At 39.7% G+C, this 55,450-nt stretch overlaps 1 protein-coding gene across 4 annotated transcripts; it reads right to left on the bottom strand.

Annotated features, from left to right (window-relative positions):
• Positions 1-12,811: 12,811 nt before the first annotated feature.
• On the bottom strand, positions 12,812-41,797 carry POC1B (POC1 centriolar protein B). Of its 4 annotated transcripts, none has more exons than XM_042468873.1 (12): positions 41,713-41,797; positions 40,018-40,102; positions 39,174-39,345; positions 37,161-37,340; positions 36,552-36,659; positions 36,192-36,307; positions 32,213-32,346; positions 31,538-31,606; positions 31,111-31,269; positions 27,052-27,138; positions 14,491-14,676; positions 12,812-13,036 (listed from the first exon to the last, which is right to left on the bottom strand). In XM_042468873.1, exons 3-12 carry the CDS (start codon positions 39,317-39,319, stop codon positions 12,938-12,940), a joined length of 1,284 nt encoding a protein of 427 aa, XP_042324807.1. In that variant the 5' UTR covers positions 39,320-39,345; positions 40,018-40,102; positions 41,713-41,797; the 3' UTR covers positions 12,812-12,937. The 4 variants fall into 4 exon arrangements, with proteins under 4 accessions (XP_042324807.1, XP_042324806.1, XP_042324808.1 ...); XM_042468872.1 differs by having other exon boundaries at positions 41,724-41,788; XM_042468874.1 differs by lacking the exon at positions 41,713-41,797 and adding an exon at positions 41,557-41,575.
• Between the last annotated feature and the right edge of the window lie 13,653 nt (positions 41,798-55,450).

Below are 55,450 nucleotides of genomic sequence, written 5' to 3'. Positions count from 1 at the left end.
CCTGTCTCTCCCTTTCAGATCGAGGTGGGTTCCAAAAGATAGACAAATAACAATTACATAATACAAAGTCATAAAATCACAATCCCTATTCCCAGCAAAAGACAACAAATTATTCAATCTAAAACAGTTCATATTAAAATTCCAATTAGATTAAAAATTATAAAGACAGGGGGATAGTAGAGTGGCTATAGACAGAGAGGCAGTCTAATTAGTTGTTGCAATCAATCAGGGAAGGCCTGCCAGAAAACATCCGCCTTAACTGCCTTTTTAAAGGCTTCATGGTTATCAATCTGATAGATCTCATTTGGCAGGACATTCCACAGTTTTGGACCAGCTGATGAAAAGGTCCTCTGGGAAGCTGTAGGCAGCCTGGTCTTCTTTGGCTGCAGAAGATTCCTCCCAGACGACTTAAGAGTGTGGGGTGGATTATATGGGAAGAGATGTTCCTCCAGCCATGTAGAGCTTTATAGGTAATAACCAATACCTCGTATCATGCCTGGAAGTTAATCAGGAGCCAGTGAAGAGCTTTTAAGATAGGTGTTATATGGTTTGACCTGGATTTCCCAGCGACCAATGTGGCTGCCATATTTTGGACTAATTGAATCTTCCGAATTTGGCACAAGGATAGCCCCATGTAGAATGCACTGCAGAAATCGAGAGGAGAAGTTACCAGGGTGTGTACCACCATTTCTAGTGTGCCTGGCTCCACGTAGGGCTGCAGCTGGCATATCAGCTGAAGCTGGTAACAGGCACTCCTGGCCTTCATGTCAATCTGAGATGACAGCTGAAATGACAAGTCCAGGAGCACCCCCAAGCTGTGAACACAGTCCTTTAGGAGAAGTGTGACCCCGTCCAGGACCGGTTGATATATCTTTAAAGCTGGATTTGGGTTCCCTATGGCAAGTACCTCCATCTTACTTGGATTCAATTTGAGTTTGTTTTCCCTCATCCAGTCCATTACCAACTTAAGACAGTCATCCAGAGGAGAGATGCCTTCCTTAGTCACTGAAGCAATTTGAGACACAGAGAAATAGATTTGGTTGTCATCAACACCTCACCCCATGTCTCCGGATGATCTCACCCAGTGGCTTCATGTAAATGTAATTGGGGACAGAATAGCACCCTGAGGGATGCCCGACTTGAGTCTATGTTGCAAAATTTTGAGCATGATTTTGCTTGTGTGGGAAATCAGTGCTATGGTTCTATAGTTGTCGCAGTCTCTTTTATCTCCCATTTTGTGTATGGAGATCGCTTCTAATTTGTTGGGCATTGTTTTGTTTTCCATATATATTGACATATGCTGGTTAACACTAGAGTTGACTCTGTCAATGTGGACTGAAGCAGTTCAATTGGAATAACATCTGTTCCTGGTGATTTGTTTTCCACTATTTCTCTTATTGTAGTTTCTACCTTGCTTTTTAGAATTTAGGTTTCATCTTCATATGGCTCTTCATTCCATATGTTCTTCTGTGTATAGCATCCAATGTCTTTTTATTCCTTTCTGGTCTTGAATTATGTTATTTTTATTGTCATAGAGTGTCCCATTTACAAATTAAAACATCAACACCCAACCTTGTGTGTCCGGCCCCCTCATACATTTTCACTTTTGTCTCCATCTCTCTTTTCCCATGAAACTGCCCTGGGAAAATCCCACAAACATCTGTGCATTCCTCAATCAGGCAATTATCTTTACTTGGAACCAACAGTAATGCTTTACTCAATTACTATAACCCCCCTCACGCTCAACAAACTCCAGTTTTACAAATTTACTTTACTAAATACAAACTCATTTATGAACATTTATAACACTATCACAACCAAATTAATATAACAGAAAAACACATCCCATGACATATTCTGGCAGATTCTGACACCCAAAAGAGTTTCATGGCTGAGATATAAGCCCTAGTCTCCCAAAGTCCTTGTCTAGCACTCAAACTACTACACCATGATTGTTCTCTTGTGCTTATGTAACTCACTGATAGCTAAATAGCTCTATATATTGAGATTGGTTGGTGAAGAAGCATAGTTTAATCATAGAACACATGGTCTTTGTGCAGAAGAACCCAGGTTCAATTCTTGACATTTCTAGTGAAGGTAGATAGGTAACCCTCCTGGCCAAGACCTTGGAAAGCTACTATCAGTCAGAGTAGATGGTACCACTCAGAATGGACCCACTATAAGGGAGGTTCATGTTCATAAGAGCACCAACACAGTAACTAATGCAAAACAAAGAACTGTGACTAACAGTAAAGGAAAAGGTAAAGTTAGGCTGAAGAGACTGCACCAAATGCTATTACTTTCCCAGCGGTGGTACCTATTTATCTACTTGAATTTGCATGCTTTTGAACTGCTAGGCTGGTAGAAGCTGGGACTAGTGACAGGAGCTCACCCCATCATGCAGCACTTGGGCCTCAAACTGCCAATCTTCCAATCTTCCGATCATCAGAATTGGTGTCTTAACCATTAAGCCACCGCATCCCTTTTACTGGCTGATAGTACATTGTATGAAATAATTTAGCCATCTTGAAGGATTCAGTGCTCTTCAAAGGAATTGATCTTTGAAGAGCTTTATGTCAATAATGGTTTATTCCAATAGTTAATCTGGCAAATATTCAAACCAAAATTATAATAGGTCTGGTAATTCACTCCTTCATTCTAGGTTCCTTTTTGTTTGAGTTTTTGCCAGATAAATCTCTGTTACTGTAATTTGCAGTAACTGGAAATGGCTAAGTGAAACAATGGTCCTGGTTTCATTCTTGAAGAGAATACTTCATTATAGTCCACACTGTAAAAATTATCATGAGGTGGAAGGTAAACCATAGACCCAACAAATGACAGTGGTAAGTCCAATTATCATGCTAGATCCCTTCACGGTGGTTTCTCCATGAATAAAATGGTTGTGTGAATCATTGTTACTTAATCCTTTTAATTTATAAGGGGTAAAAAGGCCTTTTAAAACAACAGCTGGTCATTACACTTTATTGAAGCATGGATCAGGCTATTCATGTTTAACCTTTAAGAATTATAGTAAACTAGGGGCTCACTTACATATTTTAGAATATTCTTGTTAATTATAATGCATTTTTCCAATTAATACCACCATAAATGCATTATGTGCTAAATTCATTGCTAAACTCAGTGGGTCTCTAGGGTAACTCTGCACTGTCTGACCCATTTTGATGAACCTTTAAAACTGTTTCATTTATTAAAAGCATTGCCTAGGGCAGCAAAACTGCTCAGGAGAGCAAAAGGAACTACTCTGCTGCCACATAATTGGTAATATGGGTCTGAACTAAAATTGTTTTCTCTTACACCAGACAATCCTGTATCAAATAATTACTTGTACACATCCATTGAGATATCCTAAATGGCTGCTTAAAGCAGGAGAATGTAATGAATACTATAGGTAATTAAAGGATTATTTCTCATTAACCCAATCCAACATAGGCTTAAATTGTGGGAACTGGTCTCCAAATAGCCTTTAATAATCTTACAACAGCAGGGAGAGGCTTGTTGTCATGTTCTGCACGCTAAAAACATTTAGATACAAATGAGAATTCCAGATGTCAAATACGGGAGTAGGTTTGGGACAGGCTTGTTCAACTTCTGGCTCATCAAGAAAAATACAACCACATATTGTGGTCTCCTGGATACTTGAAAATGTTCCTCTCATTTCTGGCAGGTCTTAAAAAAAAAAAAAGGATAGGCTCCATTTAGAGCAAATATACCAATGAAGTTGGTATGTTGAATCTGACATATGCACCACTAATTTGCTTCATCCTAAAAGGATCACATCTCTGTCTTGAGGTTTCATGGTAATTGGTGTTGCAGTTCCATATTTGTATATAATTGCACTGCAAATAATGTTGTATGTATCAAGTGGGCAAGTCAAATAACATTCTAGTTGAAAACAATGCTTTTGCTCACCATCCTTGCCACCATGGCTTGCTTGCTTGTCTCAAGTCAAGAAATTCCTCATACAGTCGGCCCTTCTTATACATGGATTTTTTATACACGGATTTAAGCATACACAGTTTGAAAATATTCCAAAAAGTATAAATTTACCTTGATGTTCCATTTTTTATTAGGGACACCATTTTGCTGTGTCATTATACTTAATGGGACTTGAGCATACACAGATTTTGTTATACACGGGGGATCTTGGAACCAAACCCCAGCGTATAACAAGGATCCACTGTATATAAAAGTGTTTGTACATGTACATATCTATGTATTAAAAAGAATCAGACTATACTTTGCAGTATAATTCATTACCTGCCTCTAACTCCTTGTTGCTGCCAATTCTGGACTCAGTTAACTCCAGGAACAGCTGGCATGGTAACTGGGACGAATTAAGGTCAGTGAGCTCTTTTTGCTGGTTTTCCATATTGCAACCAAACCAATTGTTTCAAAACCAGGCTTGTGATGTTGTTGGCAAAAGAGCACTAATTAGGGATGAAAATAATGCATATATGCTTTTAAATAAACTGTTCTTGAGTTTTGAGAAATAATCATGAAATGAATCCTAGGCTGACAAGAATATTTACATGCATATGGTTGCTTGTTGCAGAAAACATTTTCTCTGCAGAAAATAACCTTTCTATGCAGAAATATTTCTGTTTGGTCAAGTGCTTATCTAGAGACTTTGCATATTTAACTGGTCTAATGGGACCAATCCGGGATTCTGCTTGTATACTACTGATTCTACTGACTGGCACTCTCTCTATCTGAGCTGATGGAGCTGGTCTCAGATATGGTGTTGAGGACCCCTTGGTTGTTATTATTGGCAGATATCAACAGTAATGCAATGCAGCTTTGTTTGGGACAACTCAGGATTTTGTGGCCATCAAGACATGTATTGGGTTGTTCTAGATGTCAGCATCTGCTGGCAGGAGGATGATCCTTCATTATAGCAGGTTTCAAGTGAGGTATCCAGAGCATTGTTCTGTCTGTTTTGCTGCATCAGTATTAATTGATGAGGTACAAGGGCTTACTCCTACTTGGATGGTTGGTATAAAACAGTTTTGCTCAATCTCAGGGGCAAATCAGTATACTGATGGCATATCGCTGTACTTCTCGTTACACTTCATCATGTGAAGTGCTGGATGTGCTCCATTGCCCATGAGAAAAGACTGGACAAGGACCAATAAACAATTCAGACAAGACTGAAGTGCTGTTGTTTCTTCTGTCCAGATGTGTTGTGTTGTATGGATTGTGGAGTGTATGGATTCTGGTATTAAAAAATAGATGGAGATATGAAACAGATTTTTTTTTTAGATTTACAATATAATTTTCATACAACTGCTACAGGATTACCAAGTGTGCTCCTGGGGAAAAATGGAAAAAGCCTTCTCTTGCTGTAGTGACAGAATTATGCAGAATTTACAGTGCACTGAACAGAGCATATTCTTTCCTGCATGTAGCCATGGGAGGCAGATGTTAGAAATGCTCCTTGGGAGTCTTTCACAATTTCTGAAAACCAGGCTCTTGTTTCCTTCTATTATGTTTCAATATAAAAACATAAATAAATATGGGGATGATAATGATGGCGATGACTTACTACTACTACTACTACTGTCACGATGAAGAGAAAGATTTAGCTTATGATTTGCCTTCCCATAGAACATATTTGTGATGGAAGCATTCAGGACTCCCTAGCACATTTGTGGACTACAATAAATTTGGCTATAGAGAAGAGATTACAGAAAGCATTTTCTACTCTAGCTGCATTTACCTGACTTCCAAGACCATCCTCTAATAAGAATCCCCCATAAAAACACTCATACCACCCCCATGACAACTATATTCCAAATGTATGTATCCCTGAGCAAAACTATCCTATAGGGAGGTTTATATCTCTTCCCACATCTTATGTTCAGCATGGAAGGGATTAATACTCAGTCTCTATCATTAGGAGCATAGAACAGCAGTCTGACCTAAAGCAAATTGTAAAGCACTCCAAATATGTGGAGACATATGCCAAACTCTCCAGATGTGCCCTTAAAGAGTGAACCAGCTTAGTGCCAGATATTATCATTTTCTGATTCTGAGAACATTAAACAAAATAAAGAACACAAACCTGCTTATTGTACACAAGTGGAAATTCAACTTAATTCTACACTCTGTAATTTTAGTGTGTTTGCCTTTAGAAAAGGCATTGAGTTTACAAATCCCCCAGTCCCTTAGCCAACTTGAATAAACTCTATTCCATATAGGTATATAAAATTAAAGTCAAGCAAAAAACTGGGGATATTTTGCACCTGCAATCCTCCCCGAATTTTTTGAAAAAAATCTTTCCTAAGCATGAAGCTCCCTTTAATCTTAAAAGGTGCCTCTAGAAGGTTTACATCTTCTAGTCTTTAAACACACCAAACAAAACCTACTGCAAACCTGACAGATGCTTTCAATGAGAAAGAAATGTTACCTGCAGCAGTCTAGGCTATTTCCTGCCTGAAATGGGATGGCTGCTTTAATGTTTTGTTGACAGAGATGTGAGAGAAAGAGGGAATGTGAATCAGCAGGGCTCAGCTGGAGTTTACCTACTTAAAAATCCCCATCTTACAGATGTGTTAGCACCTTTTGAACTTTGATGAACTTTTTTTCAGCTATAACTGCTCCCAGAAACAATTGCTTTGTGCAAACGTGCTCCACTGGGCTTTCTAGATGATTCATCTTGCCACAAACCTTGATATTCAATACAGGTGAAGCAACAAACATAATACAGCTTTCAGGTTTCTCTCATCAAGGGCTGGAAAAAACTTCAATAGAATTTTTGTAGCATCAAGGGCAGCGTCAGACAGTTCCTGAGCTTTTTTTCCCTGTTTTATCTCTCTGAAAGAACAGGGATTTCTTTTGGGATTTGGGAAACAACCTTAGCCAGAGCTACCTTTCTGCAAGTTTAGGCAGAGAAGCATGAAAAGATGACTCAGTTCTTTCTCCTCTCCAGGTGATCATTCTCATTCTCTGAGTTTCATGGTAGTTTGTCAAGTTTTATTTGTTTTCTCTTGTGGGTAAATTCTAAAAAATCTCAGTGCTTACTGAGATTTATCCAAGGTTATGCCTGGAAACTGGATAAAGATAATTGCCATGTTGTGCTGAAAGGAAGCTTCATTACACATTACACACAAACAAGCAATAAAACGTTAGTAATTACCTCTTCTGGGCAAAGCAGCCTTGTAAAATACAATAAAATCCAAAATCCACAAAAGAGTGATACCATTATTGCCCAGTCAAAATGCAGAAACTATATCATGCAGAGTTTCAAAGTTTCACTGGCTTTTTCATCAGGCAAAGATTTTAAAAATCATACACGAGAACAAGAGTGACAATGTTAGACTCACAGACCTACAGTCTCAGATGTTATCTCTTTTGTCAGTTAAGATAGTCTAGAGCAGCAATGTCCAAACTCTGGCCCTCCAGGTGTTTTGGGACTTCAGCTCCCAGAAGCCTCAGCCACCTTGACCAATGATCTGGGATGTTGGGAACTGAAGTCCAAAACCCTTGGAGGGCCAGAGTTTGGACATCACTGGTCTAGAGGGTATAAATGCAGGCACAACCCAGTCCCCTTATTGACCATGTAGGGACAGGGACAAATGGCAATAAAAGACATGTATGCCTAATGCTATGATGAGACATCCTATGATGATTCATCACAAGTGAGACACAGGCAGAATCAGAGCACTAACAGAAAGGGAAGAAGAAATAAAGGGATATCACATTTGCAAGAATAGCCAAGGGCATAAGAAAGATGGCAAGACAAATAGAAGACTTGCTTAGAAAGGCAAATGCTATCCGAAGCAGCATCACACATAAAATAAGGACATGGAATATGAGAAGCATTAGCCATGGGAAGCTAGACTTAGGGACAAAACAGATGGCCCAGTAAAGCCACCTTCTGGGCAGAGTGGGGATGTGGAGTTTAAACACTGCACACCCCCAAGACATCTTGAAGCCACCCAGCTGTTCAGATGTGGGCAGCTTTGGGGCACTCTGGTGATGCAGTGTTTATATGCCACATGCCACTGGAGTGGCTTGCAGACAGCTTCAAGCCACTACAGGGCAAGAAAACTTGGCTTTTTGCTGGCCCAAAAAGGAATGGATTTTTGCCGCTCCTTTTCAGCTAGCTTTGAGGCAGATTGGGGCTACAACGTGTGCTTGATGCGTCCTCAATCCAGCTTCAGCAGGGGTGGCTTGAAGCTACCCCCTGGGGTGATGTTTCACTCCATAGTACAAATAGAAATGGAATGCAGGAACATAGCAATACTGGGTGTGAGTTAAAATGAACAGGAATGGGCCACTTTTGAGTCAAACTGCACAGTGTTCTACTCAGGAAATGAAAAGAAGAAACAGGATGGCTTCTGTGCTAACAAAAGATGTGACAAAAGCAGTCAGAGGATACAATGCAAAATCAGACCAAATCATCTCAATAAGGCTCCATGATAAACCAATGAATATCACCATAATTCAAGTTTATGCACCAACCACAGATGCAGAACAAGAAGAAATTGAATGATTCTATGAAGGAGTACAGGAAAAAACTGACAGCACACCAACACAGGATGTCAAACTGATCACAGGTGATTTGAATGCAAAATTAGAAAGCAAAGAAGAATAAAAAACAGTAGGCAGGTTCAGATTAGGCAAAAGAAATGAAGCAGGTGAGCTGCTGATAGATTTTTGTGAAGTCTATTCATTGTCAACATATTTTTCATACAAACAGAAAGAAGGCTATACACATGGACATCACCAGATGGCTAATGCAAAAATCTACCCAAATTTACCCTAGACAATGAGGAAATAGAAATAGTAAAAGAATTCTTATACCTGGGATCAAACATTGATAGGAACAGGGAAGACAGCCAGGAAATCAGAAGATTAAGAATGGGGAGGCAGTTATGAAAGAACTAGAAAAAATTCTAAAATGCAAAGATCTATAACTGAGTACAAAATTTAGAATCATCCAAACCATCATATTCCCTACCATGTATGGATGTGACAGCTGGACAGTTAAGAAAGAAGATAGGAATAAAATCCATTTGTTTGAGATTTGGTGCTGGAGAAGAGTGTTGAGGATCCCATGGACAGGCAAAAGGACAAACAAATGGGTCCTAGAGCAGATCAAACCAGAGATCTCACTGGAAGCCAAGATGACAAAACTGAGGCTGTCGTATTTCAAACACATCATGAAAAATTTGGACTCATTGAGAAAAAACCGTAGATCCAGATGGATTTCTGATGACTCTCGGGGAGTTTCCTACTGCCTTGGCAGGTGGTCCTGTCGAAGCCCTGGTTGACCTCTGGACTGAAGAAATGTCCAGGGCAGTTGACAAGATTGTTTCTAAGCATCCCATCCACCCAGATGCATAAGCTTCCTGGGGTAGACCATTTTAATGGGTCCCTCACCCCTGTAGAGGTTCTGAGTTCCAGCAAGTCTAAACCTAACCAGAAAGTGATCTGTCCATAACAACGGAAGAGTAGAAAGCTCTTCCATTCCCAGATCATCCTTCTCCGCCTCTGTACAGAACACAAGGTCTAGAGTATGCCCAGCAGCATGGGTGGGGCCAGATACCAGTTGGAACAATACCATGGTTGTCATAGTGGCCATCGTGTCAACTTGAAACATACTCCCTCCGAGAGTGGTGGAGTCTCCTTCCTTGGAGGTCTTTAATCAGAGGCTGGATGACCATGTTGGTTATGCTTTGAGAGTTCCTGCATGGCAGAGGGTTGGACTGGATGGCCCTTGTGGTCTCTTCCAACTCTATGATTCTATGAACTCCTTAGCCACTCCCAACAAGGTAGCCTCAGCATGGATGTTGGAGTCCTCAGCAATATAAGCTGCAGAGACTCCAACACCACCCCCGAGGCCACTCCAGCTAGCTCAGGAAGGGAGACTTTTGTGTAGCGGGGTGGACAGTACACCAACAGAATGCCTAATCTGTCCCGGCTTCCCATCTTTAATAAACACACTCAAACCCTGTAAACAGAGGGAAAGGCTGCCTCGTCAGGAGGCTATTATCGGATAGACCACTGCAACTCCACCTCCCCATCCCCCAGGTCTCCCCTGCTGCTGCACAGAGAAACCTGGTGGGCAAAGCTGAGAGAGATGAATTCCCCCAGCCACATTTAACCAAGTCTCCATAATACATACCAGATCAGCTTTTTTATCCAGGATCATGTCCTGGATGGCAGCCATTTTGCCATTCACTGACCTGGCATTCAGCAGCATCATTTTTAACCCAGGGAGATTGCTGCCATGACTATCCAGATTATTTAGGATGGGAGACAGTTTGGGGGTAACTAATACCCTATTATATTCTCCAGCCACAGGACGGTATAACTGTCTCCCATTTCCATATCTCCCTATACCCTGTATAACTTCAATGGCTGCTCCCTGACTACCATTAGCTCCCTCCCTTGGTTGGTGGTGCATCTCTCCTCCACACAGAATATTAGTTTATTACAATGTGAGCAGATAAAGTTCTTTCCTGCCAACAGTAATAGGAGAGGTCTTTGCCCATTTGGAAGTACTGCTCGCCACAGTATCCCACCATGCCAGAAAGCTAGCTGGGTACAGTTGGAGAACCTGCAGCAGACTGATAGCTGGGCTTCCGTTCTGCAGAGGCACTCACTCTTGAGCTGGTGAAAGAGTCACAGAGGAAGAAGAGGTAGCAGATAGAACAGGCTTCCTCTCATTACCTCCCAGGTGGTTGTTTGGTCGTCTTCTCTCTCTGCAGTTGTTGATTAACAAGCTATTCTTGATTATCTGAATTTTAGATATTGTTTCCATACACTTTTTGAAGCCTTTCTAGAAAAGGCTAGGTGTCTCTAGGCCAGGGACAGGGCAGGTATGGACTGCAAGCCATATTGCTGTCAACTCATTTTTTCACCTTTAAATCAGCAAGGAAGCTAAAAAAATAAGCAAAAAACAAACAAACAAACAAAAAACCCTGCTGCCAACATTTGCTGACCTCAAATCAGTGGTGTGGTTTGCTGCCCAAATATGGTGGCAAACTGCTATAGGGCCAAAATTGCAGTGGTATATATCACCCTCAAAACCTCATGACAGAAATAAAATAGGTCCGAGACAGAAGGGCCCAGAGTGGGTTGCTGGCGCTGATACCAGGTTCCAGAGCACACAATAACCGCATGTTATGGAACCCTAGTCAGTATGGGCGGCAGCATCATGGCAGTGTCCTGTCCACATGGGTGCTGCCATGATGATGCTGACGCTACACAGCTTCTGCACGTCATAAGGGCTGCATAGAGCGTATTGTTCCCGCAGCAACTGCAGGAATGATCCAGAGGAGAAAGGGCCACTCCTTTTCTCCTCATGGCTGTCGGGGTGTCCGGGGGCATGAAGCTGCAAGGACACCCCTTTTTCGAGCCAAAGAGGAGCAGCATTTTGCCGCTTCTCTTTAGCCTGGAAAAATGCCGGATTAGGGCCACAGGTTTACCATTCGGTTACTGTGGCCCCAATCCAACGCTTTCAGGCTGGTTTGTGCAGCCCCAGAGATCCAATCTAATATATTTTCATTGGGCCTTTGCTGTCCTTCTTCATATCCCCTTCCTTTCCCATACCTCAGCACAGCAATTGTTCAGGCTGATTGGAACTATCTACAAAACAAAGAATTTCATTTATATACTGCTGCATACTGAACAGTATCTAAGCGGTTTACAACTGTAAGCTAATTGCCCCCAACAATCTGTGTACTCATTTTAGCAACCTCGGAAGGATGCAAGCCTGAGTCAAGCTTGAGCCCCTTTGCTGGTATTGAACTCGCAACTTTATGGTTTTGAGTGGATGCAGTACAGGCATTTAACCACCGCACCACCAGGGCTCTACATCACTTCACTTAAAAGTAGGAACACATAAGAATCATGGTTAGTGTTTCATTTGATAGCCATGTGTGGATTTATACCATATTCTTATTTTCCACCTTTCTCTAAGGGTTTTCTTGCAGACAATGGTGTGGTACAGAGCACCAAAGAGAGGTGCCTCCCCAGCGCCTTTCTTTGCTCCACAGGAGCGCTGCAGCAAACAAATTGCTCCTTTTTATGGCACTGCTGTGACGTAGCAAAGTGCCAGACGGCGCGATGACGTCACAGCTGCGCCGCCCCATTTGGAAGTGGCGCAGCTGCGACGTCGTTATGCGCTCCTATCACATGCTAGAGTTACAGGGCGTGTGCACACCCCACCCTCAAGCAACCCTAGCACGTCATGGGCGCACCCATCTGTACCAGGCCTAAGAGCTTTATTTCATGACAAAAGAAAGTTGACACACAGGGAAGTCAGAAGCGCCATTCTCCATGCCTTTCTGCATGCCATCAAAGCATTTCTGTTCTCTTCCCAAAAGAAATGGTCTTAAAAACATATCTTTTGTAATGGTGGAAAGATTCATTTGGCAAAAGGCATCTTTTTATGACCTATCTCCCTCTGGACTGGAAGTGCTACAACGGCATGTGGAGAGGCAAGGAGAAAGCCACTGCTGTCATGTTATAGGGCTCTAAGTCCTGTACATGAAAGATCCCTGTCTCATAGGTTTCGCCTTGTTGAAGTTTTCCAACACTTGAGAAACACCTTTTATGTTTGTTCAAATATTTGTAAATATTCTTTCTTTCTTTTTATTCTAATATAAACATCACTGCACATGAGGCAGGAATGGGGTAACTCTACAGGTCCAGAATTATACCAATTCATTGGAGAGGCTGGGACTGTGCCTCACATGTTCAATATTAGAACACAGATAGGTAGACAGTATGTTAAAAAAAAGCAAAATATATTTAATAAAATAAAAATATATATGTTCAAATTTTATCAATGATTTTCAGTAAATTTCTTACAGACACTTTTTCTTTGCTTTATTTTATGACTGCCATCCATTACTTCCCTGAAAACATATTAAAAAGTGTCTATCAAGATTCATATTGGTTATTCTCAGTGATGGACAGAAAATAACAGCTTCTCTTGGTTCTCTAAGCATTCTTTCAGTTTATCTTCAGTTAAAGTTAAGCGCTGCTCCAAGATTGAGACAGTCTGTTACAAAAGGAAAACAAGTGTTTATTAGTGACACTGAAATATGCAATTATTTAATTGCAGATAACTGCAGAAAGCAAAAGGTTTTGGTTCTAATATTCCAACCCTTAGAAAAGTCTCACTAACCAACAGAAGTGTTATGAAGACATTACTTTTGGAAAGAATCTCTCTTTATATGCCATCAATCTGGATATTTATGCCTGTGCTTTTGATGTGTAAGTATTACATATAATAGTTTCAGCATCAAAATACAGTGCTAAAGAAGAGCATTCAAGTCTAGTCCTAAATAATTGCTCTGGCAGAGAATTCCCATATGGCACCACTGGAACGTGTATTTATATATTAGTTGTTATGAAAAATAAAAATAAATCCTCTAAGTAACTACCTTACTTAGGACAGATAGCTGTGGAAATGAAAGTGTTGAGAAATCCCCTTTCATAAGCTGGGATCCAAAGAACCATGTGAGATGTACTGCACACATGCCAGGATTTTTCAGCTCCCCCAACTTCCTCCTGAACAGCTGCAGTCCCTGAACAGGTGTAGGAGAAACATGTGTTGTGGCATGGAGGCTGCAGCTGAGGAGGGAGTCTCTCCTGCCTAGGCACACTTGGACGTGCTTTCTGCTGATGCACAGGGAGCTCTTAAGACCCCAGCATGTGTATATAGTGAGCTGAAAGAACTATATGATATGGATGAATATCATATATTTCTGAAATTGTTTTGGAGCTCAGCACTTCAATGGTATCACTTCTGAAATATATTCTCAGCTATAATGTGGAGTATCTTAAACATGATTTCAGAAGAAAAAAATTACTAAGAAGTTGCAAGTAGATCTTTCTGAATATAACTACACTGAATAAGGCATGTTCTGGGGTTCCACAGACACAATCAGAAACGGAGCAATGCTCTAGTACAGTACTACCTTAGTAATGAAAATAATTTTTCCCCTAAAAATAAACTGTATCAGATTTCATTAAATATTCTTATAGCAGCTTTCTTCAGAATCTCAAAAATATATCTTTAAAGATGTTTGGCATGTTGATTTTGACTGGTTAAAACCCTACTTTATGAACATTATCTTGGTAATTGTTACATCTTTATTATCTGTTTATTACAGCTGAAGAGTTGAGCAGAGACAGAAGTCTGCATCTGGCTAGTGTGTGAACCTATGAACAGATACCATGTAAATTGCCCTGTGAACATTTTTTGAAGGGTAGGGTATAAATCCTTTAACAGTATGTAAATAAGTAAATAAAGCCTAAAGTGGGGATTTCCAGTCTGGGATAGAAGCCCAGTGTTTGGACACACTCTTCCCACACAGGGAGGCCTTTCTTTTAAACCCACCCCCACCCCACCCTCTGGTTTGTTTGTTAGAATTTCATCCAGAAAAATGAAAGCTGTTTAATAAAGGGAAACATGGTAATCCAGAAGATGTGATGGTGTTGGGAACTTACAAGTGTTAAAACATCAAGTTGTTCAACAATGTGTTCCAAGGCGTTAGTCAGAACTGGCGAAATGCCTATGGCTTCCTCCATAGTGCCTGGCTCCTCCATAGTGTGCAATATTTGTTTTTCACCCTCCAAATTCCTTTTTGATACTGTTGGAGAGGATAGAGCACAAGGCTGCTGCTGAACCTTTGTCTTCATTTAAAGAGAAAGCAGAGAATATACATGATAAGCTTTAAACATGTCAGATTTGATAGCTAGGAATATCACGTTCTCCCTTGTTAAGAAAAAAAGCATAAAATCAACAATTATTGCATTGGCACTTCTACACCCAGTTTTACAAAAATTTAGATGACTGATCCAAATCCTATACTTTCTTCCTCTTACATGTATTAAGATTTTATGGCCTAAATAAGATTAGTGTTCCTAGTGGTAACTGATCCAAAGACTACATGACTGAGCAAGTACATATGAGCTTGGATCTATACAGCTAGTTTGAGTGTATCAGATTTCTAAGACAACAAATTTAGATTCATCTTAAGTTGCTCTTTGGATTTTGCTATGATTTGACATGTTATAGCCCCTACCTGAGGGGCAGGCAATCTGAATGCTCTCCAGATGTTGTTGCATTTAAGTTGCTATCAGACCCAACTAGCATGGTTAATGGCCAGGCATTGGGGGTGGGGTGGGAGGAACTGTAATCCAAACTCTGGAGAGTCACAAGTTGCTTACATTTGCCTTGTAAGATCATTGTCACATGGAAGCCATTTTGGTAGGCAGCACACAAATGGGGCATTTAAAGTGGTTCCAAATCAATATAATAAGCAAGCTGAGGCTTAAGATGGGATAGGCTTACACCTTCTGATTCGAAATGAACAGTTTTGGGATGTTCTGTAACAAGGTGGAAATGGCATGCAGGTTATAGAACGAGTTACTGAACAATATGAAAAACATAAAATGCATTCTCCCTGGTGATGCTGCACTAGAAAGAAGGCCCCCAAATAAACAAAAAAGAAGACAAAAATATCTGGAGTTCAAAGTACCATGTTGTATACTATGGAATTTCCAGGAAACAAAAATATTTGCTTGCCATTAACATAGGCTAAGTTCTTCAGATATACTGAGCTGCATTTACTTAAACACATATAAAGTTAAGCACAAAAATCATACACGCCATAAATGTATGGATAAGAATGATGACATATCCCAGAATCTGTTTCATAGGAATAGGGATGTCATATGTAGTTTGCAACTAATTACTGTAGTTAAAACAGGAAGGCCTAGTTAAAGTGAATAGGTGTCACTCTTTCTGAATGTGTTGAAAGGTTTGCTATGTTGTTGTAGGGCCTTATTTGGACACTCTTCCATGTAGACCAGCTATATACTTAAAATAAAATGCTGTTACATTTAAGAATAAAGCACTCCCTTTTCTAGACCCAATCATTTTAATTTTGCCTGAAAATACACTAGTTCTGGAGAAAGTTCATGCTATATGATACAACTCAAAAACCATCTCCCTTTAATCTTTGGCCGGCCTTCTCACACATAAAACATATTTGACAGCTTCCTGTGAAATGCCAGAATGATCTCATGACAAATAAGGATTTGAAGATAGGCCTTCTAAATGAATCATGACGTTGGTGAGGCAAGCACTTCAAAAATAGGGCAGCAGGCTCCCACTTTGACTACAGATGTAGAACTTTCTTGTGCCACTTTGTAGTACACAAAGTTGTAGAAAAGAAACACAATGCTACTTTCATTAAGCATATTTGTTAAGAAGAAGAGTTGCCATCCTACATATGTTTACTTTGGATTAAGTCCAACTGAACTCAGTGATGCTTACTTCTCGGTAGACTTGTACAGGACTACACTAAGATATTGTTGTTTGTAGAACAGGGTAACAAAAATTGTATTTAGGTTTGCTAGTTTAATGCACTTTGAATTCATGCAAGTAAAAGGAATACAATGCCAATCAACAGCCGTTTGATGTTACTCTTTCTAAAGAGTTAAGGGCTCTCATAATCATTTATCATACTGACATACCACTAAAAATGAGAAGGCATGTCCTTTCCTTCAAGGGGCATGTAAAACCTGAATGTCTGCTGTTGTTGTGTGCCTGCAAATAATTTCCGATTTATGACAACCCTCAGGGGAATGTACCACATGGTTTTCTTGACATAATTTGTTTGAGGTGTGTGTGTTGCCTTTGCCCCCCCCCCCACCTGAGGTTAAGACCCAGTGGGTTTCCATGGCCAAGTGAGGATTAAATCCCTGGTTTCCAGAGCCATAGCCTAATGCTCAAACCACTACATGCTGTCTCTCTAACTTGAATGTACCAGTTAAGAAGAACATAGGTTGTAAAAAAGAACAGTTATGATACACATGCTATTACTGTAACTTGTATGGCAGCAACACTTAGTGCAGTGCACCCTAATAAGCTTGTAGAGACTAGTACTGACATTAAATTTTTAACAATGTTATCCTAGAATGGGCCATAATACCGAATAGTTCTGTTTCTAAACGACAAGTCCAAGTTTTCAGTGAAGAACTACTATTCACACAATTGACAATTACAATCATAAAATGAGTTGAATCGAGAGAATCAGCAATGCCAGAATCACAAAATGCTCCTGACCATTGCAGTCTGTAAACAAAACAGAAGAATAAAATATTATTTTCACTTTAGGTATCTTGCTATGTTAAGAGAGTCATCATGGCTTAGTCGTTTGGAGGAGCCCTGGTGGCACAGTGGTTAAATGCCTATACTGCAGACACTCACTCAAAACCATAAGGTTGCAAGTTCAATACCAGCAAAAGGGCTCAATGCTTGACTCAGGCTTGAATCCTTCTGCAGTCGCTAAAATGAATACCCAGATTGTTGGGGGCAATTAGCTTATAGTTTTAAACCGCTTAGACACTGCTAGCTTGGTATGAAGCGGTATATAAATGAAGCTGTTTGTTTTGTTTGTTTGTTTGAGTGCTGGAGATGGAGGTCTGATCAGGCATGGAAACAATCTGGGTGGGCTAGGGCAAATCATATTCTCTCAACCTAAAAGGAAAGCAATGGCAAACCTCCTCTAAAGAATTATTGCCAAGAAAATTCTAGGATAGTCAGCAGAAGTTGGTAATTGACCTGAAGGCATGTAAAACAACAACAAATCATACTATGTTCCATTTTAACCACCTAAACCTGAACAGGCTTAAGATTTCCTTTGCTAGCACTATACCATATGAATTGTGTTGTACAGAAAACCACAATTTGCAGAACATTACACCTGCAATGCCTGGGAAATGTTTGCACTGCTTTCGAAGGGGTGGGAGAGGACCAGGGTCTGTAGCATGCATTGATTTCAACACAACTGAATAATCTATGGAGTATTTAAAGCTGGTACATATGTATCCACTCTAATTCTTAAATGAGAGGAGCAAAATAAACAGTCCCTGGTAGTTTCTCAGGGAAACACTGTGCGACTATGGAAGTCTGCATTGACAAATTAAGCCCTAGGAATAGATTGTGAATCTGTGGCCATACAGAACCTCCCCTTCACAACCTACAAGCAACACGCCTAAAAGGATTACTCTTTCCCTCAATCATGAAATTGACATTTTCATCACTCATTTTATTATTTTGACTAATTTTACCTAAAGCTGTCCAAGCTTTTAGAGGGCACTAGGTCATTTCAGAACAAGGCAGGTGTGTGTGTGTATGTGTGTGAAATCTCCCAGTGACTTGGTTTTATTATAACATGTGCAGGATTTGAGGGGGGGGGGAGAGAATAAACGCACTTCCTCAGTTACTGCTTTTGCAGCTGTGCTTAGCTATGCCAGCTTTATTTATTTGCTAAGCATGACAGCTGTGTTAAATTTAGCACAACAGTGGCATTACACTGCATAAGCCGCTGAGCCATGCACAAAGTGGTCCTGTGGTCTTTAAAACAGATAAACTGGGTTGAGGGCAAAATATGGGCATTTGTTTGGGAAGCCCCACAAGTGTGGTATTTACTACTCCAAATAGGTTTCAGGGAGGCTTTGGGCATTGTTTTTCAACCTCAAACAACAACATCTAGCCCCTTAAGAGGCACACAGGGGACTGCTGGTGCTTAGATGGAGGCTAGAGCTGGCCATTCTCTGCATGTCTTCTATGTTAGGATAGGCTCTGTGTGAGGCATTAGAACAATTCTGTGAAAGCTCATATAGAAACAGTAAAGAATTGTGTGTTCCTTAAGGCGACATGGATATATTGGTTGAAGCTCAAGTATACTTATTTTACACTTAAGCATTCAAATTGAATATGGTTCATTTTTCACCTATCAGCAAAATAAATCTGGTACTCCACCAGAGACTAAAGTCATCAAAAGCTCTGGGCTCCCCAAGGTGAGAAATTCCCAGCTAGGAAGTCAACTCAAAATAGAAACCTTTCAGGAAGAAGCATATACAAGTACCTTCAAAAACTACCAATATTCTTGGGCAGACCCAAGGTGCCAAAAATAACAATAAGAATTCTACAGAGAGAGGTAACGAAATGTAATAAAGGCTGGTCTTCCGTGTCCCTGTAAACAGCTGCAGCAGGAAGCTCTTAAAACGAGAAGGACAAATAACTTCAAAACTCCAAAACATTCACACTATTTACAATCAAAATAAAAATGAGCCAGATTTAATTTGCAGCTAGTTTTTTCAGACCATATGTGTACATAGCCCGAGGAAGAGCTCACAGCAAAGCCTCTTAATGATGATGCAGTGTTTTCTAGCTTCTAACTGGACTGCAGCTCCAGCAAAAGCCAATTTTTCCCAATCTAACTTTACAGCCTCATCCCACCTCCCTCTCCAACCCACTAGCTTCTTGTCTTCCTTGCCTTTGAAGCATGGGGGGGGAATACAGCTACTTTTCCTAATCCCCACTCCTTCATGTCCAGAACATCATTCACACATATGAATTTGTTGTCTGGATTTTCAGTTTGCAGCAGTGGTGAACTAAGAAGTTTTGAAGTCACTCCAAGCTCTGGGAATCACCTGTGACTGCTTGAACTTCTTCCTTGCTCAGATTTTTAAAAAATCACTTAAATGTAAATTCTACACAAATTGCAAACCAAATGAAAGATTTTTATACATGTTTTTGAATAAAATAATAATCCCAAAAAAGTGGGCACCTAGTATAAACTCTCTTCGTATCAAGCTATATTCTAAGATATAGAATTAGTGTTACTCTATAGAATCAGTATGTAGAGACATCTTGTAACACCTTTATGATTAACTGAAAGAAAGAATTTGATAGCATGAGCTTTCGCAGACTTCAGTCTACTTCTACAAAAGCTCATGTTGCCAACTTCTTTCTTTCAGTTAGTCTCAAAGATGCTACAAGATCTCTCTATAAGCCATATTCCAACAGTCATGCTTTTAAAATGCAATAAGCACCATCCAAAGGACCTCCCAACTGTTTCTACATGCCAAAATGGACTATGGGCTCACATAGCAGGGTTCTGCAGAGTTACCCATCCTGAACCAGCCATTTTATCAAAGGATGCACCTTATGAATTGGCTACTATTTGTTGGAACACAGAAATCAGAGCCATGTGCTAAACCACCTGCGAACAGTAAGATCAAAGAAATAGTCCCATAACATATTAATTAGAAACCTATCCAAACTTTAAATGCACTTGAAAGCCTCTTAAGGATAATGTTAACTGCTACTGATAGAACAGGACAAAGGGTTCAAGAAGCAACAAATCTTTCCTCCCAGCTAATCAGACTTGTATTCACCTAATGCTTTGAATAAAGTCAAATGTATTCTCATAGGGGTTTGATGCCTGATATGTGAGAAAGTCTCCTGGAAAACTTTGTCAGCTGCATTGGTATGAACTTGTACCACTACCAGCTTTATAATAGTATGAAGTGAATCTGTAGCTATGCGTCTCCCACTCCAGCAAAAAAAATATCCTGTAACATATATATGCAGCACCTTACATATTATTCACATAGGCCTGTTACAGACTGCCAAAATAAAGCTGCTTCGGGTCTCTTTGGAGGTATGCTATTTAAATGATGCATGGGTCCTAAGAGTCCGGAGGCCACACCAAAGCCACACTCCATTCCTAAGCACCGGAGTGAAGCTTTTGGTGCAGCTTCCGGATTCTTAGGATGCAAGCATCATTTAAATAGCATACTTCCAAAGAGACCCAAAGCAGCTTTATTTTGGCAGTCTGTAACAGGCCATAGAGTAGTTTGGAATGAATATATACAACGAACACCTAAAAAGACTACATTTTTACCTTAAAATTCAGCATGAGAGGAAAATATTCAAAATGACATCAAGGAACTTGAAGAAAAATTAAAACAATATTTTTGTACCCATATTACAGATCCCAGAACCCCTCAATAGACTTCCATAGATTATGGATCCTAGGTTTAAGAAGCCTTGTTATAATAGCTAAAGGCAGGTGTCCAAAGTGTGACCTGGAGAGCCAACATGCAGTCCCAAAATCCTTCCAATTTCCCCAGACCTTAATTTTTAAAATAATTTGGGTGATTTTTCACCCCAAACTGCCCCAAATGGGTTAAAACTGCTGCAAAACTTCAAAAACAAAACAAAAACCCAAGTTGGCAAGACTTAAAAAAAAAACCCTCAAAGGGTGCTCAATAATGGCTCCTGTTAATTCTGGAGAGAGGTGACCAGTGGGGTCCCACAGGGTTCTCTCCTGGGCCCAGTGCTATTCAACATCTTTATCAATGACTTGGATGACAGAAGTGGGGGCATACTTGTCAAATTTGCAGATGACACCAAATTAGGAGGAATAGCTAACACCCCAGAGGACAGGATCAAAATCTAAAATGACCTGAATAGACTAGAAAGCTGGGCCAAAGCTAACAAAATGAACTTTAACAGGGAGAAATGTAAGCTACTGCACTAAGGGCAGAAAAATGAAATGCACAGATATAGGATGGGAGACACCTGGCTGAACAAAACTATGTGTGAAAGGGATCTGGGAGACCAAATAGACCACAAATTGAACATGAGTCAACAGTGCAAGACGGCAGCTAACAAGGCCAATGCGATTTTAGGCTGCATCAATAGAAGTATAGTGTCTAGATCAAGGGAAGTAACAGTGCCACTATATTCTGCTCTGGTCAGGCCCCACCTGGAATACTGTGTACAATTATGGGCAACACAATTCAAAAAGGATGTGGAGAAACTAGAGTGTGTCCAAAGGAGGGTGACTAAAATGGTGATGGGTCTGGAAACCATGGCCTAGTAGGAAAGATTCAGGGAGCTGGAGATGTTTAGCCTGGAGAAGAGAAGGTTAAGAGGTGATATGATAGTTTTGTTTAAATATTTGAAGGGATGTCATATTGAGGAGGGAGCAGGCTTGTTTTCTGCTGCTCCAGAGAAGAAGACCCAGAACAATGGATGCAATCTCCAGGAAAGGAGATTCCACCTAAGTATTAGGAGGAACTTCCTGACAGTAAGGGCTGTCCGACAGTGGAACACTCTTCTTCGGAGTCTAGTGGAGTCTCCTTCCTTGGAGGTCTTTAAACAGAGGCTGGATGGCCATCTGTCTGGGATGGTTTGATTGAGAGTTCCTGCATGGCAGGGGGTTGGACTGGACGACCCTTGTAGTCTCTTCCAACTCTATGACTCTATGTTTCTATTCTATGATTCTAAGAACAAACCCAAAATGAAATCATGTCATTTCTGGCCATATCATGTGCATTGATGTGGTCCAATGGGGGCTATAGGGGTGAAAATCATCCCATCTCCTGAGCAATTGCCTGGCTGGAACTCTGAACAGGAACATTTCTGTTTAGTGTTGAGGATAGATGACACCATCTTGTGGTAGGGCCCACTCGTAAGATTAGTAATAACCTTCTTTAACATTTTGAGTGTTCATATCCTGCAAAACTATTAATAACTCTTTGTATTATACTGGCCTTATTATTCCTACAGTGCAATCAGAATAAAAACAGTCTGAGATAGGCAAACCAGTAAGGCAAGAAGAAGAGCCCAACTTTTCCTAATCTAACGTATTCCCTATGTTTTGGATTACAATTCTTCAACTGAGACATCATGGTCAATGGGCAGAGCTACAGACGTTGTGTCTAAAACTAACCTGTAGTCTTAGAGGGCAACCAGGTCAAAGAATGCTGTCCTACATGTGCTTTAAAAATGTAGTGCCTCATCTTAGAAAAGCCTACTCGTCTCATGTACAAGAAAACCAGAGGGTTTTAACGGGAGGGCGCTGTTCTCTGCATGTAGGTTCACTGTATAGTCTAAAAGAAATGGTGCTCCCCTACTAATTTACTTCATTCTTTGGAGGCTATGAATTTCCCTTGCACAAAACTGCATATATATCTAGATTGTTAAAAAAGAAGGAAGGACAGACACATAGCTATCCTGCGGGCGTGCCTTACGTGGCTTGAGCATATGCGCTCAAGCCGCGGGGCGCGCACGGGGCAGAGCGTCCCATTCAATTAAATGGGCGCGTGCGCCCATTGCACCCCGCGCGCCGCCACGCCGCTGTGCACGAGCCCCATTGTTTACAATGGGGCTTGAGCATAGGCGGAATTCGCCTTACGCGGCGGGATCTGGAACGGATCCCCGCGTAAGGCGAGGATCTACTGTATATTACACTACTATCACATAGTTCTTACATTTTCCAAATACAGTCGTCCCTTCTTTCTCACGGACTTGAAATCCACATTTTTTATTATTCATGGAGGGGCGACCTCTGTTATCTTCAATGGAGTGTGCCCCTGCGGGGCGCTCGCACGTCATGCCCCATTCAAACCTATGAGGCTTGAATATATGCGAGTTTCCATTTTCATGGGGAGGGGGGTCCGGAACAGAGGCCCGACTGTATAGCTAACTATAAAATTGGACCAAGGACAATCCTCCAATTTCAGGTCACAATCCAATGCTTGTTTGTGAGCTCCTTTAACTGCAATGAGTAACAAGCCAAAATAGTGGATGGAAGACTTCAGCCTTCTCTTTCCTGATGTCAGTTGACAATGCTATAGCCCTTAAGTGCTTTTTAAAAATGTTTACACTAAAATGCTATACTTGCATTTGTGTAAAAGTAAAATTGTTTATAAATGGCTCTGTGATTTGTAATACTATTTTCCACTGTGAAGCACAACAGTTGTTATTTGAGGGAATGAAAAAAGCTCAAACCAGTAAGCATGTCCTTACCACATTCAAGTTTAGAACAGGGCAGTTACATATTTACAGAACTGCTGATCTCCAGCTTCATTAGCTGCCGTTATGCTTACAGACTGGCAAAGGCATTTAGATCAGTAGTAAATCATCTTGTAGGTCAGCAGGAAGCTCATTATGGGCAGACAGTCCAAGTGACAGAAGCACTCTCTAAGCCTGTGAGAGCAGTAATTTCCTGTGTGAAAGCCTTGCTCCTGTCTCTGCATTCCTCAGGGTGCAGCTCTCAGTGTGGCTTTTCCACATGAAGAGGAAGGAACCAGTTGTTAGTGGATGTGTGGGCTGATGGCTGTGAGGCATTTTGTAAATGTCTCAGAATCAGCTGTGAGACATTGGCAGCAAGTTAGATTCCCAGAAGTATGGGGGCACAACAGAAAGATGATGGAGGGGGGACAACTGGTGATGAAGACATGAGGTCACAGTTCACAAGAAAAATATTTCATGACATTACAATGGAGAAAACGCTGAAGTGTCTGTGTCTCAATGCAACATATTCATTGTATGTAGCCAGGTTGGCCATGCCGCAAAATACAACAAAATACAAAACTCACAAAACAGTAAAAGCCAACTAAAAAGCACAAAATACATCATGAAAACTTCTGAAGCTTTATTGGCTTTATCAGGCAAAGATATTAAAACTCTTTGCCTATGAAGCAATTAAGATAGTGTAGTTCTACCTATACAAGTTTTGGCAGGTTTTGCCTATACAGCACCTAAAGCTTTTCCAGATGTAACAGCACAGAGACTTCTTAAGAAATGAAATGTTCTCTGCCTAAAAAGGGGGCATCCTAACCTGCACAGGACAGAGATAGCATCTCAGATACTCTTCTGTTGCTAATAACTTTTCCCCTAGTTTTTTTTTATTGCCCTTTGTCTCTGTCCCCACATGGCCAAGAAAGGAGGTGGCCTCTGTCTATATTGATACTATTATCTTAACTGACAGCAGAGGTAACATTTGAGACAAAATGTAGGCCTTTGATTTTAACACCATCACTCTTCTTCTCCTGTATGATTTTTAACATCTTTGCCTGATGAACTCAGAGGAGCTTCAAAGCTTGCATGAGGTATTTTGTGTTTTTTTCATTGGTTCAATAAAGCTATCAGTGTTTTGTGGTTTCTGGATTTTGTTGTGTCCCGATGATTTTTTCTTCCATGCAAAGCCTTCAGCAGAGATTATTAATGAACACATTGGTATGCATTATTAATTCTTTTTGAGTGCAGCTTCAAGATCTCTGTTTGCGTAATGTGCTGGAGTTAGAACACTACACGAGCAGTTAACTGACACTATGACAGGTTGTTACTTTAACACAGATTGTCAAGCAAACCCTCACTACTTATAGCAACACAGAAAAATTCTGGAGCCTCACCCAGAAAAATGGAGTAATTCCTAGTTATACTTTTTTTGACCAGAATGACTAGCAATAGTTTTAGCTCTGGCTTCTCTGGAGTACTTTTTACAGGTTATAAAATCAGTTACAGCTACCACCATCTGAAAAAGTAGGAGTTGTTTTGTGTTTAACTATACAAAGTAGTCAGTGTAAGAAAGGACAGATACAGACTGGATAGTAGGCATATAAGCCTTTGCATACTTTAAGAGGAAAAAGAAATCAAAATTTGTCTACCTGCTCAATATGTAGTACTTTCTTACTGCTTGTTTTCTAGTTTTGTACATCACATAATTGCATTCTAAATCAAGTAAATTGGGCAATGATGGTATGCAAGATGTTCCTAAGAAATTCTCACAAAACACACACACACACACATACACACCTCTCTCTATATATATACTGTATATATATATCAAACATGAAAAGCAGAAATATTAGAAAATAAAGTACCATTTAGTATCTAGCACTGTACCTCTGTCTTATATAATTATAAGCTATTGTAAGAAAAGACTAATTAAGAAGCACTCAGATCTGCTATATCCATAAATTAATTGAGCAGTGAGTCACAGAAGAAAGGTTTCCTAGAAACGTAAGGGAAACCCTCATAAAATATATTTATCTTCTTTAAGGTGCAGGACTTCTGATGTCTTTTGTTACACAAAGAGCTAAAGACCTGTTCTATAATTCTTTTCAGGGTATTTCTCAATTACAAGCCAAAGATGTCTTTGAAGAATAAGTGAATATTAATGGTTCCATAATGAGTGGTTAAAGTAATTCCAAACTATCCAAAAATATACAGTGTGGATACATGTTAGCCCCAAATACCTTGATTACTAGAGACTTATGTCTGAAATTTTTGACACCATGTGAAATGGAAGGCTTTCATGGCCAGCATCCATAGTTTTTTGTGGATTTTTCGGGTTATGTGGCTGTGTACTGGAAGAGTTTATTCCCAATGTTTCGGCAGCATCTGTGGCTAGCATCTTCAGCCATCTTCTCTGAAGATGCCAGCCACAGATGCTGGCGAAATATCAGGAATAATCTCTTCCAGAACATGACCACATAGCCCAAAAACTCATTAAAAACTATTAACTTTTGACACTATGTTTTTCATGACAGTATGGGATCCCCTTCTTTGTGGCTTCATCCAATACTGCATCAATAATGTTAAAACCCAGCACTGGAAGGGCTAATTCAATGGGTCTTCCTAGGACAACTAGAACAATTAGCCACACCAGTACAGTGTCAAGCTTTCATATGATACCTCACTAGTATGTGACTACACCATGGGAAACTAGCTCCTGAATTGTAGTAGTAACCAGTGAAGGCACCCTGAACTGACTCACAACAGGCTCTAGCACTCAGAAAACAACACAATATGGGATCCTAAATAAAGCTTTGGAAGCATGAGCTAGTTAGGTCTATTCTTGCAGAACAGAACTTACTAATATCTTTACATAAAATATTTGAACAGATGCACTCATTCAAAAATTATTTTGATGTTTCCATATGAACCCAAAGGTTGAATATAGACAATTTTCACATATCGTATTCATATTTTATATGTAAATTATAAACATGTAGTGAAAGAGACCACAATTACTTTTTCAAAAGTTGACTCATCAGTATTTAAAAATCTGACACGTAGTACACGCTTATCCTGCCCCACAATGACTTCTACAGAGTTTGCAAATGGGATGCTTTTAACATTTGAAGATTAATGAGAAGCAAAATCTGTGCCAAAAACGGAGGAAGAAAACCATCCAAATAAAATAAGGGGATAAACGTTTGGCACAATGTGATACCCAACTCTACACACAGAAGTCATTTCTAATTTGGTTGCAATTAAAGGAATACTCTGTCATGCACAACATCTGTGAAATGTACAGGCCAACAGAATCCTAACTTGCATACATAAATTTTAATCTATCTGAATACATGTTATATATACAATTTAGCACATGCCCCTGGAAAACTTACCGGAGATACTGCAGAAAATGAAGAGCTAATATCTATGACAGGTGGGTCAAATGTTTGCATGTCTGTTACATCATAACTGGGATTTATCTGTTGAAAATCAGATTTGAGAATATGAAAAATGGACAGAGAATTGAATCTTCAAAAACTACATGGGGCAACATAATATATCCTTCTATATTAAATCTACAGTATAAGAAAATGATTTCTTATCCATTTATTAACATTGAATACACATATTTGCTATCCAACTTTGTCCATACGATTTGAATTATGATATGGCAATCAGCTTCTCCAGAAGATATACAGGCAGCCATTATTTTGCAGTTATGTTCTCAGATAAACTGAGCTTTGAAAATATGTTTAAAGCTTTAAGCGCAAATGCCAAGTACTAACTGTAGAATTCTCACCATGAGTGCACAAAATCCAGAAATCATTGCCATGTGAATGACGCACTGCAAATAATATCTGGATTTTGCACTGATAGTTATGTAGGGATGTTTTATACACAAGCGGATCAGCTGGGAAGAGTCAGTTCTTAAGAGTACCAGAAATAATATGCTGAATGATGCTCAATGAAGTGCATGAAAGAGTGGGAGACCACGTACTGTATCTAGAGCAGAAACAAATTGCCATGAAGCATGTCTAAATTATTAATTGAAGAAATATTTAGGAAGACATCTGGTAGAAAGTAGCTAGAAAATATAACAAAGGAAGATATAAAATGATATAAATGTATCTAGATGTCAAATAACCATAGACAACATCATGGCATTCATTATGTCCCTTTTCTCCATTGATGTCTTTAAAAACTTGGTGAATAAATGTTTGAATATCTGCAATAAATTCTGTATCTAGGGCCATATTCTACCCTGAAGGTCCATGCTCCATTCTATCTGTTTTATCTTCTTTTATGGATAACTGTAAGCACGATGTCCTAAATAAATCTCAGCAGGTATGGGTTTCATGGAGGGCTTTAACAAATAACAACATGAATTGAGGCAAAAGGGGAAATTTGAAATAGCTGTTGAATAACTGCCACAGAGAATGAATGTTCCCTTACATCCCCTTTCAGAGAAGGGCTCTGGCTTTCAACATAAGCTGAAGCTCCAAAACTGTTTTCCTCTTCAGAAACTCCTGATCCAAAGTGTTTTCACTCTCTTCCCTGTGGCTATATTTAAAACTATTTTATAAAATTGTAGCATTCATTTTTTAGTTATTCTTTCTAATTATTGCTGCAAGATCACTCCTTATTCTATTCCATCTCCATATCTATTGCACAGACCAGACTGAAAACCATATACAGTGCACCTGCATCATACACGGGCACGAGATATATATATATATATAAAATCCTAGAATTGGAAAAGAACCCAAGGGCCATCCGGTCAAACCCCCTGCCATGCAGGAACTCTCAATCAAAGCATTCCCATCCAGCCTCTGTTTAAAGCCCTCCAAAGAAGGAGACTCAATCACTCTCCAAGGGAATGTCTTCCACTGTTGAACAGCTCTAATTGTCAGGAAGTTCCTCCTAATGTTGAGGTGTTTTGGGTCCTATTTTCTGGTCCTTTTCTCTGTGCAGGGAATTCTAGAAATTGTACTGTGCCCCCTCCAAATGTTAACATTTCCAATGTCTGGAACTGCACTCAAAAAGCAAAAATCTTAGATATACCCCTACTGGGGCACACAGAGGCTTCTTCCACTGCAGCTTTCAGCATATGCCGAAAGCTGCAGTGGAAGAAGCCTCTGTGTGCCCCAGTAGGGGTAATGGTGTGTGCGCCACACAAGTCCCATTATTTTTAATGGAGCTCGAGCATACACAGAATTCCCCTAATGCGGGGTGGGTGGGTTTGGAATGGATCCCCTGCGTAAGGGAAGGACCCACTGTACTTTGTTTTGTTGTTAGCTGCCTTCAAGTTGACTTTGACTGATGTGATGCGACCCTGTGAATAAGGTATCTCCAAGTCTCCCTATTCTCTACCTGTCTGCTCAGGCCCTATAGGCTCAAGCTGGTGGTCTCCCTGACTCTATCTACCTTCCTGAGGTCTTCCTCTCTTTCTACTACCCTCCACCTTCCCCAGCATGGTCTTTTCTAATGAGTTATATATGTAGCCAAACAAGTCTGCAACTACATACAGTGGGCTCTTGATATCTGCTTGGGTTTGGTTCCAGGACCTGTCATGGCTATCAAAATCCATGGATGCTTAAGTCCCATTATATACAATGGTGTAATGTGTCCTTTATATAAAATGGCAAAATCAAGGTTTGCTTTTTGACATTTTTTGAGGGGGAATATTTTCAAGCCGTGGATGGTTGAATTGATGGATAAAGAATCTGTGGATATGGAGGAATGGCTGTATATAGATTAAAACTATGTAAGTGACATTTTCAATATTTAAAAAGGTACTCAATTGAAAATCCTATTTCATACTAGGCTGTTTTCCACCATAATTAAAAATATTAAATTGTAGTGCCATCTAGTGCAAGGTAGGAATATTAAAACGAACACTGATTTACTAAAAGCAAGCATAGCTTCAATATATTTTGAACACAGTATCATGCACAACAACACAATGTTAACATGCATTAAGGTGTTTCATGTTATATTTATATTTTTATTATTTTAACTGATGCGTTTCTAAACTTTCAAGTCAATTATTTTTTAATTATTTTTATTTTTATTATTTTAATTGATCTTGTATTCAAATTATTTTCAAGTAAGTAGTGTTTCAGTATTATACTATATTGTGTTTTATTTAGACTTGTTCTTTACTCCACCTAGAGCTGCAGTCTTGGAAAAAAGACAGGATATACAGAACACACCCATCCACCCACCCTATGGGCCACCATTGTCCTCCAAACTTTCCCTGACACACAGATCTTTTATGCAGACAACTCAAGATACATTAAACAAATGAACAAATTATTTGTCCAGCCCTGACTGTTTAGTTTCCCTGAAAACTACTATGTTACAGCTTTGGCCAGTTGTAAGAGATAATTTCTGTTCTTTTGTTTCCAAATACTAAATATTTATGTTCTCTCGTGCCTGCTTGCCAGCACTTTGGGATTATTATGATGTACTTTTCTGGCCTCCCTTTTCTAAGGCTGAGTCATAGTTTAGTAGAGGTATTTCTTGGGTAAAAGCAACATTTACTGAGGTTAAGGCTGTGAAGCAATGGTTCCCAAACTTTGGTCCTTCAAGTGTTTTGAACTTCAGCTTCCAAAAGCCCCAGCCAGTTTGGTCAATAGTCAGGAATTCTGGCAACTGAAGTCCAAAGCATCTGGAGAACCAAAGATTGGGAACAACTGCTGTAAAACATGAAGTGGGTAACTGTAGAATAACTGTATTAAAAGTTATCTTTGTTTACTCGTGTAAATACTTAAAGTCAGCACACAGGACAGCTGCCATTTAGTCTGAAATACTATTCTTTTTTATTTGTGTGTATCTTCTTTTGTATATCTCAGGTGATAAAACACTAAACAGCAATAGAATTCTGAATCAAGGAGAAAAAAGACCAGTAGAAATTGTGCTAGTGCTAGACCACTGACTATAAACAATTTATAGTCATGACTGTTTCCTTAACAATTTATTCTATGAATTCTTAACTGATTTGATAGCAAACTAGTCTTTTTCTTTCCTCTAGTATGCAAAAAATGGAGCATGCAAAACGTTTTAAGCTAGACTAATTTATTGCTTTTACCTGTCAGTGCCATCTAGACATCTCGAGTGAGAGGAGGTATACCCTGGATATTAACAGAGTACTCATTTTCTAAATGTCTTTCCTCGTGCACCAAAACTGACACCATCTAAGAGAAAAATACACCCCTAAATGGCCCAATGAAGAAGAAGAGCATGCTTAGTGACTATGATATTCCCACTTATGGGGACAAACTGGAAAGAGGGGGCTAAGGAATGAAATATGTTGGAAAAGGTCATGACTATCTGTGTGGAATTTTGAATATGACTCCACACTGCAACATTTGGAAGCAGGACTCCCTTGAAGTGAACATACTATATATCAGGTCACAACTAGCTAAATATCTGATGACATAATAGTTTACCTCTATTGACTGTGATTTTGCATGATGATGATGATGATGAGGTGATCGTGGGTAAATATCAAGAAGGTGGGGGGGATCATCAGTATATATTCTTCGCATATGTTTTTTGAGAACTTTCTTATATTCAAATGTATCAAAATTTGTCTTCCACAGCAACACCTATAAGAAGTCATAAATATACATTTACTAATGTTAAATATATACAAAGTCCCTTTATTTTGTAAAGGGAAACAGCACTGACTACTCTGCATCTCTTAAAGTATGACAGTATATCATGTTATCTGACTATAAACAAAGTCTACCTATTGAAGTATTTTTTTAAAAAAGCTCAAATTACAACAATTTTAACCATTCTAATAGCAGAGGAAAAGTTATATTGATTTAGTACTTTTAGTAAGATGTGCTTTACATCAAAATTTTAACAAACCTGTGCATCTGTACCACCAGAGGCAAACATTTCCCCACCTTTCGAAAAGGCTGCAGAAAGGACAGGTCCCTAGTTTGAAATAAAGAAAGCAGGCAAGTTTTGTTTTTGTTTTGTTTTTTTAAAAAAAAGACAACATAAAAGCCTCCAGTAATTTTCAACTAATCTTTTGTTCTCTTTTAAATGCAAATATAAAAAGTCTGGTGCTCATGATCTGTTCTAGGAAACCCTATTCTATCCTATTCTCACTCCTAGAACAGAGCATGGGAAATTTGGGAGTGTGATAAATATGGTGATGTCACCTTGAAATATGACCAATGCCACACTGTACTGTGACTTTTAAGGTATTATACACTTAGAATTACTTCACAAACTAATATCTCTCTTGGAAATCAATTTGGTCCAAATCTCTTACCCAACATAGAAAATTATTAATTTTATCACAATGTATAGAGTGAAGACAGGAATATTTATTAATACAACAAATACACTGAATGGGACACCTTATTAGTATAGCATTTGTTCAATCAGTGTCACAGGACATATTAAAGTCACATGTTTTGCATTATGACGACTTAGGGACAAAAAGATTTTATTCATATTGAAAAATAGCAATGCATGAAGCGTTCCTTTAAAGTAAGACCAAAGAACAAGAGAGAAGCGGCAACAAAATTCTACCTTATGTCCATGAAGTGTATATAAAAGTCTTCCTCCTAAAAGATCCATAATCTTAAGGGTACCATCACTGGAAGCCGTGACAAGATAGTTACCAGAAGGATGGAAAGATGCATAGTTAACTCCAGCTCTGTGAACTGATTTAAGTTAAAATAATTCAGATATTGGTACAAATACTGGAGACACTACAATGTTAAGAATTATTCAGCAGCATTCTACTGTTTACAACAGGACTTGCTAAGTGTGTATAGAACTACAGTTAAAAGTTAATTTGTTTCTTAAATGCAGTTCATTTTCTACTGAGTAACACTTTTGGGATTTCATTTTTAAACAGCCTTGAAGTAATTTTATGTGTGTTTTGGTTAGGATCCAGTTTGATATTTAAGCTGTGAAACCTCTTCCTAAAGTCCCGCGTGTACCCTGAAACCTGGTCTGGAGGGAGTGGGGACAATCTGAAGTAGGGTTTTAGGGTGTATAGTACATTTCTCTGATTTTAGTTGAAAGACGAGAGATCCACATTAATTACCTATCTGGATTCAGGCCTGTCAGCCACTCTGAACCACTGCCATTATCTTATAATTTAATTTTTAACAATAGTTCCATTTCAACTATCTCTCATTTAACTATGATAAAAAGAATAAAACTTTTCTTTGTGGATATATGCTTTGCTATCTTTCAATTGCAGTACTTTAAAATATTGTTTCTCTGCTTCACTGACATTAGGTCCCATCATTAACCAATTTTCTGTGACTGGAAAAACAAATTCCTTCTTTAAGTGAAATAACATAAATGACTTGTGTTGCTCTGTATGTTCATTCTCTGGCTTTGCTAAGGTTAATAAAATTGTACCAGTGTGGCATATTGGTTTGAGTGTTGGACTACAACTCTGAGGGCCATGGTTCGATTCCCAGCTCAGCCATTAAACTGACTGGGTGACCTTGGACAAGTCACATGCTCTCAGCCTCAGGGGAAGGCAACTCCTCTGAACAAATTCTTGCCAAGAAACCTCAAAATAGGTTTGCCTTTGGTTGCCATAAGTCAGAAATGACTTGAATAGACATAACAACAACAAACACAAGGTTGATTCCAAAGAATGAAAAACATGAAATATTAATAATTAGAATAAGTAAAGGGGTTACGTGATGTCTCAATTTAAGCTGGGAGTTTAGAGTTGGAGCTTGATTATATACACCACTAAATACAGTACAATATGAATCCAAAACCATTTAAGCCACTCACAGCTTCTGACAACCAGGTCAGATATTGATGTCTACTCTGAATGCTCACAAATCATTTTCAAAGCCTTCTCAAAGGCAAAGTACCTTTTATCTGACAGGCACACAAGACAGCTTCAGAAGAGGAGCTGGTGCCTTCCCCTACCTCATATATTGGGGTAAGTCTCTAGATCTCTAAACTACCTATGGGATGATTGTTAAAATTTCCAGCTCATTTAACTCCCATTAAGAAAAGATTAGCGAAAACAAAAGAACATATGGGAACACTGAGGAAAACTGCCAGTACACCCTTAACAGTAGTTGGGTGGATGGATTTAAGATGACTTCTAAGAGGGATACTAATGAGTGGAGCTGTGGCCGCAAGGCAAATGTAAAAGATTCTAAATCGTGTGAATATCTGAAAGACAAATTTCTGCAAGAATAGCCAGATACACTATTTCATAAACTTTTTAAAAATAACTGAAAGAACCCTTTTGAAAGGCAACAACAGTGTTCAGTTTCCAGTTTCTAAAGTGAAAGTCACATTGTTAAAGTGGCCTCATTAGAGTTTAGAGCTAGGTTTAAATCAGGATCACAATTTTCAACAAATTCATGATTGGACAGCAGAACCCTAGGCTGCAGGAAGCAAATTATAATGGTAACTGCTGTGACAGTAATGGGGATTTTACAGAGAGTGTACAACAACTACATCATTGTGGTATAGTGGTTTGAATGTTGAATGTAACTCTGGACAGCAGGGTTTGAATCCCATCCAGTGGGTGACCTTGAACAAACCACACTCTCTCAGCCACATAGGGAGGCAAATGCAAAATGTGCTCTGACTAAATCTTGCCAAGATCACCCCATGAGTGGGTCTCCTTAGGATCACTGTAATTCGTGAATGACTTAAAGGCACACAACAACAACAAAACACAAGAACACATATCTTTTAACATCTCTAAAGAAAAACTTTCCTTTTCTGAAAGAACAGGATTTCCTGGACTCAATCCAGAAAGAGTACTGGGTCAAGGATACCCAGGATGTGGAAATCTGGATCCCAGCAACAGTCAGATGCAAAAAGAACACAGCATGAAAACAACACTTTGAGATCATTTCCTTTTTCTTTTCTGTGTTAATCTGATATTATCTCATTTAAGCAGCAAATACACTTATGATTAGGGATATTTTGCTGCCATCTTGTGGTTTACAATAGGAATACAATTAAGTTATAAGGAAGAGCGCATTCTAGTTATCTTTACTATCATGCCTAAAACTTCAAAACCCCAATTTGTTAAAATAATACATAATGATACCCACTCGCATCTCAGTCTGTAATAAGAATGTACACAATGGTTTTATCATTAATTGCTACATTACTTTTTGGCTGTATGCTTTTTGATGTTCCGGTTACCTTTTTATGTTAGGAATAGTGTGCAAGCTATATAACAGGGGTGGGAAAAGTGCAGGCCACTAGAAGACCATTTGGGCAGACTCCTAAGAGTCCCCACACTCTTCCAAATTTGGGGTGGAGAAATTCCCTCCCAAGCAGCCACTAGTGCTCCCATCCACATCATGTCACCTTTTCAGGTATTTCTGCCGCTTTACTATTTTAGGCATGTAAAGGTTTTCCTTTGGCCTATGCAAGGTCTTCTGAAAAACAGAAACTGACCAGATCCACTCACTTCCTTGGTTGAAAAAGACCTGAGGATGTCCCAAAATTTGACGACTCACAAAAAACACTGAACTGTGATGAAATAGTAGCTTGCACTCAGAGGAGCTATGTACGTTTGGGGTGGGGTGAGGAAAGTGAAATATGAAAAGCAAAAACAGTTATCATTACCTTAACTGTGGTCATTAACAAATAGTAGGGGGGGAGCAGCAGACATACTAGTATAGATGAGTTTATTAACACCTATATTGGGGTAAGAATTCCTGCTGTTTGTGAACTCACTTTGCCCTGTATTTTTTCCTGTGAGTCAGATAACAGTGGCTTCCTGTTGTGTAACAGATATGTAAGTCTGTGTCATCAGTAAAAAAAACCAACACAAATTGATGGCAAAAGACTAAAATACTATCTCTAATGCATGATAAAAGGTCTTTATCATTATCATTTGAGACAAGATAACACTCCTGTCTGAGTTATTGAAAGGTCTGTTTGCAGATGGGGCTTGTGATGACCAAAGATAGCAGTTTTAGAAACCACTGTTTAAAATTCAAAACATCTTTGTGAGATTAACTGAACATGGATTTGAATTCCAGTTTTCTGTTTCTGCATACATTTTTCAACCTATAGTCAAGCATATATAGTACATACTGTTTTATTGCCATATGGTAATAAAGCAGAACATTTAAAAAATACTAGCTGAAAAAATAATGGCTTTCTTAAGGATGCCTGAGAATTTTGTGCAAGATATAAAATCATAATCAGAGGCTTCCCACTTTTACCATGAAGAGGAGGAAAGTGGGTAGAAAGAAAAGGAATGCGGCAGCACCTTTAGGAATAGCTAGTTTTTATTTCAGTATGAGTTTTCATAGATATAAACCCACTTCTTCAGCTAGTACAGAGTGGTCTATATTCCTTCTACCCCTCTCTTCCTCCTTTTTATGTTGCAAGATACTAATAGGGCTCCTTCTTTGCAAATTCCCACTTTTTGTTCCTATGACCTAAATTAACTCTTAAATAAATTACAGTAGGCAGGGAGACAGAGATACATTGAGATGGAGACTGAGAGAACGGTTTAGTAATCTTGAGCAGCATACACAATTACCTTGGTGCTGTTGCAACAACTTGTTTGTTCGAATATCCCAGATCTTCACTGTGTGATCAGAACCTGCACAAGCTATGCAAGTACCATCAGGACTGAAGTCCACATAGTTTGCAATTCTGCAAAGAATTAAAAATAATGGTTTGTTACTGTGAAGGTGCAATGCCATCCCTTCCATTTAATCTTTGTAAACTGAAAATAGGGCTAAATTTTCTAAATTAGATTTCTTTTACATCCCAATTGCTATGCAGGCAGTAACAATGTATCTCTGAATCACAATAGTTTTAACCTTCTTTTATGATCATATGTTAGCTGAAATGGTCACAAGAATATGCCCTTCTTTCTTACATTAGTAGTGCTTACCCATCATGGTCTATTATACTATCAATGCAAGCCTTGTTCCGTATATCCCAGACTTTAACCGTTTTATCTTCACTGCAAGATATTATTAATCTCCCATCAGGTGAGTATCTAGAAAGGAAAGAAATATATTTTTGTTAAAAAAAAAGATATATGTCTTCACAACTACTGGCTGCATTGAAGGTAGAGAGGCAAAAGGGAAGCATGCAAGCCATGGAGGAGGTTAGTTTCACTTATGTTTACTATGAGGTCTGAATGCTGCCAGTGCGTACACTGCATGGTTTACTATAATTTGTAGACTTTATTGTAATTCATATCCATTACTTGGTTCAGGGCAATTTCACATATTTAACACAAGGAATGTAATGCTCTTCTAGGCCTGTTTATGGAACTCAGGGCAATGTCTACAGAATTCTCAGGAAGTCTTCCAACCAGACTCTGACCAGATGGAAGAACTACTTGGTTTCAGCCAAGTAGACTTATCATGAGCCTTTTTTCCTTGCCTTGGAACCAACTCATGAAGTAGTAGAAAGAGAGAAAACTATCTGCCACACAGGAGAAGAACAGGAACACCTTTTCAAAATCAAGAGGGTAAGGCATACAAACACTCACTTGGCACAGCGCACCCAGTGTGTGTGCTGGGATAAGGTAAACAAAAGATACTGTCTGTAAACATTCCATACTTTTATTGACTTGTCATTGGATGCAGTAACTAGAAACTGACTGTCATGCGAGAAGTTCACACTGCGGACTGATGCAGTATGGCCTTTCAATGCTGTAGATTCACCGTGACTGCAAATAAAAAAAAAAATCAGGTGGTTAATAAATATTGCAGGTTAATCCATCTTTCCCCCAACTTGGATGTCATGCAGAAGGACCCTAAAGAGTGGTGCACAGCCGTGAAAGCTCATGCTACCAGCTTCTCTCTTTCAGTTAGGTTCCAAACAGACTGAGGAAATAATCCAGTTTGAGACTGCTTTAACTGCCCTGGCTCAGTGCTAGGGAATCCTGTGAACTGTAGTTTACTGTGCCACCAGAGCTCTCTGACAAAGAAGGCTAAATGTCTCACAAAACAAGTTCCCAGAAATCCCTACCATTGAGCCAGGGCAGTTAAAGCAGTCTCAAACTGGATTATTTCTGCAGTGTGTTTTGGAGCTTAGTTTCAAAGGTGCTACAAGATGCCTTTGAGCTATATGCTCAAAGTCTATGTGTGTCTTATTTGGTGTCCCCCCCCCCTCCAAGTAACACAGGTGCAGTTTAATCCAGCATTTAGAACATCTTTATCAGGGATCCTAAAAGTTCTTCATTTGGCTTGAGGGTGAGTGGATTGCAGATTTTCCTTTCTAGCTGCATCCTGTTTTACCACAATGAATGCTAATCTGAACTGCAGCCTGGACTTCAGGAGGAGTTTGGTTTTATTTTGTTTTGAAAGATGGCAAGAGGATAAAGTAGGAGCAGAAGGGAAACACTATGTGAAGTTCTCTGGATCTCAGTATATATTAGGACTATAGCTGTAGTTATATTTGCTAATTAAGAATATTCTTCAATTAATCAATATTTTCCAGTATTGCATGGAGAAGACAATTTATCAGCATACTTTTTTCTATAATAATAATAATTTGTTTTATTTATATACCACTATTCCAAAGATCATAGCGGTGAACAGCAATTAAGCTAATTAGCAAGTAAGCTAATTTGCCCCCAACAGTCTGGGTACTCATTTTAGCACCTCGGAAGGATGCAAGCCTGAGTCGAGCTTGGGCCCTTTTGCTGGTCTTGAACTCGCAACCTTGTGGTCTTGAGTGATTACTTTTTTCTATGATAAATATGTACAACAAATATTTATTCAGATTTGTAATTCATAGTATCTTAAAGTTCAGACAGGATGATTGTAGTGAACAAATATTAAAAACACACAACTCCCTGAAATTCATGTGTTTGTCATGTGTTTAATAGTTTGCTTATTGCTGACTTGAAAGAAATATGAAACATAGAGCTACTGCAGATCTATGCAGGTCACAGTATCTTATGTCTCTCTAGCTTTTAATGGTTAGCATATTAAGCCTGTATAAAGCAATCAACAGGTCAGCTTGTTCATCTTCATCTTCATCAACCTTTATTAAGCATCTCAATAGACAATATACAACAAACAATACAATACAAAATTAACTAAAATAGTCTACATGAATACTTTAAAATTTATCATCCTTAAAATCATCTAACACTAAACTCTAACCATTATTTAATTTGTACCAGATTTTTGTTGCCTCCATTAGAAAATTGGCCATCAATCGTGTAATCTGTACATTACAAGGTCAGCTTGTTAATTAGAATCCAATTTATAATTCCAAGGTTGCATTCACAGTACCATCTACCATTCTGAACTGAAATAGGAAGGATCCAGCAACCATAAATAAAGGCTACATTTTCAAGCATCTTTAGCACACAGAGCCTTAAGATCCTGGAAATGTTGGCTCAGCTCAAGTAAATTCTGAAGATGAGAAGAGGGACATCTACACTTTCTTCTGGAAGAAACAAAAGATGCCCTAAGCCGAGCATACATTAAACAGTGGCACTGTTGAAAAACAAGCAAAGCAAATATCTTCAAATTTCAGTACTACTTACATACAAGGAATCCACAGCCTGGCTGTCCTGTCTTGAGAAGCAGAGGCCAGCAAGTGCCCATCTGGTGAAAACTGTACACAAGTTACACCTTCTACATGACCTACAAATCTGAAGGCTTTGGAGTTTGGTCTCAGATTCCATATCATAAGAAATCTATCAAGGGAAGAGGTAGCTGGCAAGAAATAATTAGAAAGATATTAAAAACATAAATGTAGTCCTGCTTGTAAGGCCATTTTTTTTCAACATAAAGTTCAAAGAAGGTAGGGACTAAACAGACTGGTGTTTAATGCTGGCCTCAAGGCAGAGTAGCGATGAGGTGTCTGCATGCCGCACACCCGCCCTACCAGAAGGTGGGTGGCATCACACCCCTTCTTCAGCGCAGTTTAGACATGCTGCACCGAAGAATCAGCAAATAAGATTGTGTTAAATGTTTGGGTTGACTAGGAATGACTGCAGTATGGCACACTGAAGGTGGAGAGCAGAAAACTGAAAATGATCTAAGTGCAACAAAGGTTGCAATCCTGTGAGTATTATGCTGAGTTTAAATTCACTAAGGAACACAGGGTGAAAACCATTCTAAAACAAAGTGTTCTCATTTGAAGAACAATCTCTTGCTTTTATTAAAATGATATACAACTCTGAAGAGTTTAAAAATCAAAGTAGTCACTTGGAGCAGCATCCGGAGGCTTCCTGCCTTGGTTCTGCAAGTCTCCGACCGACAGCAACTCAATATATGGCTTTGAAGAACAGAATGGGTTGATTGTTTAGGTGTGTTTGCATATGGAGATACCCAGAAGAAACCATACAGTTCCCTTTTGTTCATAAACACTCCCAACGGACTTACCAAGTGCTTTAGTGGTGGGATTGAAGGCAACACAGGTGACTGCATCTTCATGGCCTTTAAAATTACGAATCAAGATGGGATCCTCCTATCAGAAAATTACATGCAGCTTTATTTAAACAGTCACATAATCTGAAACTGCAATTGACAGTAAAATACTACACTATGGCCCGTTACAGACGGGCTCTTGAGGCGCCCCCATCACGTGCTAGGGGTTGGCCGGGGACCTAGCGTCCACACCGGCCTCACCCCTAGCACGTGACGGGGGCGTAATAATGGCGGCACCCTATACACACAGGTGCCGCCATTATTATGTGTCGGATGCATAGCGTCCGCACGTCACGTGGCCCTTATGACGTCGCGAGTGTGCCATTGGCGCCTCGTGGTGTCATAACCGCACCGCGGGAAGAAGCACCATTTTGGGGCTTCTTTTTTGCTCCGTGTGGGAGCCATGTGGTTTGGCTGCTATGGCTCCCTCACAGAGCAACCAGCAGCGCCGGCAGACCACCGCTTTTAGGCGGTCTGTAAAGCGCCTAAGTCTTTCAGATTTTAATGTGCCACAGTACTCTTTGTTATACTTGATGCGTACATTACAATACCACAAGTGTCTTCTGAACCCTTGCTTTGCAACCAGGGCTTTGATCCAAATTTTGGGTGCAATTTCTAATTTAAAACCTTAGTTCTTGTTTGGATTCCCAGCTGTATGGGGCACTAACGTCTGCTGCTTTCCTAGTCCTTTTTTTCTGCAAAGAAAACAACAGAGTAGAGGAAGGAGTTGTATTTCCAGTCTGTTGTTGTTGTTGTTGTTGTTGTTGTTGTTGTGTGCCTTCAAGTCATTTCCAACTTATGGCGACCCTAAGGCAAACCTAAACTCAGGGTTTTCTTAACAAAGGCCCCATACAGACAGGCCAAAATAAAGCTGCTTTGAGTCACTTTGGAGGTATGCTGTTTAAATGATGCATGCATACTAAGAGTCCGGAAGCTGTGCCAAAGATGCGCTCCAGTCTTTAGGCCTGGAGCGTGGCTTTGGTGTGGCTTCTGGACTCTTAGTACGCATGCGTTTTATAAACAGCATACCTACAAAGTGACTCAAACCAGCTTTATTTTGGCCTGTCTGTATGGGGCCAAAGTTTCTTCAGAGGGGCTTCAAATTACCATCCTCTGAGGCTGAGAGAATGTGACTTGCCCAAGGTCACCCACTGGGTTTACACGACTGATGGGGATTCAAACCTTGGTCTCCAGAGTCATGGTCCAACAAACCATTAAACCATACTGGTACAAAACAGCTCCAGCTTCATTTATATACTGCTTCATACCGAACTAGCAGTGTCTATGTTCAACGCCAGACAGACACCGGCCATAGAACTGCATTGGAGGAGCTACAAATGCCTAGTAGACTATTCTCTCTAGGGATCTCTAGGTCTTTCAGTGCAACTTTTAAAGTTGACCATAGAGTTGCGCTGGAGGACCTAGATATTCCTAGAGAGGACAGATATGAATCAAAGCCGCAAATATGGAGGGATGAGTGTATTAATACAGCACCAGTCAGCCTTAATCAGTGCAGCTGAGGGGATAATCTGTGCACCGCTATATAGGGATAAGCCAGTTTGGCACTGCTTCAGCCACTCGAAGCTATGGAATTATGGGAAGTGTAGTTTTATTATGGCACCAGGGCGCTCTGAGCGGTGTCAAACCCACCCTTCTCCTACCAGAGCCGAGGCCATTGTGAGCTGCTTCCTGGCCAGCAGCTTAGTCAAAATGCCCGCGCTCCAGACCAAAGTAGTTGACTTCCGAGCCGAGCTCGCCTTCCTGGCGAGGAACACTTCCAATGTCCGTTATGGACGTTGGAGGTGTTCCTCGCCAGGGAGGCGGAAGTCTACTACTTTGGTCTGGACTTGGTGACTCAGCCTACGAAGCAAAACCACACCCCGCTTTCATTTCCAGTCCGTTGGAACACCCATGACGTAGACGCCGCGGTGTTAAGTTGAGCCTTGTTGCCTAGCGACGCGGATGTTTGGAGTGAGGTTCGGTTGAGAACGCAAAGAAAGGAGAAAGTTTGTGTGTGTGACGTAAGCCTTACTCCCCTCGCGCCACAACAGGGGCTCTTCAGTCCGAGCCTACAACTCCCAGAATCCCTCAGCATTGGCCGCTGCAGTCAGGGTTGATGGGAGTTGTAGGCCAAAGGGGGAAAGAGTCAAAGATACAGCCGTGTGGTTGAGTCTGTAGAATTAGTATGTAGAGAAGTCTGGTAGCACCTTTGAGACTCACTGATAGAATTTGGCAGTATAAACTTTCCTAGACCTCAGTCTCCTTCCTCAGATGCTTTTGGTATTGTTATTATTATTATTCTTATGTAGAAAGATCTTGTAGCACTTTTGAGACTCACTGCAAGAAAGTTGGCAGCATGAGCTTTCCTAGATTTCAGTCTACTTCCTCAGGTGGAGCATCAAATGCATCTGAGGAAGTGGACTGAAGCCTAGGAAAGCTCATGCTGCCAACTTCTTTCTTTCAGTGAGTCTCAAAGGTGCTACAAGATCTCTCTACAGAAGGGGGGAAATAGGTTCATTACCTGTTCTGGAGCCAGAGAGAGTCAAGTTGACCAGATGTCCTCCTTTTCCCCAGAACATGTCCTACATTTCAACCTTCAGTCCAGGAGGAATTCTAAAATGCCCATCAGAAATGAAGGGAGACAGGCATCGAATAGGAGTCCTCATGATCTCTAGGTCTTTCAGTGCAACTTTTAGTTAAAGTTGACCATAGAGTTGCACCGGAGGACCTAGATATTCCTAGAGAGGACATATTAGTCAAATTCGTGAATAATCAAATCCACACATATGGATGGGAGAGTGTGTTTTTGGGTTGGGTAAGGGGGAATGCCCTGTGCTGCTTTGCCTCAGGTAGAAAAATGTCTGGGGTGAGCTCTGAAGAAAAGGAGTGATTAAATTGCAACACTTCATGCTTCTATGGTGGGAAGATGGGGGAAATGATTCCTGCATGCAGAAAAATAGAATAAAATCATAGGATCCTTTCGTTGTTTGGACTGCAATGTCCAGAAGTCTGGGGTTTGAAGCACCAAACATCTGGACAGCAAAGGTTTATGGACAAGGGCTTTTATGGGCGATGTCTTGGAAAACTTTGGGTAGAAGCTCCTGGACCTACTCAGCGGAATAAGCTAGATCAGTGATGGTGAGCCTTTTCGAGGCTTAGTGCCCAAACTGCAACCCAAAACCCACTTATTTATTGCAAAGTGCCATGCCCCTATGGCTTTCTAGTAACAAACTCTGTCCTGAGACGATGGCACATGTGCCCACAGACAGGGCCCTGAGTGCCACCTCTGGCATGCGTGCCATAGGTTCGCCATCACTGAGCTAGATGGTTCCTTTTTAAAGTACTCATTACAGTTTCCCTCTGTATCCATGGATTCAAACATCCACGGCGTGAAAAAATAATTTTAAAAAAGCAAACTTTGATTTTTGCCATTTTATATAAGGGACAACATTTTACCACCACTGTATATAATTGTAAGGATGAGGTGGCTCAGTAGTTAAGATGCCAGTTCTGATGACTGGAAGATCAGAAGGTTGGCAGTTTGAGACCCAAGTGCTGCATGATGGTGTGAGCTCCTATCACTAGACTCAGCTTCTGCCAACCTAGCAGTTCGAAAGCATGCAAAAGCAAGTAGATAAATAGGCACCACTCCAGTGGGAAGGTAAACAGCATTCTGTGCTGTCATGATGGTGACATGATCACAGAATAGTCTTCGACAACGCTGGCTCTTCAGCTTAGTAATGGAGATGAGCACTGGCCTCTATGGTCGGACATGACCTGACAACCTTGTTAACAGGGAATACCTTTACCTTGATATAATTGTTGTATGTATCATTAATGTGTGTGTGTGTCTTTGTGCACTCATGCATGTGTGTTGGTGGGGGGATAAAACCATACAACCATTAAGCCCGGAATTCATTGCTTTAATAACGTCCCTTCAGTATACCATAGAAAGCTATGTGAAAGATGGCAGTCTGGTTCTGTCACCATGATTGCATGCGCACACACTTATATTGTGCCATATCAAAGATTCCAGATTAGTGAGCTGTGGGTTAAAACAAATTTGAATGATTTGATCTTAAAGTTATGTAATACAACATGGGCAAACTTTCAAGTTGGACTCATAGGTACATTGGGGCCCTTGATATTCATTGGGGTTTGGTTCCAGGACCCCCATGGATACCAAAATCTGTGGATGCTCAAGTCCCATTAAATAAAATAAATGATGTAGTAAAATGGTGTCCCTCATATAAAATGGCAAAATCAAGGCTTACTTTCTTGGTGTGCATCTGTCTGTCTGTCCATCTCTCTCTCTCTACTATATATAATTTTCAAGGTGTGGATGGTTGAATCTGTGGATAAAGAATCCGTAGATATGGAGGGCCCACTGTATTACAGTAGTTTTCACCCTAGTGACCACTAAGCTGCCTGAAAATAAGAAAAGTAACTAAAGGCAGTAAATGTTGATTTTGACACCACCCTGCCCTCAAACTCTGTCTCTATACATTGCAAAGCTCAGTCTTCTTACTCGGTACAGAGCATAGGTAGTCTATTGTCGGTTCTGGTGAGTATTTTAGGTGCTGGATCTGTATAACAAATCAACAGAAGCCAAATAGGGTAGTGTTTCCTATTTTGGTGGCTAAAAGATCCAAAATATAAAATTGTGATACCTTTAGTAGAATGACCAAAAGGCACAAAAACATTACACTAGTTTCTGAAGCTGGCTTCTTCAGCAAAGGCAAAGACATTTTTTTAAAAAAACCCACTATGCTCGGGGAACAGAAATGATGCTGTTGGAGCCACAAAAGCCTGCAAGTTTGCATCTTTTGTTTTGGATAGTACAAAACCAGAAGTGGTCTCCCCCTCCCCCACCCCCAAAAGGAAGTTGAGGAATAACAGGAACAAAGGCTATAAAAGGCAGTCATAAATTCAGTTCACCTCTGGAGCCATAAAGTCTCGTCCTTTGAAATCTGTCCAGTGAAGCCCAAAAGAGGCTATTTTGACCTCCCCAGGAAAATCCCATGTTGCCAGGTCTGGGGATAAATTTATGTGTGATAGATGAGCATATCAGTGGAAGCCAATTTAGATCACTTTACCTTATCCTTGAAAATTAAGTTTCTGTACAAGATGACAAACAATTTCTGTTTAAATGAAAACGAATGCATTAATAAAACAGTTAATTAAACAGTCAGGAAATGCTTGTTTGAAAAGACCTTCAACAAACAAATATGAGCAACATGGCCAACCTCAGTTGGAAAGGAATTACATACTACTTTTGGTGGGCTCACAGGTGGAAGAAAGGCCCATTTGAAATCCCTATGCATCTCCTCAAATATAAGTAGCACAGCTAGAGATTAAGCAGGGAGAGAGCACATCTTAAAAAACAAGGGCTCTCAAAGTAGGAGAAGGGAAAATGACTGATGCTTGCTTCCATTATGATTTATTTTATTTTTGTATTTAAAACTATTTTGGGGCTACTTTTAAGGTCAGCTATCTCAAAGGTTGCTTAAAAAGGTAAAGGTTCCCCTTGACACGAATGTCTAATCGTAACCAACTGTAGGGAGCAGTGCTCATCTCCGTTACTAAGCCGAAGAACCAGCATTGTTCGAAGATGACTCCGGTGGGTCATGTGGCCAGCTGCACACTGCACTTGGGCCTCAGAACTGGCATGTTGATGGAGAAAATGCAATAAAAGTAGAATAAAAAGTAAGATATAAACAATAACTCATGCAGTATGCAGGCTAAGAAAAGGCAAGAAAAAACAAGCTACAGCTTACTGGAAGCTCTATGAGGAAAAGGCCTAATGACGCTCCCATAGAAATTGATTCTGTTGGTGTGGGTCTGCCACTGGAAAGTCCTGTTCACAGACTCAACCATCCTTTGCCTTAGGTAGATGAAAAGGGCTTCTGCTGACTCCCTCAGAATGGACATAAGATAGTGCGGAAGACAGAGGCATGGCATTGATGTAGGGTTTCCTTTTTCATAGCCTTGCAAATAAGAAAGGCAGGATCTGTCAAAGCACCAATATATCAAGAACAGTAGTACTAGGAACACCTCCACAATCTGCTTCCATCATGCCCAGTCCTGAGCAACTTACTGCTGCTATGTTCAATAGAGAGGTTGATATGTATCCTCAAATAGTGACATTTGTTATCATATACATAATGATAACATTTCACAATCACTATTTTGCTGTATTATGCTGAGCCATCCTGGAACTTTAAAACGAATCTACAGATTTAAAAATGATTTGTTTCATTAATAAATGTACTGTACATGAAGGAATGACAAAATACCTAAGTAGGGGAAACCTGTGTAACCATTCACTGAATGAAAGCACACTTGTATCCAAAAGAATTGCTTCTCCTTCATGGAAACTCAAGCCTGTAGGAACAAGGAAATGTGTGATCAGAAACAACAACAGTTCAAGGGCCATTTTAGCAGTCTCTGTAAGAAAAGATTCTGTTGTGTTTTAATACATGTGTATTAAAGGAGACAAAAGGCAGGGGAGTTTACAAAAAATGTCACTTATACGTGTAATTCTATACATTATAGCAGGGGTAGGCAACCTGCGGCCCGCGGGCCGGATGCGGCCCGGCGAGGCCTTGGGACCGGCCCCCGCCTGGTCCTGCCGCCGATTGCCGCCAGGGCCTTTGGGGGGTAATTGTCTATAGAAGCCTCAGAAACATGCATTTATATTAACATTTTAAAAAAAAATCTGCAAATTTTTTCACGTGTCCTCCATTTTTTTAAAAAAAGTGTCTTCCATTTGAAAATTTTGTCCTACATTTGTCCTGGTTTATTTATATATTTATTTCTTTAAAAAAATATTTATTTATTTTTTGGCTTCGGCCCCCCAGTTGTCTGAGGGACAGCAACCCGGCCCCCGGCTCAAAAAGGTTGCCTACCCCTGCATTATAGGGTAACAGATGTCCAAACAGTACTTACTTCAATAGTAATGGCGGGTTACATACCACCATTTGGGACGTCCTCAGGATGTCCCAGTTTTAAAAAGGGGCGTCTCTTCTAGACGCCCCTACTCCTGTTACGGACTCTGTCTGTAACAAATGGCAGCGGCCGTTCCCCACGGCCGCCGCCATCTTGACGTAACGGACGCTCTGCGTCCGCACATCGCGCCCCAGAAATGACGCCGCGAGTGCGTGACTAGCGCCTTGCGGTATCTCTTCCAGGGAGCAAGAAGGAGCACGATTTTCGTTTGGCTGCTGCGGTTCCCGGACGCTGCAACTGGCAGCTGGGCCATCTGTAATACGCCAATGCTTCCTCACCTCCACTCTACACACTAAAACGAACAACTTGCAAAGCCTAAGCCATAATTCAGTTTTGTTGTAGAGCTCGCTGGTTCATACATTGGTAATAATATGAAATATTTGAACTCCTTCTTAATATACTTGCCCACATCTGACAACTCCTTAACATACTTGCCCAATTCCAGAGGAATCATGAAAGATTGTGTTCAATCTTATTCCATGCTAAGGAGTTATAACATCCTGTTTTCTCCATATTCCACCCCTTTCACCAGAACAGAGGATGCTCTAGATTAAGATTGTTCAGGTCTTGGAAATCTCACCCCTAAATTGAAACAAAAACCATACAGGCTAGTTGGAACATCGTTACAGGTGAGGGCCACAAAGTGTCAAAACACAGCATAGGTTTCAGCATATAACTATTCCAAGTGTTACAGGTTCTCAAAATGCATTAATTCGGCTCAAGAACCTGTCATTCAAATGCTTATCTACTAGGAATTTTCATCCAGTGAATTCATCTCTGGAACTCTAAACATTAGGTGAAAACTGGGAAATGGACAGTGGTTCTTTTTTATACTGTTTCAAACATTTCATTATACAGTGCTGGCTTTAAACATTGTTTGCAGCAGCAGCTCCATGTTCAAGATACATTAACAAAACAGTTCAGACATATTTGCAGTGTTATTTGCAATTAGAATGTGCGTAAACTGGCAGGCAGTGTCTATAATAGTAAATACTGAAAGTGTATTCAACTACAAGCTGCATTTATTGCTGAAGCCAAGCTGTCAGAAGGAAACCATTGCATCTGGCTATATTGAACAGAATTTGGGGTTAGGCACATTTCATATTTCTAAATCCTATGGCATATTATAGAAAAGAGTGACATTCCTTGTTGCACAAATTTTAATTGAACCCATTTTATAAATGTTACCTTCAGAGTTATATTATTATTTGTATTACTTTATATACTTATATCCCACGTTACACTAACAGTGTTAGTACGCCAATGTATGCAACTGAAAAAGGTCTCATATCCTCCTCCCTCCTCTGTTGTTTCCTTGCATCTGTTTTAGATTTTGAGTATTTTCTTTGTGAAGCATTATAAATAGAAATAATGCTCTATAAATTATACACAAGGGGCCAGAAGGCCAGGAAATGCATGTGTCACCATGACATTACTATGAAAAACTCAATAATACACAAAGCAAGAACAACTACCATACAAATTAGCACTGTATTTGGAAATAACTCAGTTTTTGTAGTGCTGCATTTGAAGTTTTTGTTTGAGCAAGGTGACTTCTATGTAAGCAACAGAGCGTCCAGGGAGATTGAAACAGTCTTGCAGTAGTTACTGAATTTTCCTAATTTCTGATGTAAAGTATGTTCTCTTCTGCATAGAAACTGACTTCTTTATCTTGATTATAAATATTTAGAAAGACATTCTGGACAGATGATATCATTCCCACTAGCTGTGGAACTTCTTGATAAGGGAGGCTAGGCTGGATCCTTCCTGGTTTTCCTATCAGTAGGCAAAGGTAATTTTATTTAGGCATATTTTAGCCACTGATTGGCTGATGAGAAATAACTTTAAATTAACAGATGCAATATTTTTAAAAATTGTCTCAATTTTCCTTAACTTGGTAGTGTTTCAGTACTATTTTAAAATGAAGACCAGGTCCTACAGGCTATATTTCAGACAAAATAGCTGGCAAAAACCACCTCTGTGAATTCCTTCCCTAAAATAACCCCATGAAATTAACAAGTTGCCATAAGTCAACAAGTGACTTGAAGGGACACACACACGCACAAGTTGATCACACTGCAATCAGACACGTCTACAGCAACATCACGGTAGTATTTGTTTCCCTTGCAGCAGATTGCTAGGCCATTGCATCTTTGCATCTAGAGGTATTTTGCTTCATCCGATTCAGTTTTATCCTTTCTCTCCAAAGTTAAACCATAATAACTGGCTTCAAACTTTCCCTCTATATTGGTGGATGTTACATTCCCAGCTATGAGGATCCTGAACATCAGTTGCTGGCTCCTCCTGCTGAAAAGACCAGTCTATTGACAAATCACACCGGCCTTAGGGCAAATTCCCAGTATCACTAACATCATTACATCTATATATTAAATATATGGTACTACACTTTCACAGATAGGTTTTTGGGGGGTTGGAATAGTTTTATAATGTTCAAAAAAAAAGGGGGGGGGGGAAGAGTTGCATATACAGTGGACCCTTGTTATATGCTGGGGTTTGGTTTCAAGATCCCCTGTGGATAACAAAATCCATGGATGCTCAAGTCCCATTAAATATAATGACATAGCAAAATGGTGTTCCTTATTAAAAATGGAAAAATCAAGGTTTGATATTGGAAATTTATACTTTTTTTGAACATTTTCAAACTGTGGATGCTTGAATCCGTGTATAAGAAGGGGCAACTGTAAATGTTTTCATCACCCCCCTTTTTTGAAATACAGTACTGGAGACAGCAAAATAGGAGCTGAGTAGTTTCAGAAGTCTTCAGAAGCAAACACTCCACACAGTTTAATGCCTTTCAAAATTAAAAGCAACAACCCTGCATGCTTAAACTCCTGTGCACATCTTAAACCGTTATTTGGACCTCAGCCCCAAAGCTGCAATGCCGTTTGGAATTTAAGACACTCACTCAGAGACCTAGTTCACTATAGCAGGTTTCAAAATGGTATTTGTATGTGTCCTTGGACAGTTAACAGCAAGAAGGTTTTTAAAAGCATAAATTAAATAATAATTAAATAAATAAGATGGCTACAATAGCACAGAAGCAATCACACTTTCTGTATATATGTTTCATGTACACAGATACATTGTTTCAAGTTAAGTGCATATGTGATAGCATGTTTATGTGTATTTGCTCATTTTTGCATAATTTTGTATAGTACCACTTGATGTGAATGCAAGAGTTTTCTGCTACAGGTCAGCAACCATTGATCCTCAATGATGTCTTGCTTTCCCCCAACATCACTAAGTGACAGACAGGGGAAGCATTAGCTTCTTTACAATGGTAGCATTCTTATTATGTAAGCTACCTTGGGAAGTTTTGCAAGGTAAAAGATGGCCTAAATTAGATGGACTACACATTTCATAAATATTCTTAATAGTATGCCAGGGTATAAGTGATGGCTTTTGTTAAATCAGTAAAATAGCATTAGGCTTTCCCTCAGTTGCCTCCTTCCAAACCCTGTAAATCCATGGCTTCCACTGGCCACACTTCAAACAGAAGCTAAAGAAAATATTGAACTAGTATGCCAAGCACTTACTATGAATGTACATTCTTTTATGCAGAGGAAGAACCCATTTATTATTGGTTTATCTCCTGTTGTCACCCAGCTAGGCAAGGGTCCCATGGATGGAAATAACAAATTAATCACATAGACCTGCATTCATTTATTCAAGCAGCCAAGCTGAAATAAGGAAATGAGAATAAGAATAAAAAGAACAAAGCACAAACACTAGGCATTTTGGGGAAAAAGTTAAAGGCCACCATAAGGTGGGAGTGGATATCGCCTTCTTCTCCTCCTTAAGAATGGACATTCATGATATAAATATCCAACATGCCAGTCTCAGTATGCAGAAAAGAAGTCCAATCTGTGATAGGGATATGCCCAAAATGGCCAGTAATGGGGAATGGACAGTGGCTTATTTATGGCAGCAGAACTTTTTGAAGCCTGTATCTGCTAAAATGCACCTCTGCTAAGGCAAACTTGTCCATATTATATAGTGTCTACTAAATACAGATGAATTTAACCAAGCTGCTGCATGACAAATCTCCCCAGATGAGAATTAGTACAAAAGGCCATGGAAACAAAAAACCAAACAGAGCCCCCCCCCCCCCAAAAAAAAACACCCCCCTGTAATATATTTTTAGGACAACCCTTCACTGTTGTAGTATGGATTCAAGTTGTTTCTCACTTATGGTGACCCCAAAGCAAACCTATCATATTTTCTTTGCAAGATTTGTTCAGAAGTTTGCCATTGCCTTCCCCTGAGGCTGAGAGCATGTGACTTGCCCAAGGTCACCCAGTGAGTTTCATGGCCAAGTGAGGAATCAAACCCTACTCTCCAGAGTAATAGTCCGACACTCAAACTACTACTCCACACTGACTTTCTATAGCCCTTCATAGGATAGCATTATGACTGTCAATCCTTGAATAAGAAGGTTGGGAAAAAGATAGATGAAGCTTACCATTTTTTTTAAGTTAAGAAATTCCAGATATCTGTGTCCACATTTTCATTTTCCCGTTATTTCAAAATGATTAAGTGTCCAAAAATTCTAAAAAGTGCATAAGACGTGTACAAAATCAAATAAATTTTCCTTAAAAAGTAGAAATGATTTAAAGTTTTTTGTAGTTTTTGCAAATTTTGGTTTCCCTTGAGCCTACTGATGCGTGGACAGTATCATTTTGGCTGCAAGGATCCATATTCCAGTTTCAATCATGTGCAAATAACAGCATTTTGGCTACACAAAGCATGTACATGAAGAATGATTTTTCTGTTAGTATACAGCAACCTCCAAATGTATTATTAGATGACAACCCCCAGCCAGAAAACCTATGGCCATACTTATTGTGGGTGATGGGAACTGTAGTCCAACATATCTGAAAGCTGTTCCATATGTTGCATCTGAAGGAGGCTTTACAAAGCTGGTTTCCTCACACACCTTCCAGCTGTAGTTTCATCACACAGAATTTCATATCATTCTGGATGTCTTCTTGATATTCAACAGTGGCTTATGCAAGCATGAAGAGTTGTAATGAAAAAGCAAGAAAATCAGAGTATGAAGAATAGTTTTGAAAACATCAGGAGAGAAAAGTGGAATCCTCATATGGCAAGGTGTAATTCAGTAGCTTCAGCACAGCAAAATAAGGTAACATAGTCTGTAGTACATAAGCAAAAAATAAATAACAGAGTAGATCAGAAACTCATCAGACCATTTAAAAAGACAGACAGACAGACAGGAAATACAACATTGGTCCAGACATTCAAGAAGTGACACTTATCAAAAAGTAACATAAAGAACAGTTTAAAACGCCTCTAAAGTTTTATCTTCAACTCTTAGCACTTCTAAACACTAGCACCAACTGTTTTTGCAGCTGAAGTGCTTCATCCAGAACATCATCATAGCATTTTTTTTAATGCTAGTACAATTCAGATTTTTTTAATCTAGAGTCAAGCAACCATGGCTTGAAAATATATAAATTCCAAAAGGCAAACCTTGATTTGGTCATTTTATATAAGGGCCACTTTTTTACTATGACATTGTATATACTGGATTTTGATATCCCTGGGGGCCCCTGGAGGAACCAAATCCTAACACAGTAATTCCCAGACTTTGATTAGCTAGGGCTTTTGGATTTCACCTTTTAGAAGGACTACCAGCAGTCAGAAATTCTGGAAGCTGAAGTCCAAACTTTGACCAATGTTTGGGAACTACTGTTGGAACAGATATCAAATGTTCATTATAAATGTTTTGAAATTAAACTTCTGATTCCAGAGCATACACCTACATGTCTGGAAAACAACAACAACTTCTTTTGTCCATCTTACCAAGGGAAGTCAGTGATAATTTTTTAAAGGGGGGGGGGTCAATTTATTTATTGAGAGTATGTATTATTAAGCCGCCTTGATTGCTGCAGCAGAAAGGCAGGATATAAGAATAAAGTTTATTTATTTATTTATAATTGATATTTGCAAGATGAATTTTAAATCCTACCTGGCTCTAGTTCTTTTATCTGAAACAGGTATGCCTCTTGTGTAATAAGCAGTGCTAGAAACAAATGCTACTTGTCTTACATACTCAAAAGAGAGGAGGAAAAGGATTGTTCATTTGAATCTCCAGTACATAGGAGAAACAACTGAGATCAGTATATAGAATGTAGAAGTCATTTCAGAGACAACTGGATGGAAAATTATCCCTATTTTCTTGTTGCTATAATTGATTTATATACTTTGGGGTGAAACAAACTGCCCTGAAGGAGCGGTTTGCTGCCGCCCCTTTGAGTGCCACACACCACAGTCTCAATCCAGCGTTTTTCCAGGCCAAAAGGAAGGGCATCCTTGCTGCTGCAGCAGCACTTTTCCACGCTCCTTTTGGTGTGTGGTGTGTGAGTGCCACACCAAAGGAGCACTGTAATGCCAATCACCGTGTGGCCAGGCAGGCGGCATGTCACTGGCTTGGGGGTGGCGTTGGGGTGTGTGTCATCCAAACACTGCGTCCCATCTTGGCCCAAGCCGGCGCTTACTGCCGATCTGTACAGTCTGTTTGATCTATATAATTGTTTCCCTTAATCCCAAAAAGAAACCCAGTTTTAAACATTATGCTAACAAACATGTTGACTGCAGCAGGCTGCTTCAATGCTGGATAATTTGAAATATCACAAGGAGTAGCATGTTCTGGAGGGTTCCACTCCCCCTTGGTTTTACTTAATTATGATGTCAAAACTATATGGGGAGGAGTTTTTTCATACCTGAAACATAATTTCATATTTTCTATATTAGTGACTCAGATTCCTCATATCATCATACAAAATTAAAACCACACGGGTATTAAAAAACAAAACACTTTGAACATACAGTGCAATCGACTTTTGGACTGAAGAAAAATCCACACAGTGCAAGATATTAAATTTCTATCTACACACAAGCTATTTTACATGAGTTTCAAATAAAAATGTTAGACAATTGTGTCCAGGTTTCACATCATGCAATTTCTCTAAACATGTAGTACGCTCAGTGGCATGAACTGTAGTACGCTCAGTGGCATGAACTGATCATGTGCCTGTTAGGTAGCAAACTTTTAAGAAACCTCCTTAGAACAGACATGATTCCAATGACAAGCAAGCACAAGTATTCACTATTTTGTGCAGCAGGGTTTCCAGAGTTAAATATCTATTAAGATTACATAAATACACAATAGTGCTGAAGACTGACTATAACTTTAAGTACAGCACTTACCACAATGCTGATTTTTAAGGATTGTTCAGGATCACCTATCTGGACCTGAATGCAACTAGGCAGTTACCATTCTTGGCATTTTATTCCTTCACAATGTTGCTAGCAAAGGAGGAGGAGAAAGATATTTTTGAAATTATGCATATCTGCATGCTTATTAAACTTAAAGAGTTATTGGCCTCAAAATGCCAGTTGGGAACTAGTATTTAAAATTGTTACTGAGAGAGACTCTATAGAAGTAAGTTAAGTACATACATCTCCATTTATGTTTAATTTTAATCTAACATGTATAATGTTTACTTGAACCAGAGCAAGTACACTAAATGCTATGGGCACGAAAGGCATGTTGTTTTGTTTTTTAAAAGGCAGCGAAAAGGGAATATGAGAGAAGTGCATAAGAACATCCATCATGGCAAAAAAAGATTCATTAACTGAATCTGGTTTTTTTCATAGAATCATAGAGTTGGAAGAGACCACAAGGGCCATCCAGTCCAACCCCCTGCCATGCAGGAAATCCAAATCAAAGCATCTCCGACAGATGGCCATCCAGCCTCTGTTTGAAGACCTCCAAGGAGGGAGACTCCACTACACTCCGAGGAAGTGTGTTCCACTGTCGAACAGCCCCTTAATGTCAGGAAGTTCCTCCTAATGTTGAGGTGGAATCTCTTTTCCTGAAGCTTGCATCCATTGCTCCAGGTCCTAGTCTCTGGAGCAGCAGAAAACAAGCTGGCTCCCTCCTCAATATGACATCCCTTCAGATATTTAAACAGAGCTATCATATCACCCCTTAACCTTCTTTTCTCCAGGCTAAACATCCCCAGCTCCCTCAGTCGTTCCTCGTAGGGCATGGTTTCTAGATCTTTCACCATTTTAGTCGCTTTTAAAGAATTCAAGACTAGAGTGGAACTGAAAATATAAATTCAGAATGGATTAAAATTCACTGAATTGGTATTTAGGAATATAGATAAATAGTGCTGTTCCAATTTACACCATTTAAAATATACAACATTTCTCCAGAAATTAAATGCAGTACGACCCCCCATATCTGCAGGACCAGTACCTGCAATTTCACTTACCCACGTCTGAAAAAATATGGCCTCCCTACTTCCACCAGAAATATATTTGCAATTTT

Source organism: Sceloporus undulatus, chromosome 5, assembly GCF_019175285.1.
Source record: "Sceloporus undulatus isolate JIND9_A2432 ecotype Alabama chromosome 5, SceUnd_v1.1, whole genome shotgun sequence".
Taxonomy (NCBI): domain Eukaryota; kingdom Metazoa; phylum Chordata; class Lepidosauria; order Squamata; family Phrynosomatidae; genus Sceloporus; species Sceloporus undulatus.
This window is presented reverse-complemented; position numbering and strand designations above follow the sequence as displayed.

Bases quoted from the DNA above. Each gene is read 5' to 3' on its own strand.
- POC1B (XM_042468871.1), bottom strand. From the start codon at position 41,328: ATGAAGCAGTATATAAATGAAGCTGGAGCTGTTTTGTACCAGTATGGT. The intron at 31,607-32,212 runs GTAGAATTTTGT...ATTTCAAACTAG, and splicing joins ATACACTTCATGGACATAAG to GGACCTGTCCTTTCTGCAGC. The intron at 13,037-14,490 runs GTAAGTTCCCAA...CTTTTGTAACAG, and splicing joins AACTTGATGTTTTAACACTT to ACTGTCTCAATCTTGGAGCA.